The sequence below is a fragment of the Thamnophis sirtalis genome, unplaced genomic scaffold (assembly GCF_051295495.1).
Source record: "Thamnophis sirtalis isolate CommonGarterSnake01/CBP01778 unplaced genomic scaffold, rThaSir2_p1.2 scaffold_2, whole genome shotgun sequence".
NCBI classification, from domain to species: Eukaryota; Metazoa; Chordata; class Lepidosauria; order Squamata; family Natricidae; genus Thamnophis; species Thamnophis sirtalis.
Window position 1 is genome coordinate 71,847,986 of NW_028261382.1, and position 70,979 is coordinate 71,918,964.

A 70,979-nucleotide genomic window follows, 5' to 3' on the forward strand; every position below is an offset into this window, starting at 1 on the left:
ACCTACAGCACCTTCTACAATGTCAATCCCACCTACGGCCCCTTCCACCTTCTCAGGTTCAGTTATAGGTATGTCTAACAATTGCACCAGAGTTCTTCTTTTTCAGATTTCTCCACCTTTCCTCTCAAATGTTCTGTATAAAAGGCTTCTGCTTTTTCGATCGTATCAATTCTGTATCTTTGTCCTTTCCATATAAATATTAAACCTTCCGGTATCAGCCATCTATAATTAACTCCTAATTTGAGTAGGGTTGTAGTCAAAAATTGGTATTTTCTTCTCTTTTTTCGCACTCTTCTAGGAATTTGCTTTAAAATTACAATCTCCTTGCCTTTGTATTCTAATTTTCTATCTCTTATTTTTTGCAATATTTGTAGTTTTAGTGCTTTTTTAGTAAATCTTACATGGACTTCCCTTGGAAGAGAGTTTCTCCTTGCATATCTTGTATTTACTCGAAATGTCTCGTCTATACAATCCAGCATCTTCTCTTGAGATATCTCTAACACATCCATCAAGATTTCAGATATTATTTGTGGCAGATTCTCTCCCTTCTATTATATTTTGAAATCTTAAAAAATACTCAAAATGCTCCATCTCCCATCCTATTATTGTGCTGCTTTCTATTTCCATTTCGGTCAATCGACTGTCAAGATCTTCATCCCTCTTCTCTCTTTGTTCCTCTTTTTCAGCAATTTTTTGCATTCTATCTTCTTGTTTGACAATCCAGTTTTGTATAGTTACAATCTTTCCCTCTGTTTGATCTAAGAATAGATTAAGAATAAAGCCATTTTGACCCACTTTTGAGATTGGCATCTCAATTGTTTTAAAAGAGCCTGTTTAGGCTAGTGCAGAAAGCATCAGACTAGGAAGCAGGAGATGGTGAGTTCTGGTTTCTCCATAGGTATGAAAACTGGCTGGGTGACTTTGGGCCAATCACCAGGAAACGGTGAATTCTAGTCTTCCCTTAGACATGACAGCTGGCTGGGTGACTTTGGGTCAATCACCAGGAAATGGTGAGTTCTAGTCTTGCCTTAGTCATGACAGCTGACCGGGTGACCCAATCCTCCAAAGCACAGCCAAAAACTTAAATTGCATTGCATCAAGCCCCTTTGGCTCTTGACTCAGAGAAGGTCCCAGTGCCAAATAAAAATTTCTCTTTTTAAAATAACAATGAACAAGTAATCTACTCGGAGGCTCTTTTTGCCCTTTGAGGAAGCCAATGTACGCAGGATGATCCATCAAAGGAATAGTTGCGCTGTGTAATTTTTATGCCACAGCTCCTGACAAGATTTTTAGCACTCAGGTTTTAACAAAGAAAGTGGGTGACTGCATAGACTCATTGCTAGATTTTTGTTAAAAAAAATGCAGCGTCAGTATTACTTATATAAACTGCGTAAAAAAAGGGAAAGAATATTCACAAAAGCATCCTGAGATACCTTTAAATAGAAATAATACTATGTTTTGTGCTGTTGGCTCAACCTAGAAACTAAATTAAACTATTCTTTTATCCAACAGATATGTTTGGTATACTTCAATGAATATTCAGTGCCTCTTTTTTTAATTAATACTGTGCAGAGGAGAAACCAAGAAGCTTTACTAGCTTTAGTTTTTACTGGTTCCGTGTACGGGAGTCCCTAAAGGGTCAGTGCCACTCAGCTGGGGCATATTTTGGGCCACCAGGTTGATGCTGGGCCAGACAGACTACAATCTCTAATCCAAATGTCTTTGCAAGACAAGATACCTCTTGCCTGCGTCACCTGAATTTGTAGGTTCCTATTTCTGGGGACATTTCAAACCAGAGTGTATATATAATCCAGCGGTGGGATTCATTTTTTTTACTACTGGTTCTGTGGTCGTGGCTTGGTGGGCGTGACAGGGGAAGGATGCTGCAAAGTCCCCATTCCCTCCCCACTCCAGGGGAAGGATACTGCAAAGTCCTCATTCCCTCCCCATTCCAGGGGAAGGATACTGCAAAATCCCTATTCCCTCCCTACTCCAGGGGAAGAATACTGCAAAATCTCCATTCCCTCCCCACTCCAGGGGAAGGATACTGCAAAATCTCCATTCCCTCCCCACTCCAGAGGAAGGATACTGCAAAATCCCCATCCCCTCCCTACTCCAGGGAAAGGATACTGCAAAATCTCCATTCCCTCCCCACTCCAGGGGAAGGATAAGAATACTGCAAAATCTCCATTCCCTCCCCACTCCAGGGGAAGGATACTGCAAAATCCCCATTCCCTCCTGATCAGCTGGGACTTGGAAAATAGATGGGGGCAGGGCCAGTCAGAGGTGTTATTTGCTGATTCTCCGAACTACTCAAATTTTCCGCTACCAGTTCTCCAGAACCCGTCAGAACCATCTGAATCCTACCTGCCCATGATCCCCTTTTGCAACCTTTTGACAAGCCATGGGGAGCCAGATTTATTTAACAACCCCATTACTAACCTAACAACTGCAGAAGTTCATTTAACGAATGGGGTGAGAAAAATTGTAAAATGGGGCAAAAACCATTTAACAAATTTCTCACTTAGCAAAATGTTGAGGATTACCTGCACTACATATGTTCCAAAGTAGCTTTCCCATCACAAATGGAAGTTTTTCAGCTGCAGTTGTTTTATTTATTTGCATAGCTAGCTTGCTTAATAAAACCAGTATATGGAAACTCTTAAGACCACCTTGACGCCATACCTTGCAACAGTGGTGAAATTCAATTTTTTTTCCTACCGGTTCTGTGGGCGTGGCAAGGGAAGGATGCTGCAAAATCTCCATTCCCTCCCCACTCTGGGGCCAGTCAGAAGTGGCATTTGCCGGTTCTCCAAACTACTCAAACTTTCCGCTAGCAGTTCTCCAGAACCTGTGAGAAACTCCTGGATTTCACCCCTGCCTTGCAACGTTTTTAAAAAAAAGAACACCTTCCTTCCTGCTGATTGCTTCTTGTTTCATAAATGGAATCTTTTGGGTAAATGGTCCATAATACAAACCACATCACGCTTCGGTGTTAATTGCTTTTATTAACCTAACTGGCCTCGTTGCCTTGCTCAAAATTTCCCCTTCCTGGAAAACAACATTTCAAAAGTAGAACACAAACAAAACAAGACTCCAAACAGACTGGTGGGGGATAATTCTTAGCCAGATCCCTGAATCGTTCTGCCTGTTAAAGGAAGACGGATCAAAAAAGGAGCTAGTAGATAAATTGATGGATGAATTTCTCCAGTTTTTTTTGGTTTTCTCGGGCAGCGAAAGTTTCGGACAGATGGAGAAGAGCTTCCTTGTCTTCCGTTACTTCCTTGAACACCTGAAAGAGAAATCAAGTAAGAATCCTTTTTCCCTACAGAGCAGATCAACACTTAACACTTCATACGATCTTGATTCTATCCCTCTGTTAATGCAGCCTAGGATTGCATTGGCTCTTTTGGCAGCTGCTGCATACGGCTGGCTTATATTTAAGTGATCATCCAAGATCCATCTCACAGTTACTACTGAGCCAGGTGCCACATATACTGTACCTGTGCATTTGTTTTTCTTGCCTAAATGTAGTATACCTTACTTTTTAGATAGCACCCAATATGCAAATCTGTTCAGATCCTTCTACATCTTAAGCCTATCTTCTGGAATGTTGGCTATTCCTGCCAGCTTGGTACAACTCATCTGCAAATTTGATGAGTTCCCCATCTATTCCCTTGTCCAAGTTATTGATGAAGATGTTGAAGAGTTCTGGGCCCAAAACAGAGCCTTGGGGTACTCCACTGCATACTTCCCTCCATGTAGATACAATTCCATTGAGGACTACACGTTGAGTGCGGTTGGTCAGCCAGTTACGAATCCATCTGGTGGTGATGCTGCCTAATACACATTTTTCTACTTTATCTAGTAGTAGATTATGGTCTACCTTATCAAATGCCTTACTGAAGTCCAAGTAATTTATATCGACAGCATTCCTCTGGTCCACTAACTTTGTCACTTTGTCAAAAAAGTTGTCACTTATACAGGTCTTCCCTAATCAGCATTCATTAATCCATTTATGGCAGCCAATGGAGTTTTTGCAATTATTTGACATGCAGGAGAAGAGTGGGCTACTTACCTTGAAGGAGGAATGTAAGAATGGTTCAGTGAACAGCCATTCAATCCAAGGAAGGAAGATCAAGTGACAGAGAAGGTCAATGTAACCCTGCCTCGATTGTCTTTGGTATAAGAGGTGTGTCAGAGCATATTCATGAACTGGAACAGGGCATAGCAACAAGGTCAGCCAATGGGAGCTTTGGAGCCTGGGCGTGGCTTAGCTCTGTAGCTCTGAGTCTGTGCAAAAGCTAAGAACTAGTTTTACTGGTCTGCTTCTGAACTGAAACTGAAACCAATCCCTCTTCTACCACGTTGGAAGAAGCACTCTTGATATTGTATATATGTCTCATGTGTTATGTTATATATAAAGAGAAGTTAATGAATCCTGCTCAATCAGTTACCTGTGTGTGCTTTCTGGATTTGATTTCTGCAACAAACTCTGACAAGGGGCGGAAGAAAATTCAGGTAAGCTTTTAAGATTTTTACCCTGCATCAATAGAGTAGAGTTCCAGTGTGGTGTCTAATTCTTGCCTTGGCCTAACCTGAAAGGTTCACCCACATTTTGCACCAGGATGGAGATGATACAGGTGTGGTGTTTTCCTGTCTTCCAAAGGTTGGGTCTTCTCCCTAGCGTTAGTTCCACAATTATGGCAGAGTCTGCTTTAAAACTCCCTTTTTACGATTCTCTAATCCATTAATTCAGAGTAGAGTCAGGGTGACTGGATGGACTAAAAAAAGCAGCTAAAAACCAGGACAGTGCCCCCTTAGCACTATTAGCAGGGGAAGAAGGAAGGAAGGAAGGAATAGCAATGGCACTTATTATATACCACTTCACAGTACTTTACAGCTCTCTCTAAGTGGTTTACAGAGTCAGCATGTTACTCCCAACAATCTGGGTCCTCATTTGACCCACCTTGGAAGGAAGGAAGGCTGAGTCAACCTTGAGCCAGTCAGAATTGAACTATTTGCAGTTGGCAGAATGCAATACTGCATTCTAATAGGAAGGAAGAAAGGGAGGGAGAAAGGAAGGAATAGCAATAGCACCTAGACTTATATACCGCTTCCCAATCCTCTCTAAGCGGTTTACAGAGTCAGCCTCTTGCCCCCAACAATCTGGGTCCTCATTTGACCCACCTCAGAAGGATGGAAGGCTGAGTCAACCTCATGTCCTTGGTGATGAAATATCAGTGGATTGGGGGGGGGATTAAAGAGCCCTCCCCTTTATGTATGTCTCATCCTAAAACCTAATCTGTCCTCCCAGTGCTGGTACTTTTAAGAGAGAGAAAAAACATTTAATTTCTGAAAAGCTTCATGTTGGACTTCTGAACCTTAACTGTAAAGGGTTTTTTTTTGGGGGGGGGGAATCTGGAGGACCTTAAGAGGGTGAGGTTCTTACCCCTAATTCTTTGCAGATGCGAACGGCAGTGTCGGTCAAGCTCCTGTTGGCACATTCTGAAAGGAAGCAAAAAATAAATAAATTGCAGAACACGATTTGGAGGCATCTTTAATTCTCAGAATTCAAGCTTTAATATTTTAATTCTCAGAATTAAAGATCTTTTTCTGAACTCTGTCCAGATCTCGGATAAGGGAGACCATCCACCCAAAGGGAGTCAACCATCATGAGACATTTCTACTCATTTAGAGTTTTTAAAATTCCTGCTGATCCCCAGCATTGACCCTATTTTTAACCAAGCTAGCGTACCCCGGTCAAGTTACTCCCTTTCCTATTTTATGACCAGGTCAAAGAAAACAATGGACGGCTGTCACCTTGATAAGGTTAAATTCAGGACCAGCAGGCCCAAAAGTTCATTGGTCAGTTCAGCAGCCTTCTTAACTGCCCTTCCACTTTGACCTTGAGCCATCACTTTTCCTTGTCAAAAGTTTATTTTTATTCTGTTATGTATCATTACAGATATACATTCACATAGTTCTTGTTCTTATTTATCTTAATCACTTTTACATATTTGTTTTTCCATATAAAAGGTTAAAATACACATTCTCGGTTGCCTTGCTTGCCATCTCATACACCTATTTTGTATTGTTACCACCCTATTTTTTTCTTTTCACCCTCCCTCCCTTCTCTACTTCCTTCCTCCTCTTCTCATTTCTTTTTCCTTCTTCCCTTATCTCTCCCCCACTCCTCTCTTCCTCTTCCCCCTCCTGCCCTCTCTCCTTCTTTCTATCCCTTCCAGCCTTCCTCTCCTTTCCTCCTCTCTTCCTTTCCTTTTCTTTTTATTAGCAATAGCAGTAGACTTATATACTGCTTCATAGGGCTTTCAGCCCTCTCTAAGCGGTTTACAGAGAGTCAGCATATTGCCCCCAACAATCTGGGTCCTCATTTTACCCACCTCGGAAGGATGGAAGGCTGAGTCAACCCTGAGCCAGTGAGATTTGAACCGCTGAATTGCTGATCTAGCAGTAGCCTGCAGTGCTGCATTTAACCACTGTGCCACCTCGGCTCTATTGTGGTTATTTCTTTTGAACTCTGAACTGGTGTATTTTCAGGATGGTATTCCGGCAAACCCTGTTATAATTTTATCTTTCCCCTTTTCTTCATTTATCATATCCTAATTATTTTTTCTCTAGATCTCATTCTTGAACATATACTGATATATTAATACTTTCTTTTCTATTTTTCCCCTTCTTCCCCCTCCCCTTTTCCACTCAACAGTGTCTTGACTTGGGTTCTATCTCTCTTGCTTTCTTTTCTAGATTCCTTTCTCTAACCAATCGTAAAATCTTCCCTATGTCTAGAAGTGCACGGATTCCTCTTTCATCTCACCGTTGGAGCCATCTCTGACCTTCTTCCTGTAGCAAAGGCTGATTTTTTATGAACTGGGCAGGGAGTTTACATTGTTTACGAAGGACCATTAAAAACGAAAGGACGTCACTGGCGACTGTGTGTCCAGCTGTGTGATGACAAGGCCGATTGTCAAATAAAAAATATCTAGAGCAGTGGTCTCCAACCTTGGCAACTTTAAGACCTGTGGACTTCAACTCACAGAGTTCCTCAGCCAGCTTTGCTGGCTGAGGAACTCTGGGAGTTGAAGTCCACAGGTCTTAAAGTTGCCAAGGTTGGAGACCACTGATCTAGAGGAACAAGCAGTTCTCCATTTATGACCACAATTTTGAGCCCAAAATGTCTGTTGCTAAGCAAGGCAGTTAAGAGAGTTTTGCTCCATTCTATGACCTTTTTTTGCCACAACTGTTAAGTGAACCATCTGGTCATTAACCAAAGTTGAGTTTGCTTATTGGAAGGACACAAATGGTGACCACCGGATACCGCAACCATCATAAATACAAACCAGTTGCCAAGCCCCTCAATTTTGATCATGCAGCACCCTACCCCGGGGATGCTGGAACGGTCACAAGTGTGAAAAGCGGTCATAAGTCACTTTTTTTTCAGTGCAGATTTAACTTCGGTCACGAAATAAATGGTTTGAAGTCGAGGTCTTCCTACAATGCATGACTGAAGACCATGAGCAGTTGCGAAAGACCCCAAAACAGAGGCTTAGAACCCAGAGTCAAAGTTCCCCCCTCTTTTTCATGACTGCATGTTGGCTGCTTGCCAACTGGTCACCATTTCTGGCCATTTGCAGCATTCAATAGAACCAGCATTTATACTAGTCAGCAGATTAACAGAGCTGGAAGGGACCATGTAGATCATCTAGTCCAACCTCCTCGCCCAAGCAGGAGACCCTACACCATTTCTGACAGATGGCAGTCCAGTCTCTTCTTGAAAGCCTCTAGGGATAAAGCTCTCACAACTTCCGAAGGCAACTTCTGTTCCATTGGTTCACTGTTCTCACTGTGGGGTAATTCCAGGTTGAATCTCTCCTTAGTCAGTTTACATCCATTATTCCTTCTCTGGCCTTCAAAGGTGCTTTGGAGAATAGCTTGACTCCCTCCTCTCTGGGGAAGCCCCTCAAGTATTGGAAGACTGCTCTCCTGTCTCCCCTGGTCCTTTTCTTCACTAGACTAGCCATGCCCAGTTCCAGCAACTGTTCATTGTCTGTTTTAGCCTCCAGTCCCCTCATCATCCCGGTTGCTCTTCTCTGCACTTTCTAGAGTCTCAACATCTTTTTTATAGTCTGGTGACCAAAACTGGATGCAGTTATTCCAGGTGGTCTTACTAAGGCTTTATAGAGTAGAATTTATTTTCGGTTTCTTGCAAAAAAAAAACCATGTAGTCCACAGGTTTTCTTAACAACAATGACATTTGCTTTACGACTGCCACAAGGAAGATGGTAAAATCAGGGGCAGTCCCGTGATGACCCACTTAATGACTGGCACGACCACCGACTGTCATTCCAGGCTGAATTACGCTAGGAAGTTGAGGGCTACCTGTAGTCAAGGAATTCTGGGAGCTGAAGTCTTCAGAAAAGATTCCAGGGTTGCCCAGCTCTGGGTTAGAAGTGACACACTAAGAGCGACAAACATTTCTTGCTGGGATTGGCCCTTCTTAATGCAGGCCTCAAGTTTCTCACATCGATTTTACACTCCCAACGCCATGCTGGAGGATCTGGGCTTCCAGACTCACCAAAAGAACCGTCCTCTCGTGCCAACCTCACCAAGTCCCTCTGCAGCTCCTCCATGAACCGAGATTCTAGAGAGAGAAGGGTGAGAAAAAAAAGAACTGCAGGAGGAATTCATTCATAATTCTCTGAGGTTTCAGACAACAAAGGAAGAGAAGTCAAGGAGACTTTTTGAAAGACAACACAATAGAATAGAATAGTGTGTATGTGTATTTTACATGTTTGTTAATAAAAAAAAATTAAAATAAAAAAAGAATAGAATAAAAATAGAATAAGGAATAGAATAGAATGAAATAAAATAGAGAATAGAATAGAATAGAGAATAGAATAGAATATGTAGTGAATAGAATAGGAAATAGAATAGAATAAGGAATAGAATAGAATAGAATAGGAAGTAATGGAATAGAATAGAATAGAAGAGAGGAGAGATAGAGAACAGAATAGAGAGGAGAGGTAGAATAGAATAGAAACTTTATTGTCACTTTGAATGTACACTAATTGGTATGCATTAAAATGAAATCTCGACTGTATACAGCTCTCAAAGGAAACCACCTCCAATGTACACTACATAAACATGACAGAATGAATGAATATGTATATATCCACATATATTAGCTGTGGTGGTGCAGTGGTTAGTATGCTGTACTGCAAGCTACTTTTGCTGACTGCCAGCTGCCTGCAATTTGGCACTTCAAATCCTACCACGCTCAAGGTTGACTCAGCTTCCCATCCTTCCAAGGTGGGTCAAATGACCCAGATTGTTGGGGGATAATAGGCTGACTGTTAAACTGCTTAGAGGGCTGTAAAAGCACTCTGAAGCGGTATAAGTCTGTGCTATTGCTATTCCCTCCCTCCCTCCCTCCCTGTGGTTAGAAGGCAGTATTGAAGGCTAACTGCAATAGCCAGCAGTTCGATCCTGACTGGCTCAAGGTTAACTCAGCCTTCCATCCTTCTGAGTTGGTAAAACAAGGACCAAGATTGCTGTGCGAGGGGTGGATGGGATGCTAACTCTGTAAACTGCTTAGGGCTGCAAAACACTGTAAAACGGTATATAGGTCTTGCTATTTTCCTTCCTTCTTTCCTTCCCTTCTTCCAGCCCTTTCTCTCAGTGGTTAGAAGGCAGTATGGAAGGCTGGCACTGCCCATTGCCAGCAGTTTGATCCTATCTGGCTCAGGGTTGACTCAGCCTTCTGTCCTTCCTGAAGTTGGTAAAATGAGGACACAGATTGTTGGGGGGCAAGAGGCTGACTCTGTAAACCGCTTAGAGAGGGCTGTAACCATTGTAAAGCGGTATATAAGTCTAAGGGCTATTGCTATATTATATGACACTGAGAAACATCATCTATTTTGGATGTATTGTGTATATGGTGAGAAAAACGAATCTTGCGAGTGAGACCCCCCCCTCGTTCTAATGGGACTTTGCTGGTGTCTCTCCCAATCTGGAACTGTTTTACTTGCCTTCCCTGTTGCCCCCCAAAAGGGCTGGCTGTGGATCAGAGGCAAACAAGACTTTGGGCCAGTGGAAGCCCCTGATGTCCTCTTATGGCAAAGGCCTTCCAGAGCTGGCAATGCCCACCTGTCCTTCAGGTACACAGACAGCTACTCAAAGCTTCAGAAGTCATCTCCACACCCAAGTGTTAAAACCTTCCCCAAAGGCCGCCCCTCACCCTCCCACCCCTCCCAACCCCTTTCCTGGTGAAAATTATGGCTGCCATCCCCCCCCCCCCCCCAAGCAGAGGACCCCAAGGTGTGAGGCCCACCTGGCTGAGGGAAATCCTGCTCTTGGAGGAAGATGATGGCCCTCTCCAGCGTCTTCAGTGGAGGGCCGAGGAGGCCGCAAAGGAACACAAAGAGGTTGGAGCAACTTTCCGACTGACTTACCTAAGGGAGGGGGGAAAAATCTGATCTCTGATCTGCAGATATTTGTCTGGTCCAGAAGCAAAAGATGGAAACTTTATCAGGGGGAGAGTCAATCTGAAATTAAGGAGGAATTTCTGACTGTGAGGACAATTAATCAGTGGAATGGCTTGCCACCAGAAGTAGTGGGTGCTTCATCACTGGGTGGTTTTAAGAAGAGACTGGTAATCATTTTTTTCCAGGACGGAATAAGGTCTCCCGCCTTCAGCAGAGGGTGGATTAAATGACCCCCAAGGTCTCTTCCAGCCCCATGGTTCTACAGTAGGAGACTGGAGGCTCAAACATATGAAGAACAGTTGCAGGAACTGGGTAGGTCTAGTTTAATGGAAATACGGTCTAGGGGAGACATGATAGCAAGTCTTCTGATATCTCAGGGGTTGCCACAAAGAAGAGGGAGTCAAGCTATTCTCCAAAACAGCTGAAGGTAGGAGAAGAAGAAATGGGTGGAAAATAATCAAGGAGAGAAACAACTTAAAACTAAGGAGAAATTTCCTGACAGTTATAAAAATGAATCAGTGGAACAACTTCCCTCCAGAAGTTGTAGGTGCTCCAAGACTGGAAGTTTTAAAGAAGATGTTGGATAGCCATTTGTCTGAAATGGTGTAGGGTTTCCTGCTTAGGCAGAGGGTTGGACTAGAACAGTGGTCTCCAACCTTGGCAACTTTAAGACCTGTGGACTTCAACTCCCAGAGTTCCTCAGCCAGCAAAGCTGGCTGAGGAACTCTGGGAGTTGAAGTCCACAGGTCTTAAAGTTGCCAAGGTTGGAGATCACTGGACTAGAAGACCTCCAAGGTCTCTTCCAACTCTGCTATTGTATTCTATTCTGTCCTGTCCTATCCTATTCTTCATTCCAATATCTATTCTATTTTGTTCTGTTCTACTCTACTCAAGGTTTCAAGAAGGCGGCAACAGTGAGCTGTGGAAGTTCTGTGCCTCCTTTAAGGGATGCCTCTCTGCCTTTTGCTTCCCAGAAGGTGGCACTGTCGACTCAGAATCTTGGGAAGCTGCTGGGTGTGCCAGGAAAGGCAGATGCTGGGGCAGGAAATCTTGGCAGCTCCCCCTAATTCAGCCCCAGCCCCTTAATTACAGAGAGCTTTGCTCCCTTGTGAAAAGAGGGGAGGAGGTTTCAAAACAGCAGCCCACACGGCTGGCATTTAAAGAGACAGGTTGCCAGCTCAGGAAGCCTCATGCGTGCGCCAAGGAACAAAAGGAAGGGGAACTGATACGATAATTTGATGTTCTTTTTACAATGGGGATGAGGAAGAAGCCTTCAAGGACCAGGGGAGGGTGAGCTTTCCTCCTTCCTTCCCACAACTGGGAAAGAGACTTGCTGGAAGTGTGACAGCCGCGTCCTTGCCCTGCGTCCTTGGCACGCACGTCCAAGAGGGATGTTGGGCACTGCTCTTTCCAACAGGAGAGAAAAGGCCCGTGAAAGGCCCATTCTCCAGTTACAGGGATCCACAGAGAAAATGTCCCAATGGTGCTTTTCTTGCAGGGGAGGTGGGATTCAAAAATTGCAGCAACCCTGTTGCTGGGTGGTGGGGCCATGGTGGGTGTGGCGTAATTTGTAATTTTAATAATTTGTATGCCGCCCAATCCTGAAGGACTCTGGGCGGCTTACATAAAACAGTTTAAAAATATTAAAAAGAGTTTAAAATACAAACAGAAATAGATTAAAAGAGACACAACATGCACTCGATTATAATGGGGCTGAAGTCCAATCAAAGATCAGCAGCCCCAGGCCTGCCGGAACAGCCAGTTGGCCTCCTGCACTACATCGGGGCCGGGGCAGGGATGGGACATTTTTGCCTTCCCCGGGCTTTGGAGCAGTGGTGGGTTCCTTCCGGTTTGGACCGGTTCAGCCGAACCAGTGGTAGTTTTGAGGCCTGGGCCACTGGAACTGGCCTGCTGCGCTCCTGAACTGGTTCTCCAGATGGCACCATAGGCACCGCCATCTTGTTTTTTGCTTCTGTGCATGCACAGAACATTTTTTTATTGTAGTTCGCATGCACTACAATGTAGTGACTGCCGGAACCCACCCCTGCTCTGAAGGCATTCCTCAAGCCTCCGGGAGGGCGAAAACAGCTTCCCCCGGGCTTCGGAGGCTGGAAACAGGCCCATTTCTGTACTTCCGGAACCTCCTGGAGGCCCATTTACCCCCCTCCCCAAGCCTCCGCATGAGGCCTGCACTTATCTGGCATGATGAATGGGCTACGTGGAGTCTCCTGGGAGGGGAGGGGTGGGCATGGCCACCAGGGCTGGCATTTGGGGGTTTGCAGAACTGGGCAGAATCCTAGCTGGAGGATCGCCCGAACCTGTATGAATCTCCCAGCAGCCGCCTTGAAAACATTTTCCTTCTCATCCAAGAAGCTTCTTCCGTTCTCAGCAAATGTATGAGAAAGTTTGCAGCCTAACCCAAACATCTCAGAGCTCTCAAAACACTATTCTGGGCAACTTATTCATTGGCTGAAGATGGACTGGAAAAGGGGAGGGCTGGGATCAGGGAGGATCTTGTGTTATCTTCTTTGCGTGGAAAAATCAGTTCTAGCCTGTTCAGAGGTGGTTCCTACCGGTTTGGCCGAGTAGGTAGTAACTCGGCCGGCCACACCTCCGAACCAGTTCTATCTTGTTTTTTGCTTTTGTGCATGCGCAGAAGCCATTCTTTTATTACTGCGCATGCATGCATAGTGCACATCAAGTGTGCGCGTGAAGTCCACGCGCACACACAGTGCACCCCTGAATGAACCGACAGTAACAGAAGTGGGAACGCACCCGTGAGCCTCATCCTACCGCAGCCAGCATCTTTTTATGCAGAGGTGGGTTGCGAACCGGTAGTAGCGGCTGCAGGAGGCTCAGAAGTGTTGCACGCACACCCAAACCAATAGTGAAAATAATTAGCAACCCACTTCTGCTTTTATCCCATCAACCAAATGGGAGTCGAGGGATTCAGACTGGGGCAGGTCTGATAGCATGCTTCCTCCTGCTTTCCCCTCTTTGCATACCCTCCTCCCTTCATTCTTTCCACCTCCATCAGCACAGATTCCATTCATCCATGCTGTTCTGAAAGGGTAACATCCTGGATGGGCTTCAAAAATTTTAGCAAGGGGTTCTCTGTCTGGTTGCTGAGTGGGCGTGACCATGGTGGGCATGGCCTAGTTGGCCTCCTGCACCACAGGGTTTGGTTTTTTTTTTGCCCTCCCTGGGTTATGGAAGTTTTCTTCGAGCCTCCGGGAGGGTGAAAACGGCGTCCCCAGGCTCCCAAGGCCCCCTGGGGCATTTCCAGCCTTCCCAAGCTTCTGGTAGGCCCGTTTTTTTTTTAGAGGGTCTCCCGAACCCCTGGAAATATCTCACTTAGGCTCGTAATATTTTTCAGGCTGCCTGCACAATCTGCCAGCGGGTATGCAAGACTCTTATCAAGGCCGCTTGGGTCCATGCCTTGCTCCCTATCCTACCGACACAAAGATCTATCAAGAACCTCCAAGTGAGGTCGGTAGATGAGCACAGAGAAGAAGGATCATTTCCCCCCCTTCCCCAACCACTGAGCACAGAATATCTGTACTTTGAAGCACTGCTTCTCAGCTTCCTCGCGGCCCTCAACCTCGACAAAATCTTCTGTTGCCTTCCACAGAAACTTCTCGGCAAAGCCTTTCTGAGTTGTGTCACACACGAAGCGATCGCTGGGCACCTATAGGAGGGAAAGGAAGAGGGGCACCCATCAGCTCCAGGCAACGGGAAAGGAGGGGAGCCCTGGAAGAAAACCATGGGTCCAACTGAACCATTCTGAGTCCCAAGTACCCCAACAAGAGAGGTTATCTGTTGTGGCCTGCAAGCGGCCACTGGAGCTGGCAGCAGATTCGGACAATGAGGATGTTGAGGAGGAACATGGGCCAGTCCTGGAGTCTGGGGAAGGCTCTGATGAGGGCTCTGTGTTGGAGGCAGAGAGGGGGCCAGGGCCATATGCAAGTTATCAGCTGCCTTCAGAGTCAGACATCAGTGGAGCAGAAGAAGTAGTGGAGCCTGTTCCCAGTGTGTGCATGCGCAGAGTTGCCAGAAGAAGGGAACAGCTAAACAATAGGGGTCGACTTGGGAGTAAGGCCACAGATGGACGGTGAATGGCCCCTCCCAGAGGAAATAAAAGAGGAGTGAAAGGGGAGTGGAGTTTGCAGGAGACCATTAGTTTGCTTAATTGGTTCGTGACTCTCCGAGGCTCCTTGCCAAGTTTTGCAGATACCAGCCTGGCAGCTCTCCAAGCCAGGTAAGGTCTGTGTCTATCTAGGAGGCCTGCTAGCACCAAAATGGGGGTCACGTGCGCATGCACAGGGGCGGAGCCTGCGGGGGGCATTATGGGTGTGAGCACGTGCGCTTTTGGACCTGAGGAAAAAAAGGTTTGCCACCTTTGGTAGGTGAAAGAGAGAAGAGAGTTCCTTACCTCCTCGGCCACCAACAGTCCAGACTCCACCAGCTTGTCCACAGCATGCTGACAATAGTAATGCACAGACTGGCAAGGCTGGGAGAAAGCAGGGAAAGGCGTCAATGCCAACCTGAGCTGGCCAATGTACCCCCCTTGGCAGAGAATATACGATTCAAAAATCTTGGGCATCTCTGTGATCCTCAACTGATTTATTGCAATGCCTGCCATCTGTTAGTGTTAACTAAAAAAAAGACTACCATATACAATTAAGAGGGGTCAGCAAGATGCCCCTAAGATGTCCCCCCTAAAACTACAGAAGTGTGACTGTCTAAGAGGAAATAAAATATATGTGGGCGGTGCCTGAGCAACTTAATAGAACTACTGTTTATTGAAGCACTTGTAGGTTTATATGAGAATCTCTACAGACACTTAGCTACGCAATTTGGGATGGCAACCTTTGAATGGTGTGAAAGTGGGGATGGGTTTCCAGAGGGAAAAATGGCTGACTATAGGAACCATTTGCACCACTCGGTGACCCTGAGGACACAGATAAACCTCCAAGTGGCCTCAACAACCCTCTAAAATGATGCAAATGACCAGCTGTCTGCAAGGAGTATTAATCCTTCCATCCCCCACCATCCAGTCAGAGCTGAAGAAGCTTCTGGGATGAGAAGCGAAACGTCTTCAAAAGAAAAAAAAGAATAGTTGGAATATACTAGCAAAATAAAGGGAATAGGAAATGAAATTAAATCATATTTGGGTTTGTGGAAATACCATCCTGAGAGAACAGAAATTGAGAGCTGAAAGAGACACCCACAACAGCAGAAAAAGGAAGGAAGAGAGGAGGATAGGAGTTGAGAGGAAGAGGAGGGAAGGAAGAAAGAGGTAAGGAGAGGAGTATGAGAGGGAGAGAAAGAGAAAGAGAAGGAGAAGAGGGTAGGAAGGGGAAGAGGAGTAGGGGAGAGGTATGGGAAGAAGGAAGGGAAAGGAGAAGAGGAAGGAAGAAAAAAGTAGAGAAGGGAGGGAAGGAGAAAAGAAAGGGAAAGGTGGTGTTACAACAGGCGGATGGGATGGTAAATAAAGCAACCCAAACTGTATATTATAACTCTTTAAATGGAATAATAAATACCCAAGAATGACACATGTAAAGAAGAAGAATAACTATGTGAATGTATACCTATAATTGTATGTAAGAGAATAAAAAATAAAAAACTTTTTAAAAGAAAAAGAAAAAAAGAACGAAGTCCAGAAAAAGCAGTTTTGGGACAACCAGGACCTGGAGGACTGAGAATTTCTACAGACGTTGCAATGATGGTTACTGATAATGCACCCGAATATGCATTGTAAGTAATGAATAATCTACTTGCAAGTGAAGATACATATTCACAGGCAGTTTAAAAGCCATAGCTGGTGAGTCAAACCCCATTGGAGGCGTAGCCCAATGACTCAGAGCAGGCATCTTCCCCAAGAGGTTGTAGGTCATGGACACCCCTTTCTCTTAATTCCCAAAAGCTGCCTACTCATATTTAGCAGTAGCTCTGGGGCAAATCTAAATCTCTCCGCACTTTAAAAAGGCAAAACGTTTTCCGAGTTCTTTAGGAAGGATGCAAATGCAAAACACTTCCCTAAATTCTTAAAAAACAACAACTCACAGAACAGTAAAACGAGATTATTGCTTGCTGTTAGTTGCAAAGTCGTGTCCGACCCATCGTGACCCCATGGACAAAGTTCCTCCAGGCCTTCCTGTCCTCTACCATCCCCCGGAGTCCATTTAAGCTCACGCCGACTGCTTCGGTGACTCCATCCAGCCACCTCCTTCTCTGCTGTCCCCTTCTTCTTTTGCCCTCCACATTCCCAGCATTAGACTCTTAGATAGATCTATCTATCCATCCATCATCTCTTCTATCTATCTATCCATCCATCCATCCATCCAACTATCTTTGTTGTTGTTAGGTGCAAAGTTGTGTCTGACCCATTGTGACCCCATGGACCATGTTCCTCCAGGCCTTCCTGTCCTCTACCATCCCCCGGAGTCCATTTAAGCTCATGCCAACTATTTCAGTAACTCCATCCAGCCACCTCATTCCCTCTCCTCCCTTTCTTCTTTTGCCCTCCATCATTCCCAGCATGAGGCTCTTCTCCAGGGAATCTTTCCTTCTCATCAGGTGGTCAAAGGATTTGATTTTCCTCTTCAGGATCTGGCCTTCTAAGTTATTGTTACACTTTCCCAGTTCCATTGGTCCCTTTTGCTCTACTCAAAAGGTTTCCCACCTTGGCAACTTTACAACGTGTGGACTTCCAACTCCCAGAATTCATCTGCAGGAAAAAGGGCAGCCAGCCCAGCCTTCCTGCCAGAATTTTTGGGAATTGAAATCCACAAGTTGTGAAGCCGTCAAATTTGGAGACCCCTTCCCTGAGGGACTGTATTCTCTTTTTAAAACTGCAGATGGAAGCAGATGACTATGACTCAGAATAAGAGTCCGTCAGTATATGTTGGGAGAGATGAAAAGGAACAAATACACAGTTGCAGGCATTTTGGCCTTGAAAAAAAATCTGCATTAGGATTATCCATCAGCCACTGCAAAATGAACTTAACTCTCAAGTTAAGTCCTCAACTTATAACCGTTTGTTCAGTGACCATTCAAAGTTAAATGGTACTTTAAAAAAGTGTCTCACAGCTGCTTTTCATACAATCATTGCACATCCCCCTGGTTTTATATTTATCAACCAATGAATTTACTACTATAAAATTATTACAGAAATTCCAGAATCACAGAGGTGGAAGGAACTTTGGAGGTCTTCTAGTCCAACTTCTCTGCTCAAGCAGGAGACCCTACACCATTCCAGACACAAGTGGCTGTCAGTCTCTTCTTAAAAACCTCCAGTGATGGAGCACCTACAACTATTGAAGGCAACTTCTGTTCCACTGGTTAATTCTCCTTACTGTTAGGAAGTTTCTCCTTAATTCCAGGTTGTTTCCCTCCTCAATTAATTTCCCAGGAATGGAGATCAACATTAACCTTGGGGATGTAATTAAATTCTGAGATCAATCAGGAATCATAGAATCTTTGACTCAAAGTGCTGAAAGGGCCCTTGGAGGTCTTCTAGTCCAACCCCCTACTCAAGCAGGAGACCTTCTACCATTCCAGACAAGAGGCTGTCCAATCTTTTCTTTAAAAAAAACCTCCAGTGATGGAGCATCGCATTCCACAACTTTTGAATGCTTGCAAGCTCTGGCGAGATATCAGAGAATCTCTGCCAAAAAATAATCCATGTTGTCCTTCCTCTGAGTTGCAATTTTTATTTTTGAACAGCAGAATGGTCATTGACTCCTTAATGGGCTACATTCGCAGGACAACTTAAACCACGGAGTAACCAGGTTTCATAAAACAGGCTAATGGGTTCCCTTGTGGGGAATGATGGCTTTTGATGCAAATCCCCATGAAGTCAATGAAACTTCTCATTTACTGTTTTTTTCGGAGTATAAGACACACCTTCCCCCCCCCAAAAGAGGGTGAAAATTTGGGTGTGTCTTATACACTGAATATAGCCCCACCCACCGACCGGCCCCAACCCTTTGGCCTCTGCCTCCCAGCAATTTATCACTTTGCAGCAAAGGGGGGGGGAGGGGAGGCTTGCAGAGGCTGCAATAGAGAAATTGTAAGTGAAACTTGCTGTTTGCTCTACATGGCAAACTGCTGGGAAGCAGATTTTTTTTTCTTGTGCTAATCAGGCTGTTTGCTGCAAGGAGGTAAGTCAACAACTATAAATGTCTATAGAATGTTCAAATTATGAGACTTATTTTTTAAAGACTGCTTTATTATTATTCTAAAAAACTTAACAAAATGAAGAAACTTTTTAAAATAAATGCTTGATCTGAAGAGGCCCCATGCTATTGTTTTAAAAAGTGCTATTCTTTTAAATAGCAGAGAATAGCTATACTTCCAGAAAGCACATCAATTTTAACAGCATCTGCACAAGTATAGTCTAAAATATAACACTACAAACAGTGTATATTGTCTGTACTGTTCATTGCAAGGAGGCAGATTGCTGGGAGACAGAGGCAGATATTTTCCCCTTGTTTTCCTCCCCAAAATCTAGGTGCGTCTTATACTTCGGAGCATCTTATACTCCGAAAAATACGGTAAGTTGAGTCATGGCACATGGAACTTCTTCCCCTTTTTATTTGAATGTTTCACTGCTTATTTTAAAAAAACCTCTTCAATGCACATACAATGCTAAAAGGTATTAAAGAACCAGAAAAATCACTGAAATATATAGAACAGGAAGTAGAAGAGGAACTGAGAAAGAGAAAAACAAATGACGTTAACATGGGTGAAAAAAAAGCTGAAAATAAAAACAGTCAGTTAATTCTACTGAGAGCTATAGAAACACAAAAAGAGGAGAGAGAGGAAAAAAGAAAATGCTATCCAAAAAAAAGAACAACTCAAAAATAAAGAGAGAAACAGTGGGAAGCAAAAAAGAGAAATCCTAGGGAGGATTACTCAAACAATGCATAGGAGAATGATAAGGCAAATGCAGAAGAAAAGATATCATACATATGAAAGGGGGAGAAAAGGAATTGATGAGTAGGGGATAGAAGGAGAAACAGAAAACTGATGAAAAATAGAACATCAAAGAGAGCAAGAGATGAGTTAAAAGAAAATGGTTAGGAAAGGAGGAAGGGAAAGAAGATTATTAGTAGAAAATGAAATATGTTAATACTGCTAATGATATATAGTTAAATAAAGTAACATTGTTAATTGTGGATAACCAATTACGTAAAATGCATGTTATATTAAATTTGAATTTATTGAAATTTATGAATTTATATATGCTACCTATAGAAATTAGAATAACAAATGGAAAATGAAATGATAAATTTGGTATATTTTCTGAAAGGGCGAAAAATGCTATTGTCGATGTGTTAAGAAAAAGGTAAGTTTAAGATGGAAATATGGGAAGAAAATAATGGGGCTAAAATTGGAAATTGTAATGTGATGTGAAACAAATTATGTATATGAGAGAATGTAAAAGAGGGGGAAACCCGGACAACACTTGATTTGTAAAAAGATTTTAAAATTTGTAACAAAAAAAAAATAATTGAAAAAATGAACCTGCTTCAGATAAGCAACGAAAAGTTTCAAACCCCAAAAAAAAAGAACATAAGAACACCCCCCCCCCCAGAAGAACTTTGGCCCAACAAGACAACTATCCCTTACCAGACGTAGAAGGAAATCTTTGGGGAGCAGCTGAACCAGCAAGACAGACTTGTTGTGAAGTTCTTCGTGGGCCAGGACGAAGTTCCCGAGCTGCTCGGGGGTCCCCAAAAACGGCAGTACCTCCATCAGAAGGGCATTGATGGAGCAGGCTGCCAAAAAGATTGAGGGTGGGTGGGTAAACCTTTATACCCCCATGTTTATGTACTTAGCAACACAACACATAAAAAGATAAAGGTTCCCCTCGCACATGCATGGTAGTCCTCCCCGACTCTAGGGGGCGGTGCTCATCTCCTTTACAAAGCCGAAGAGCCAGCACTGTCTGAATATGTCTCCGTGGTCATGTGGTCTGCATGACTCAACACCGAAGGTGCACGGAACGCTGTTCCCTTCCCACCAGAGGGGGTTCCTATTTTTCTACTTGCATTTTTTTACATGCGTTTGAACTGCTAGGTTGGCAGAAGCTGGGACAAGTAACGGGAGCTCACTCTGTTATGCAGCGCTAGGGATTCGAACTGCCAAACTGCCGACCTTTCGTTCAACAAGCTCAGCATCTTAGCCACAGAGCCACTGTGTCCCTAACACATCACCACATAGGTGGCACTGAAGTTTAGGAGGAATGAAAGAGAAGGTCTTCATTGTTTCCCAGAGCATTGGATACACAAACATACCCTCTGGCTCAGGTGTGTTTGTGTGTCTGATGTTTTTGTGTCTGAGCCAGAGGGTGTATTTCACTTTTTCCCCTTTTTTCACAAGGCAGCTGCAGATATCTAAGTAGGCTTTGAGAACCTGGATACTTACCTCCGATGGCTTCCTGGATGAAGACAGGCAAGAGGGACATGCTATGGTGGCTCAGCTCCCTGATGGCTGCCTCGGTTTTCTTGACCACCAGGAAGACATCACCCAACGAGAGGCTGTAGAGGGTAACACAACTTCGGAGCAGGGAGAGGCCATGACACAACACGTCACGGACCCGGCCGGAAAACCCCACGTCATAGTTACGCATCAGGATCTCATCAGTGATCCATACGAAGTCTTGCATCAGCCGAGAAAGTAAAACTCCCTGGTGGATGTCAAGAAGAAAGAAAGGAAAATAAGTAAATTTATGGATGTCCAGCAATTTCCCCACTTAACTTGGAATTATTTCTAGATCATCAGGAAAAGGTCAACAGAAGAGAGGCATAATAATAGGGTAAATATATAATACAATACAATAGCAGAGTTGGAAGGGACCTTGGAGGTCTTCTAGTTCAACCCCCTGCCTAGGCAGGAAACCCTATACCATTTCAGACAAATTGATATCCAACATCTTCTTAAAGACTCCCATTGTTGGAGCATTCACAACTTCTGGAGGCAGGTTGTTCCACGGATCGATTGTTCTCCCTGTCAGGAAATTCCTTAGTTCCAAGTTGCTTCTCTCCTTGATTAGTTTCCACCCATTGCTTCTTGTTCTACGCTCAGGTGCCTTGGAGAATAGTTTGACTCCCTCTTCTTTGTGGCAACCCCTGAAATATTGAAAGACTGCTATCATGTCTCCCCTAGTCCTTCTTTTTCATTAAACTAGACATACTCAGTTCCTGCATATGTTTTAGCCTCCAGTTCCCTAATCATCTTTGTTGCTCTTCTCTCACTCTTTCTAGTCTCCATATCTTTTCTACGTCATGGCGACCAAAACTGAATGCAGTATTACAAGTGTGTCCTTACCAAGGCATTATAAAGTGGTATTAACACTTCATGTGATCTTGATTCTATCCCTCTGTTGATGCAGCCTAGAACTGTGTTGGCTTTTTTGGCAGCTGCCGCACACAGCTGAATCCTATTTCAATGGCTGTCCACGAGGACTCCAAGATCCCTCTCACAGTTACTACTATTGAGCAAGGTACCACCTATACTGTACCTGTGCATTTCATTTTTCTTGCCTAAATGTAGAACCTCACTTTTTTCACCATTGAATTTCATTTTGTTAGATAGTGCCCTATGTTCAAATTTAGTAAATATATATAATGAGGTAGATCAGTAGATGGCAATGTGAAAGTAGGCAATTCAATAATATTATTAATTTTGAATATAATCTAAGGTTGGGAATTTCAAATGTTAACGATTGGGGAAGGGAAATTTGTGAGATATTTTTTGGGAAGAAGAAATTGGAATAACTGGGGGGGAGAAATACAGGGCATACAGTGATGTTAATTATGTGTAAAAATTGAGTAAGAAATGATAAATAATTGTATAAAGAGAATAATATTGTTGAAGTGGGAATAGCAAAGATATTGTGATAAATGATTAATTTGTTAAGATGAATTAACAATAATTAGTTGAAGACCAAAAAAAGATGTTTAGCAATGATATCTAAGACTAAATGAATTGAAGGGAAAAGACAAAGGATTATACAAAAGAGATGAATATTGATAAAAGTGGGAAGATTAGAACACAATGAAACCATGATTATAAATGTGATGTATAAGATGTGGTAAACACTCTGTCCATAAAGTATGTATGTTGGAAAAAAGAAAAAAAATGCAATAAGGACTGGTCCAGTTTGGGACATCAACAAGGATGGTTCAAGGATGCCAGAGAAACGAAAGCGTCCACAGTCCTATGGGGAGAGCTGACGACATGGAGTATGTTTACTCTTGGGAGGAGGAGATGATGAAGAAGCTCAGGAGATGCAGTACGTCTTCCGAGGTCCTACAGAGCAAGCAGTTTCCTTTCATTTTCAAGGTCCCAAACCCTAAATAGTTTCCTGGGAGAAAGTGGGAACTCCCTGCTACTCCCCCAACCCATTCTTACCTCTTGGTGCTTGTGTAGCAGAAGTGCAGAGAGGATGTGGACTGCCATGATGGCCGAACACGATACACCGGCTAGGAAGGGTGAGAGTGGGCAGAGTTACATTTTTCAGCGTCGTTGTAACTTTGAATAGTCACAAAATGAACTGTTGTACATCGAGGACTACTTATTGTGGCCTGTCGGCTGCCAGCCCCTCCAGCAGCCGAATCAGAGGAGGCGGCGTGGGAGTAAGGATCAGCATCAAGGCAACCTGCGAACTCTGAGGGGGAAGAGGGAATGGAGCTGGCAGAGAGAGAGAGAAAGAGAGGCAGAGCATGGGCCGTCCGTCAGCCCTCAGATGGAGAGTCAACAGCCCCCCAGGTCTGGAGGTGACTGATGAGGAAGAGAAGGAACAGCTGGGCCCAGTGCCTGACGCATGCATCAGAGGTGGCATTCAGCAGGTTCTGGCCAGTTCTGGAGAACCGGTAGCGGAAATTTTGAGTAGTTCGGAGAACCGATAAATACCACCTCTGGCTGGCCCCGCCCCCATCTATTATCTGCCTCCCGAGTCCCAGCTGATCAAAATGGAGATTTTGCAGTATCTATGAAGTATCTTCCCCTGGAGTGGGGAGGGAATGGAGATTTTGCAGCATCCTTCCCCTGGAATGGAGTGGAAATGGGGATTTTGTAGTAACCTTCCTGTGAAATGGGGGGGGGGGGATGGAGAATTTGCAGTATCCTTCTCCTGCCACGCCCACCAATCCATGCCATGCCATGCCCACCAAGCCATGCCCACAGAACCGGGAGTAAAAATGTTTGAATCCCACCACTGGAGCAGATGCGCAGAAGGTAGAGGAGAGGAGAGCAGTGGAAATCTATGGGCCAGTCCTTGGGACGGAAGAACCACCGCTGCTAGCAAAGCCCCACCCTAGCTCTGGGGATAAAAGGCAGGAGATGAATAGATGTGGCAGACAACTATTCATCTCTCAGGCGGACGGCTTTGTTAGCCTGCAGTGAGAGAGAAACTTTTTGCCGGGGCTGCTAATGAAAGAAATCTCTGAGTTCACTTCAGAAGGTTTGTTGTGTTTGGGGAGCTGAGTGAGAACACTACCTCTATACTTTAGCCTCCAGCCGCATGATCATCTTTGTTGCTCTTCTCTGCACTCTTTCCAGGGTCTCAGCATTGGTTTTTGTACATTGGTGACCAGAACTGAGCACCGTATTCCAAGTGTGGCCTCACCATTTGCAGTATAAATCGGTATTGGTAAAACCCTACAGAGAATTCAGAGTATACTCACTTGGAATTGACAATGTCAATTCAAATTTATGCTACAAATGTGCAGCACATAGAGAGTCCTTTGATCCTGTTCGTGGGCCAGAAATTTCTGGGTTCGAATGCCCAAAGGGATAAAAAGAATTTTAAAGGCCAATATTCAAACCAGAGCTTTTCTTGCTGGGATGAATGAATAGTCCATTGGAAAAGGAGCCTTGGGTGATTATTGTCATATGTTACTGCTGTGAGAATATGATATGCACAAAAATGGAAAGATTCTGAAGCAGCCCCAATGGAGGAGTGGTTGTTAAAGATGACACAACTAGCAGAGATTGTAGAATTATTTTGTTTGATTAGAGGAAGGTCAAGAATTATGTTTTTTCAGTTATTGGAAATCTTTTTATGAGCTTTTTGCTGAAAAAAAGGGAAAACTGAGCTCATGATTTATGGGTTTGGAGATTAGAAAGGGCAGCTTATAAAAAGAAGGAAATTATAACGTAACCTTGGAGAGGGTTACAGATAAATGCATTTATAACGAATTTCAGAAAGATTGGGAGCTGCTTCTTTATAAGTCTTTATTATCTTTTAAATTTTTTTTATTGTTTTCCTTCCTTATTTATTACTCCTATTTTCTTTCTTTTTTAATAGTTGGCATCGATTTCATTTTGCTAAACATTTTCCCCCTATTAAAAATATATATTGGGAAAAAACCCTAAGACATTGCAAATTCAATACTATGTACTTGACTGAGATAGCTTTTTACAGAAAATTATTAAAGGGGTATGCAAAATCCATTTGAACTGTTTTCTCTCTGGAGGGGTTCAAACTGAAAACGTGGTGCACTTGGCTAATTATTATCTGGAAAGCCAGTTTGGTTCTGGGAGAGCTGGGAGACTGGGAGTTCTAGTTTTGCCTCAGAAAGTTTAGGGTTCATTATTAGCATTTGGTGTACGGCTGTGAAAGTTGTACCATAAGAAATGCTGAGCCCCAAAGAATGGAGGCCTTTAAATACCTAACAAGGTATTATAAGTATATAATCCCCCTTTCCATTTAATCTAACTTTGCCCCCTCTAAAAGAATGAAACACTGCAATGAAAAAGAAAACAAATCAGAAATAATAACTCCTTATTTACATTAAAAAAAAATAGAAATGTAAATATTATAAACTAATCCACTCCACTGTTAAAACAATTTCCAAGAGAAACAATCCAGTCCAAATAACCATCAAGCATTACCCCAGATAGCAACCCATTGTTTAACCACAACCGAATCAACCAATTTTGTATTTTTTTTCTTTCTTTCTTCCCACGATCCTTTAATCTCATAGACAATGCCTGTTTTCTTCTGATATTTTTCCCTCTTCTCCTGAAGTTTTTAATCATCTTTATCTAAGCCCTTTGGTAACTTCCATGAAACAACCCCGTTAAATCTCTTCTATTCCAATTTGAGAAGGTATCTATCTTTGGAAACATTATTTGTATGATCAACCAATTTCACTTGTAAACCACTACATCTCTCTTTCGTAGGTTATAATTTTTAAGTCCACCATAAAGCCCACTTATTAAAGTTCCTGGGGAGGAAAGCGATGGCAAATCTAGACTAAAAAGCAGAGACATCCCCCTGCCAACAACAGTGTGTATAGTCAAGGCTGTGGTTTTCCCAGTTGCAATGGATGGCTGTGAAGGTTGGACCATAAGGAAGGCTGAGCGCCAAAGAATGGAGGCCTTTGAACTCTGGTGCTGGAGAAGACTCCTGCGAGTCCCTTGGACTGCAAGGCCATCCAACCGGTCAATCCTAGAGGAAATCAACTCTGACTGCTCTTTAGAAGGCCAGATCCTGAAGAGGAAACTCAAATCCCATGGCCACCTAATGAGAAAGAAAGACTCTAGGCTTAAAGTGGCCAAGATTGGAGACCCTTGCCCTAGTGGGCACCTAGATTCTTCTCTGGCTGGGGAATTCTGGGAGTTAAAGTCCATGTTTTAAAATTGTCATGGTTAAGAAACCCTGCCCTGACAAATGCTACCAACCAGGCAGGTGTCAACTTGTAAAGAGTTTCCATGACTATTATCGTTGACATAAAAAAGAGAGAAAAGAGAGGAGAATGCCATGCATACCTTTGGCCAGAGTCAGGTCTCATATTTCTACAGCTAGCATGTGAAATGCGCACGTTCATAGCCTGCTGCAACACCTTGTTGATGGATGTGATTTATGACACACAGAGAAGGGAGGGTATACCGGGGTAAAGTTCAAATGCCATAAAGTAGAAATCAGTTTCGGCTCTGCAGAAGAACATGCCAAAATGTTGATCCTAATAAATGAATGGATTTCTTTTGAACTTTGTTTCGAGGCTCGTAAATTAATTAGGTCATCTTTTGGAAACTTCACAGCAGGTGTGCGTGTGTGTGTGTGTGTGTGTGTGTGAAAGTGATCTCAACTGAACAAAAAATGCACCCTTACATCCTTTGTAGCAAACAATAAATCAACAGAAATTGAACTGTTTTGCAAGAACATACCCAGGGAGCACTCAAATGGTTTCTCCTGCTGGATAAATGGACTGCAATAGGTCAGGATGAGCCCTTTGCTTTTATTTTATTTTTTTAAAATACCATTTTTTTAAAAAAAAATGAAAGGATTTATCTCGGTAAGATAGGCTCCCCCCCAGCAACACGTAATAGGAGAAACGGCAAATGCACGCTCATAAACCATTATCCCAAGTTACGCAGGTGGTGCATTAGCACAGAGAGAGCAGCTGAAGTTATTATACTAAAATAACTGATAATTGGGAAGTTACATCCACACTCGGAGAATAGCAATAAACTCAAAAACACCCCTTGATACGTGAGATCCATCTTTTATGTAACGAAGGCTCTTAAACGACTCAGTGGGTTATTCCAAGTGCTCCCGTTTGTTCTGACCCAGCTCCCCAAACACCACAAACTCTCTGATGTGAACTCAAAAGTGTCAGGCCTGCAGCCATCTTTTCTTGTGGATGTTTGGCCTGCCACACTTTCTATTATTCTTCTATGCATTTTGTATTGTAGGGGGATTGTACGGAGTTAATTGCGATATAGCCATAACAAAATTCTTCCTAGAAAGCCAAGGTCATCCTTTGTCTTTGCGCCTCTGCACCTGGCCGGAACTGGAAGGGTGGAACTGCCAGCATGGCAGTGAGAGATTGGACCATGGGATGGACTTGTGCACGTGGGGGCAAGGTCTTGAACTTCCAACTAGGTGGGGAAAACTGGGAAGTTTTCAGATTCGGGTTTTCCCAGATGTGCCAACATGGCTCTCTTAATAAAGTGGAACTTTGAGCAAGCCTTTGCCTCGGACTCTGATTTACTTTTGGATGCTATCTGGAACCCTGACAAAAAGATTCCTTTATCTGCTCTCCTCTCCTCTGCCTTCTGCGCATCAGGAACTGGAACAATGGTCAAATGTAATTTTTTTTTTTGCCACCAGTTCTGTGGGTGTGGCTTGGTGGGGGTGAGGTCATGTGACTGGGTAGGCATGGCCAACTTTTTTTCACTTTTTAAAGCATTTTTTTCCCTGCCGGTTCAGGCGAATAGGCAGGAAAAAATGCTTTAATAAGGGGGGGGGGAGAGCTCCTGATGATTGTGCGGCTCACAGCTGATCTGTGCAATCGTCGGAAGCTTTTTTTCCCCCCACTTTTTAAATCATTTTTTTTCCTGCCTATTTGTCCGAACCGGCAGTAAAAAAAATGTGTTAAAAAGCGGAAAAAAAGCTTCCAATGATCACGGGGCTCACAGCTGACCCGTGAGATCCTTGAAGCTTTTTTTTATTACCGGTTCACAGAACCAACAACAATCATCTCTACTGGTTCAGGTGAACCAGCCTCAACCGGGAGTATGTTATCCCTGCACTGGACCCAGCTGTTCCTCTTCTTCCTCACCAACCACCTCCAGGCCTGGGGCCTGGACAACTTCAGCACCAACAAGAAAAGCGACAGCTCTGGGCATCTCTTCCAGCCAGCAGGTGAGAGAGGGCAACTACTTACCACTCAAAGTGTGCAGGCTCAAATTGTCCAGCAAAACCTGTTCTTCTACGCCAGGCAGTGGCACGACATCTTGAGAGTGCGAAGGCCAACATTCCACTTTCTCACAATCCAGAATGCTGGGGCTGTTAAACCAGAGAAGGCTATTTGGAGCAATACTGCCTGTCCGTGCGACCATCCCTTTATCGCCCCTCCCTCCTTCCCATGATGCAAATTCAGATGCTTGGCAACTGACTCACATTTATGACCTTTCCAGTGTCCCGGGGTCTTCCCTTTTGTGGCCTTCTGGCAAACAAACTCAAAGGGAAGCCGGATTCACTTAGCAACCAGGTTACTAACTTTTCAGTTGTGGTGATTCACTGAACAACTGTGGCAAGAAAGGTTGTAAAACGGAGCAAATTTACTTAACAAATCTCGCTCAGCATCAAAAAACTGGGGCTCAGTGATGGTCGTAATTCAAGGACTACCTGTAGTAGTTTATAAGCCACAATGCCCAAATTCATCCAACCCATGAAGGCGAAACTGAACAAATCGAACAATTTAGTATAATGCATGAATAATACGCTAGAAAGTCAACTGGGACTCCCTCCAAATATTTGGAGCAGCCATAATCTCCCAAAAGGATGCCATTTAAACAATTCACCCTTAGATAAAATTTTCAGTAAAGACTGAAAATTTACAAAAAGATCAAATGAAATAGTATCACTTTATAAAACCTTAATGAGGCCACACCTGGAATACTGCATGGAATTTTGGTCACTATACTACAAAAAAGATGTTGAGGCTTTGGAAAAAGTGCAGAGAAGAGCAACTAAGACGATCAAAGACCTAGAGATTAAACCATATGAAGAACTGCTGCAGGATTTGGGTTTGGCTAGTCTAGAGAAGAATTAGGGGTGACATGATAGCAGAATTTCAGTATTGGAGGGGCTGTCACAAAGAAGAGGGGGTCACATTACTTTCAAAGGACCAGAGGGCAAGAAAAGAAACAATGGATGGGAAGTAACCAAGGAGAGAAGCAACCTGGAATTAAGGAGAAACTTCCTAAGAGTGAGGACAAAACCAGTGTAACAGCTGGCCTTCAGGAATCGTGGAAGTTTTTAACAGGAGTCTAGACAGTCACTTGTCTGAAATAGTATAGGTTCACCTCCTTGAGCAGGGGGCTGGACTAGAAGTTCTCCAAGGTCCCACCCAGATTCTATTCTATTCCATTCCATCCCATTTCTATTCTATTCCATTCCATTCCCTCTTCAATTCCATTCCATTTCCATTCCATCCCATTTCTATTCCATTCCATTCCATTCCCTATTCAATTCCATTCCATTTCTATTCCATTCCATATTCTATTCTATTCCATTCCATATTCAATTCCATTCCATTCCCTATTCAATTCCATTCCATTTCCATTCCATTCCATTCCCTATTCCATTCCATCCCATTTCTACTCTATTCCATTCCATTCCATTTCCTATTCTATTCCATTCCGTTCCGTTCCATTCCATTTTCTCTCTATATTCTATTCTATTTATTCCCTCTTCTCTTCGTTTAGTCTTGCAACTTCCACCAACTCATGTAGAAGAGTCCTCTGTCTAACTGAACCGTTTGAGCTCCCTTCTGGCTGTCTTCCTAGGATCCAGACAGATGTTGCATCTTTCCAACTGCAGCTGGGACTTTCACATCCTCCAAGTCTGGTGGAAGGGTGGGTGGGCCAGCCAATCATTGCCACATTTGTGTTTCCCCAACTCTGACACAGACTTACCACCTGCCGAGAATTTCGGGTGAGAGCAGGTCCCTCAAGGGCTTCCTAAAGCTGCTCTGCCTGAAACATCTGTTTGTGACAAACTCCTGGGAAGGAAGCAAGAGAGTCCGACTGAGAATCTCAACAGTCGCCGCCACCTGTGCTGGCCACGCCCAACCCCTTCACCAAGGCTTATTTTTTTTCAATCAAATTTTTATTTTTTATATTCTTTATACATATCACTGCGTGAATGCGGTGGTAACTGGGTAACATACATTTCAGTACACATAAACATAGTCTTATTATTCCTAAATATTACATTTCATTTCCATTGTTTCATATTATTTATACATGTCTTTTGTTATCACACTTTCATTTCTGAACCATCTTTCTGTCCTTTTGTATATCTTAACATATTAATGTATAATTATTATTTCCCCCCTCTATTTTCTATCCCTATTTTAACTTCCCCCCCCTTTCATATCGCTATAATATTCAAAGATGTGTTTTCCACCTATTTTGTGGTTCATATTTCCTTAGTTAAATCAAAGTTCCATCCTTCATTCTTCCATTTTTCAATATCTCCTTATACAGTTTTAGTATCAATCACGATCATTTATACATTTAGGGTATTTCTATTCACATTCTTTCCAGTTCTTTAATCCATATAATTCTATTATTAATACACGTTTAGATTAATATATGTTTATATATATCTTTCCCTAATCACCCATTGTTGTTCTAACCTTCCACTGTTGTTCATATTTGTATACATCTTTAGTAGTACAGTCATTCCAAAATCTATTTTTCCCATTCTTCATATCCATTTATATGACAATATTATTCTGATATCTATCACACTGCTAAAATAATAATCCAACCTCTATAGTTCTGGTATTAATATCCACTATTGAAATATATTCATAAAAATATTATTTTACTCTATTTTTCCTTATCCTTCATCTCTTACCCACATCCGAACTGTTAACCTTATTTTCCTTTTAGTTTTCCTCCCATATTTGTCCCTTAGGTTTTTAATTCCACTAGGGCTTATTTTGGGGGGTAGGGTTTATATTAAGCACATGCTTGACAATCAGGCTAGGGCTTTTGGGGGGGTAGGGCTTATTTTAGGGGAAACGCAATACCTGCAAAGAGAAGGGCTGTGCAAGGTCAATCCGGACGCAGCTCTGTCCACGACAAGCTGCTTTGCAGAGAGTCCACACCGTGGCCCAGAGACTAAGAATCCGGGTGGGGCACTGGAAAACAGAACAAGCAGCGCAGATGTCAGTTGTGTCAATATTAGGACCTTCTTCAGATCCATTTTCTGGTGGACACCCCTGATTGTTCCACTAGTTAGCTGTTCTCACTGTTAGGAAGTTTATCCTTAATTCCAGGTGGCTTACCGTATTTTTTGGAGTATAAGACACCCCTTTTTTCCTCAAAAGAGGCTGAAAATCTGGGTGCATCTTATACACTGAATATAGCATTTTTTTGTCTCCAGAAACCCTGGCCCCTTCACCAAAATGGCCGTGCACAGCCTTTAGAGGCTTCCAGAGTGCTGGGGAGGGCAGAAATGAGCAAAAAACAGCCAATTTTAGCAATTTAGCAATTTAATAAATTTGTATGCCGCCCAATCCCGTAGGACTCTGGGCGGCTTACAGAAACAAGATAAAAATTAAAAATTAAAAATTAAAAATAAAGAGAGATACAATTTAAAAAAACAACACACCATACATTCCGTTTAAGTGGGGCTGGACCTTGTTCAACAGCCCCAGGCCTGCCGGAACAGCCAGGTTTAGTGGCTTTTCGGAAGGCCGAGAGAGTGGGAAGGGTCCGGATCTCTATGGGTAGATCGTTCCATAGGGCCAGAGCAGCTACAGAGAAGGCCCTCCCCCGAGGGACCGCCAGCCAGCATTGTCCGGTCGACGGCACTCGGAGAAGGCCCAACCTGTGAGATCTTATTGGTCATTGGGAGGTATGTGGCAGGGGGCGGTCTCTCAGATATCCAGGTCCTAAGCCATGTAGGGCTTTAAAAGTAATGACTAGCACCTTGAAGCGCGTTCGGAGACCAATAGGAAGCCAGTGCAACTCGCGGAGGATGGGTGTAACATGGGTGTATCTAGGTACACCCGATATCGCTCGCGCGGCTGCATTCTGGACCAACTGTAGTCTCCGAACACTTTTCAGGGGCAGCCCCATGTACAGCACATTACAGTAATCGAGCCTTGAGGTGACGAGGGCATGAGTGACCATTCGAAGTGCCTCCCGGTCCAGGTAGGGCCGCAACTGGTGCACCAGGCGAACCTGGGCAAAAAACCCCTTGGTCACAGCTGACAGGTGGTGTTCTAACGTCAGCTGCGAATCCAGGACGACACCCAAGTTGCGGACCCTCTCTGAGGGGTGTAAGATTTCAACCCCCAGGCTAAGGGATGGAATATCTGGACTATCCTTGGGAGGCAGCATCAATAGCCACTCGGTCTTGTCTGGATTGAGTGCAAGCTTGTTCGCTCCCACCCAGACCTTGACAGCCTCCAGGCACTGGCACATCACTTCCACCGCTTTGCTGAGTTGGCACGGGGCGGACAGATACAATTGGGTATCGTCCGCATATTGATGATATTGAATCCCGTGCCGGCGTATCTCACCCAGTGGTTTCACGTAGATATTAAATAGGAGGGGGGACAGGACCGAGCCCTGCGGCACCCCATATTTGAGGGGCCTAGGGGTCGACCTCTGTCCTCCAACCAACACTGTAAAACGGTGCCTCCCACTCCCACCTCCCGTAACCGTCGCAGAAGGATACCATGGTTGATGGTATCGAAGGCCGCTGAGAGGTCAAGAAGCACCAGGATAGAGGAATGTCCTCTATCCCTGGCCCGCCAGAGATCATCGGTCAGCGCGACCAAAGCAGTTTCGGTGCAGTAATCAGGCCTGAAACCTGACTGAAAGGGATCCAGATAGTCTGGATAGCCAGGTTTTTGCTCAATTTTAACCCCCACCCAGCCCCCAAGAGCACTCTATAAGCTTCCTAAGGGCTATCCATGCTTTCTGACAAAAAATGGACCATTTTGTGCTCGTTTTTTTGGGGGGGGGCACCCTCCAGGAGCACTCAAGAAGCCTCCTAAAGGGTATTTATGCCCTTTTTTTTTGAAAAAATGGGCCCATTTTTGTGAAAAACGGGCCTTTTTTGGGAGGTTTGCAGAGTGCAAAGACTTTTTTTTAAAAAAATTGCCTCTTCAAAACCTTGGTACTCTGGTGTGTCTTATACTCCAAAAAATATGGTAGCTTGTTTTTCAGGGCCTTTTGGCATCAGATGTTCTTACCTCCTCCCCCCTGTGAACGAAGTCAGGGGCTCTCTCATAGGAGATGCCAACGGGCACAATTGTGACGTCTGGGACAGCCCCAGTGTAATAAGCACTGAGCACCAAGTTCAGCCAAGCTCTACCAGAGGGGGAGAGCTGCTGAGACCCTGAGAAGACCTCTTCCAAGAAGATCAGCAGGGGTTGCTTGCTCAGGAGTAGTTCTTCGACATACTGTGAGAGAAGAGAGGAAGTCCGTGAACGATAAAAAACATCCATTCTGGCATCAACAGATTCATTGGCTCCAACCTTCCTAAGAGGAGTCTCCCAACTTGGTAACTTTAAAGACTCGTAGACTTTGGTTCCCAGAATTCCTCAGCCAGCAAGGCTGCACAAAAATAAGCCCATAGCTGTCTGGGAGTTGAAGTCCACAAATCTTAAAGTTGCCTAGTTTGGAGACTCCTGCTTTTAAGCAATTTATGCTCAGCGTTGTGCCCATATTAGAATAGAATAGAATAGATTAGAATGGAATACAGAATAGTGTTAAATTGAATTGAATAGAGAAATAGGATGAAATTAGAATAGAATAGAATAGAATAGAATACAGAATTGAATACAGAATAGAATTGAATACAGAATAGAATAGAATAGAGAAATAGGATAAAATGAATAGAATAGAACAGAATAGAATAGAGAACAGAACAGTGTAGGATATAATTCTTTATTGGCCAAGTGTGATTAGACACACAAGGAATTTATCTCCAGTGCATAAACATTGTACTATGAGAGGCCATAGATCATAAATCATAGTTACAATCTTCATTAACCAGAATATTCAAGGCTCGGTGACAGTCATAAGATACAAAAGGAATAGATAATAGACCATCCAGAGAAACCGCCACTATAATAAATCTACAGGTCCACTTTATCAGATCTGATTATTACAGGCAGATTAGATGAAACTGCCCACAGGCCGATCAAAGAGGATCCAGAGGGGGGGGGGAGTCCCACAGGCAGTCCAATGCAAAACGTTCAAAGGATTTCTATAACTTCTATGCTGACTGAACCACAAGGGGCCATTCACAACAGCTACAAATGACAACATCTCCCTTTGCGCCTCTCCTTTGGAAGAGCAGAAACAGCAGCCTCAATTAAGCTCTGCAAGAAGGAAGGTCTCAGCTGCTCTTTTGACATTCTTTCTTCCTTTCTTTACTTAAAAAAAAAGCACCTTTGAAGGTAAAATGACAAGGTGTGTGTGTGTGTGCTTGAACAACAGTTTCCAGAGACTGTGCAAGGCTCTCTGGGACATTCTTTGTTGTTCCCCACGGCCATGAAAACTTGAAAATTGCATTGTGGACTGTCCCAGAAGGGGCTTTTTTTTTTCTTCAAAAGGCAACTGGACTTTTCTTTGTTTTTTTCCTTGAAGACATTTTGCTTTTCACGCAAGAAGCTTTTCCAGTTCTGTATGGGGGATTGGAGGGTGGGTGGGGAAATGGAACGATTTATATTCCTTGTAGTCATTTGGTCGTTCGCTCTCTCTGTATCCATCTCTGTTTCTCTGTCCGTCTCCGTGACTCTCTCTCCCTCTCTCTCCCTTCCTCTCTTTCTCTTTCTGTATCTCTCTCTCTCTCTTTCTCTTTCTGTATCTCTCTCTCTCTCTTTCTCTGTCTCTACTCTCTCTTTCTGCCTCTGCCTCCCTCTCTCTGCCTCCCTGTCTCTCCTCTCTCTGTGTCTTTCTGTCTCTTTCTTTCTATCTATCTTTCTCTCCCTCTCTGTCTTCCTCTGTTTTTTCTGTCACTACTCTCTCTCTCTCTGCCTCTGTCTCCTTCTTTCTGTCTCTTTCTTTCTGTCTCCCCTCTCTTTCTGTCTCTTTGTCTTTCTCTCTCCGTCTCTAGTCTCTCCCTCTCTTTGTTTTTCTCTCTCCCTCCGTCTTTCTGTCTCTACTCTCTCTCTGCCTCCCTCTCTGTCTCTCTTTCTTTCTATGTCTCTCCTCTCTCTTTGTCTCTCTGTCTTTCTCTCTCCCTCTCTTTTTCTGTCATTACTCTCTCTCTCTGCCTCTGTCTCCTTCTCTGTCTCTCTCTTTCTCTATCTCCCCTCTCTCTCTTTCTGTCTTTCCCTCTCCGTCTCGTCTCTCCCTCTTTCTCTGTTTTTCTCTCTCCCTCTCTCTGTCTTTCTGTCTCTACTCTCTCTCTCTGCCTCTGCTTCTCTCTCTCTGTATCTCTTTCTTTCTATGTTCTCCTCTCTTTGTCTTTCTCTCTCCCTCTCTCTGTCTTTCTCTCTCTGCCTCTAATCTCTCTCTCTCTTTCCAATTCTCTGTTCAACCCGTCCTTTTCCGACCTGAAAAAGCACAAACCAGAATACCCAACTTAATCCAAGGATTAACAAAGAAGAAGCGGTTATGTTCAATAGCCTCCAGCCAAACTTTCAAAGTCTCTTCAGCCTCCCTAGGCAGTCCTCCTCCTTTGAAATGCTCTTGCAGGGCCCTTCCTTCAGCCTCTCCAAACTCCCCCAGTTCCAAAGAGTCTAGCATTTCCCTGCCCCAAACATCAAGCATGCCACTCACGGAGGCCACCACAGCTCTGGAGAGGGCGCCTTCACCAACGTCCCATCTCTGCCCCATTCCCTGGGGTAGGAACAGCCCCCCCAGGGAAGCCAACAGGGCCCTGCACCAAGAAGATAAGAAAGCTGTTAGTTCACCCTGAGAAAATCTGTGGATGACATTTTTTTTTGGGGGGGGGGGGAAATATACAGACATACTGGGAGAAATTTGCTATATAGGACAGCAGTCTACCTCAGGCAAATATTCGCTGCCTTTGGCGTGCTGAAGTAGAAAAGCCATTTATTTTTTTCCAAATATGGAGAAATACCGCTTGAAACATGAAAGTCACGGATAAGTTGCTTGCGCGGGAGAGCAATGCAACTACAGCTCCAGCTCAGGGACTCATAAGTCACGGAAAAGGGAAAGGCTCAAAATAAAGACAAATGTGCATTTTAAGAGTACACTTAAAGTTAGTCTGCAGGCTCTGGTTAAATGGGGGGAATTAAAGAATAAAATAGCTTGGTTCTACACTCTGCATTTGGGCACAGCTGTGCAGATAGAAAAGCGAAATTCCTTTGGTTGGTTAGTTGTGGGCAGAAGGCATCCTGAAAATTGTTAAAACGCAAATTGCATTGAAAGAGACTCACAGAATTGGGTTTATTAGAAACAAACGGGTAAAAAGCTTTTTTCCAAGACAGAGCCTCCCACACACATCTCAAAAAAGAAAAAAAAGAAAAGAAAAGGAGAAAAGTACAAGGAAGGGAAAGAAAGAAAAGCTCCATAGGAAAACCAGAAAGTCTTCAAGAAAAGATTGGATGGCCATTTGTTTGGGATGGAATAAGGTCTTGTGTCGTGGGCAGGGGGTTGGAGTAGATCAGGGGTGTCAAACTCGATTTTATTGTGGGACGTATCAAGATTGTGTCTGACCTCAGGGAGGGCGTGGCTAGGATGGGCGTGGCCAGTTCAACGTCACTCCTGTTGGCAGCAGATTCAGACAGTGAGGAGGTTGGGGAGGAACCTGGGCCAGTCCTGGAGTCTGGGGAAGGCTCGGATGAGGGCTCTGTGTCGGAGGCAGCGAGGGGGCCAGGGCCCCTGGCAGTGAGGGGGCCAAGGGGCTATCAGCTGCCTTCAGAGTCGGACATCAGGGAGGCAGCTGAACAGCTGGAGCCTGTTCCCAGTGTGTGCATGCACAGAGTTGCCAGACGAAGGGAACAGCTAAAGAACAGGGGTCGACTTGGGAGTAAGGCCACAGGTGGACAATGAATGGCCCCTCCCAGAGGAAAGAAAAGAGGAGCGAAAGGGAGTGGACATTGCAGGAGACCATTAGTTTGCTTAATTGGTTCGTGACTCTCCGAGACTCCTTGCCAAGTTTTGCAGATATCTGCTTGGCAGCTCTCCAAGCCAAATAAGAACAAGGAAAAATATTTTTCTGAGTTTTGTAAGAATTCTGGAGAAAAGCATGGGAAGGCATAGGATCTCACACCTCAGGGTACGTCCAATTTATAACCTACCTGCATGTCAAATTAATATACCATTGTTTATTTTGCTTATTTTTCTTCTTCTTCTTCTCATGCACAAGCAAGAATAAGTAACAATGCAGTGGAGGCTTTATTATCAAGTATTCAGCTTAAGACAAAACAACCTTTATTGCACAGCAATTATTTTGATATTATTTGCAGTTGTTTATAAAGGTTATATTTTACTTTGGATGCAACATTTAAACCTGATGTTCATGAAGACAGATTTCAAATCACTGTTAACACCAATATAAATTTCTTCCTTTTTCTCTATCTTCAAAGATTCAACTTCTCTAAACTTTAATGTGTTAATAATCTCTCATTAACACTGTATAAATACCCATGTATCAAAACAATATATCACTTAGGATTTATACTAATGTAATAAATCGATTTAAAAGAAAAGATTAAAATCTTTTCCAGACTGTTGAAACTCTGATTTGGTGTTTTACTGATTAGATTGACAGATCTTAAAGAAATGGCTTGCTCATATGATTATGAAAAAGCAAAAATTTGTGATTTGATGTTAATGTCTTATTCTACTGCAACAGAGAGTTGGAAGTCGATGCTTCTTTTTCTTATCTTTTCTCACTTCTCTTCCCCCCTCACTGCTTTTCTATTTACTTTTGTATTTTATGCTTTATAACTCAATAAAAATGTTAAACACAAAAAAAACCCAAAACGTTTCCAGAACATTGATTCTACCTGTAGGTGGGAGTGAAGGTTTTGTTCTCCCAAGCCACGTGTGGCATAGCTATGCCCTGGGAGACCAAAAGGAACGGAAGCCACAGACCATCCAGGTGAGACTTGTGAGTAGAAAGGAAAATCACGGGAGTATCAGCCTTGTTGTAGGGGAAAAACAGAGAGATTAAGTTCCAGCAAGAGAAAATTGCTGGGATATTAACACATCATGTGAACACTGTCGGTTCCACCACAAAACCGCGGACGACAAAATCGCGCTCGACGAAAGCGCGCATTTGACGTCATCACAGCGCGACGAAAACATCGCGCTGTGATCGAAAAATGTAAAAATAAAGCGAAAACCTTACCCTAACCCCCCCCAAACCTAACCCTAAACCTAACCCTTAACCTAACCCTAAATCTAACCCTAAACCTAACCCTTAACCTAACGCTAACCCTTAACCTAACGCTAAACGTAACCCTAACGCTCTAAACCTAACCCTAACCCTTAACCTAACCCTAACCCTAAACCTAACCCTTACCTTTATGTGAATCGGCTTGCTTTAATTTTATTTTTATTTCAATTTTTTATTTTTTTCGTCGCGCTGTGATGATGTCAAATGCGCGCTTTCGTCGAGCGCGCTTTTGTGGACCGCGGTTTTGACGGGTCACGAACACTGTCAGGTTTCCAAAAAATGCCCTAATTGATTCATTGAGTCTTGAGCCAAATTTCAAAAGAAAATTAGTCATTTCTTAGGAGCATTTATTTTGGCAAGAACTTTTTTTTGTAGTCAGATCTTAACCTCATGCGAATTATGGCTGAACTGCCCCTGTTCCTTCCCTCCCCCTCAGTCTGCGTCATAAATCACATTCCCCAATGAGGTGCACCCCTCCCAAGCCTGCTGCCGTATCTGAGGCCCGACTCTAGCCGAAAGTATGCATGGAATGCCTTCCCCCCCTTTTCTCACTGTGGCAACTTTAGGAGTTGACAAAGACATCGTCACACCTTGTCCTTCTTTTCTCTAGGCTAGCCATACCCAGCCATTCTTCATATGTTTTAGTTTCCAGGCCTTTAATCATCTTAGTTGCTCTTCTTTGTACTTTTTCCAATGTCTCAACATCTTTTTTGCAATGTGGGGACCAAAACTGGGTGTGGTGTCATGCCCCAAGCCTGAATCTGTGGGGGAAGATGAGCTGGAACTTGAGCCGACAGAGATTGAAGGGGTGGTTTTGTTGGCTTCAGAGGAAAATGGAGAAGGGCAGGGCCAGTCAGGCCAGGATTAGGACAGCTTGTAGACAGGGAGGAACAAGGGCAGGATGAACATAAGAGGCAAAGCTCAGGCGAGGAGCAAGGACCACCCCCTCCTGATCCAAGAGCATGGAGAGTGGAGAGAAGGCGAGAACAGAGCAGACTGACCCAACTACTTGGGAGGAGAGCGCCTCGCCTGTCTTCACAAGGCACACGTTGGGAATTAGACTTGAGGAGATGCTGTTAGGAGGGGCATTTGTCGGGAACAAACCCTGAAGTGTTGAGTGCCAGACGTTTGAACTTCCCAAGAGTCCTTGCAATCTTTCTGGCTTTCTGGACTAATTACTTGGATCCTTTGCTTCCTGAACTCCTTGATTTGCCCTGTTGGATTTATTGCTGTGCAGCCTGAGGGGTGTTTGTGTGTGTATATGTATGTGTGTTTGTGTGTGATCACTGTATTTTGGGACTTGCCAGAAACGTGGAAGCGTTTGGGAAAATTTGAAGCAATAAAGGGGAGGTCTGAACCGCCAGCTATTTGTGTTATCTCTGTGCAGTATCCAGAGTCATCCCATGCAGTATTCCAGGTGTGGCCTTACTAAAGTTTTATAAAGATCTCAGGAAGGCTTCCTCCCTTACCACCTCTCCTGCTTTGTGCACCATCTCCAGCTGCCCTTTGTGGACTATCACTCTGAGGAATATCCGGGTCAGAAATTTTAGCAGAACCCAGTGACAGAACCTAAAGGAAGATAAGGTGTTAAGGGTCAGAGAAGAAGGGCCCCCAGCTCAGCAATTCTGGGCAAGTTTATTAGCAGCTTTTAAAGAGGGCTTGAGCCACAGGCTCCGTGAATATTTGGTCATCGCCTCTGTTTTTCACCAATTATTGCAAACGCAGTTCAAGCCACCCCAATATAATTTTCATAACACCTGTAGTAGCCTATCAATCCAGGGCCAAGGTTGCACATCCTTCCTATAAGTTTGCCTGTAGACCAGTGATTGCAGATAAACATCATTTATTTGTTTATTTTCATTCCCTTAAACAAAAAAAGCCACCCATCTTGCTACAAGGCAAGAATAAATTCTATTTAAGAGCCTCTGAGCACCACTGACGAAGTCCTGCAATGCACAACCTGGGAAATTCCTGGCCATCCTTCACCTAATGGGGGAGACCTCTGTAGGAGCTTCCCCCATTTTCCCCACTCGGAAAACCTGCAGAAGCTGAACCTGGAAAGGAGGCCATAAAAATAGTCCAATGAGATTTAGGGCAGGGCTGGATCTTCTGATTGTGGAATGGAAGGAAGGAAGGAAGGAAGGAAGGAAGGAAGGAAGGAAGGAAGGAAGGAAGGAAGGAAGGAAGGAAGGAAGGAAAGAAAAAGGAGGTAAAGAAGAAAAATAAATAAATAGAGGAAGGAAGGAAGAAAGAAGAAAAAGAAAGGAAGAAAGAAGGAAGGAAAGAAGGAAAGAAAAAGAAAGAAAAAGAATGAAGAAAAAGAAATAAAGAAAGAAAAAAGGAGGGATGGAAGAAAAAGAAAAGAAGGAAAGAAAGAAGAAAGAAAAAGGAGGGAAAGAAGAAAATAAATGAATAAAAGAAGAAGGAAGAAAAAGAAAGAGAAGGAAGGCAAGAAAGAAAGAGAAAGAGGGAAAGAAAGAAGGAAAGAAAGAAAAAGAAAGAAGAAAAAAGGAGGAAAAAAGAAAGGAAAAGAAAGAAGAAAAGGAAAGAAAGGAAGAAAGAGAAAGAAAGAAAGAAAGAAAGAAAGAAAGAAAGAAACAAGAGAAAGAAAGAACGAAAGACATTGTGCTTAAATATACTCCAGAGTTGAACTGCAACACAGTTCAGAATCAGAATCAGAATCCAAGCAGGTTTTGGACCCCTTCTGGGAGAACCTGGATAAAAGACCCCTTTTCCAAGGGGTGGGGGTCTCCTCTAGATCACCTCAAAAAGTGCCCCATAGGCATGGGAATGCAGCAGCTGCTTTTATGCCAAAAGTGAGGAGAAGCCCAGCGATCACCTCTTTCTCTTTCAGACCTCGGGTTCAAATCTCCCCACCCCTCCCTTCATCCCAGGGGAGCCAAGCTGGGGACACACCTCAAGAGGAAAGGGGAGAGGCGGCCTTGTATCTGGCAGAGAATCCTATGGATCTCCTTCATCCACTCTTCTGCAGAGATGATGCTCCCTGGAGCTTCCCCGGAGCCTTTTGGAGACACCACCTCTTGCACTCTGGTCGGAAGAAGGAAAAAGAGAAAAAATGGGGTGATGGGGAATGAAAGCATCTTTGCAAAGCATTGAGGAACATCTCAGGAACAAATTCAGCCAACATTCATGCTTTAACAGGTTAAAGGTAAAGTTGGCATGCTAGTCGTTCCTGACTCTAGGGGGCAGTGCTCATCTCCGTTTCAAAGCCGAAGAGCCAGCATTCTCCGAAGATGTCTCCATGGTCATGTGGCCAGCATGACTAAGCACCCAAAGGTGCACGGAACGCTGTTCCCTTCCCACAGAGGTGGCTCCTATTTTTCTACTTGCATTTTTAATGTGCTTTGGAGCTGCTAGGTCAGCAGAAGCTGGGACAAGTTACTGGAGCTCACTCCGTTAGGCGGCGCTAGGGATTTGAACTGCCAACCTTTCCAATATTAATCTGTAAGAAATCAGATCATCTACCTTGGAGATCCTAAACTTCAAAAATTCTCTGGAAAGGCAATGATATTTTCAATGGTGTGTATGTGTGTTCAAGTGAGTGTAGGTATGGGTACAAATGGATATATGTACAGGGGCACTCCTCGCTTAGTGACTGCTTCATACAGTGACCATACAGTCACTAGGGTAATGAGAAAGTTAACTTTGCAACCAATCTTCGCCTTAACAACCTTCCCAGCTCCATAAAGCAAAAAAGAGCCAACGGCAGGCTGCAAAACTGTGGCGCTTCACTTAGCAACTGATTCACTTCACGACCCCCAAGGGGTCTTTTATCCAGGTTCTCCCAGAAGGGATCCAGACCGGGGGTCTGTCTGTCTGTCTGTCTGTCTGTCTTTCTTTCTCTCTCCTTCCTTCCTTCCTTCCTTCCTTCCTTCCTTCCTTCCTTCCTTCCTTCCTTCCTTCCTTCCTTCCTTCCTTCCTTCTTTCCTTCCTTCCATGTCAATTGGTTCCAATTGACTTGCAGCAAGAGAACTGATGCTGTCTCTGTTAAGGACTTTTTTTTCCAGACTATCTTTCAGCCTGTGGATTTCCTAGTGGCCTCCAATCCAAGCTATGAAGCCCGTCTGATTCTTTTAGCTGTCCCAAGATTAGCCAAAATTCAACCCAGGTGCCCATATTGTTTGTTGGACAAAACATAAATCAGAATTTCCCAGAGCCAGATTTTAATCAGCAAAATAAAAAGGCTAAAAGCCTCAAAAATGAAAGACAAGCTTTATATGAAATTTTGCTACAGAAATTAGGCAAAACGAATGCGCAAGTTGCGCGACTGAGTCCCTTGTGAAAATATGACGCACTCTGTAGATTTCTGTTTTTGCTCTTTCAAACTTCCTGCATCCTCTTCCGAACGGGAAGGTCAGATGGAAAGATATTTTCCTTGACCTTTTTCTTACACAAGAGGTTCCAAAGGCTAAAAACTTTAGCACTGCAATTTAAAATAAAACATAAAATATTTGTGTTTTTATAACCCCCTCTCTGGACTTGGGGGGGGGGGATTACATCATAGAATTCTTTTCAGATTGCTCCAGTTATTTGGATGTTGGAAAACATTTTTTTGTTTTAAACAAATGGGGGGGAAAACCATCCCCCGCCCCCAGGAAAGGCAAGGTTTGTCCCCAAGGGACGCATAGCTTTACAAAACAGAGGGAGATAACTCAGTTAAGATATGCAGTATGTCATTTTACTAATGAGTCTGTTTAAACCTGGAGATGCCTTTATGGAGGTCAATTAATATGACCCCTTCCTCTTTTGGGTAAAATAATTCCAAGCCAAGGGTAACAAAAGTTTTTTAAAAAGAAAAAGAAGTTTAATTATTTTTCGCTGGCAAAAAACAAACAATCCAGCATTAAGTCTGCAACCAAACTGTTTTTGGTCAGTAATTGGTAGAATCACAACAGAAAACAAGCCGATGTTTTGTCAGTAAGGAATGAGAGGGCTCAGTAGCTAAGACGCTGAGCTTGACGATCAGAAAGGTCGGCAGTTCAGTGGTTCAAATCTCTAGTGCAGTGTAATGGAGTGAGCTCCTGTTACAGCTTCTGCCAACCTAGCAGTTTGAAAGCACATAAAAAATGCAAGTAGAAAAATAGGAACCACTTTTGGTGGGAAGATAACAGTGTTCCATGCGCCTTCGTCATTTAGTCCTGCCAGCCACATGACCACGGAGACATCTTTGGACAGCGCTGGCTTTGAAATGGAGATGAGCATCGCCCCCTAGAGTTGGGAACGACTAGCACAGATGTGCGAGGGGAAACTTTACCTTTACTTTAAGGAGTGAGAGGGACTTTCATGGCATCTGACCATAGGTTCATCCCATCACAAGCACATCAAGGCCCACTAGCGTCATTATTTCTGTGGGTGGGTGTGCATTTCCACCCCTTCTCCAGTCTAGCTTCTGCTTTTACTATCTGCATTTCCTTCTTGTCTTTTTGGCCCTGTGGTTTCCATCATATGCATTTTTTTTGTAAAAAAAACAACTATCTTGCATTAGTCATTTCTCTGTAAAAATCTATGCAATTCCCAATGACATTTTTCTTGAAATGGTACACTCCCACTTTCCATGGTGCATTAAACTGTTCACAAGGGACACACCACCATTTTCCATGCCACTTGTCAAGATGTTCTCAATCACCAAGGGATTTTAGCATCCTCGCCTTCACAAATCCTGGTTTGCCACAGCCAGCCTGGGACTTCGCTATCGTAGGCTGGGACAGAGGTTCAAGAAGCACGGATGACAACTTGAGACTCTTCCCCACAAAATTTGGGATTGGGAGGATCCACAGAATAAAATAGAATAATAGAATTGGAAGGGACCTTAGAGGTCTTCTAGTCCAACCCCCTGCTTGGTCAGGAAACCCTATACCATTTCAGACAAATGGCTATCCAACAGCTTCTTAAAGACTTCCAGTGTTGGGGCATTCACAAGGTCTGGAGGCAAGTTGTTCCATTGATTAATTGTTTTAACTGTCAGGAAATTTCTCCTCAGTTCTAAGTTGCTTCTCTCCTTAATTAGTTTCCACCCATTGCTTCTTGTTCTGCTCTCAGGTGCTTTGGAAAATAGTTTGGCTCCCTCTTCTTTGTGCCATGTCTCTGCTATCATGTCTCCCCTAGTCCTTCTTTTCATTAAACTAGACATACCCAGTTCCTGCAACTTCTTGGTACCGTTTAGCCTCCAGTCCCCTAATCATCTTTGTTGCTCTTCTCTGCACTCTTTCTACAGTCTCTAGAAAGTCATCTAATAGGATATTAGATGAAACAACACAGCCACAAAGCGAGATCTGAAAAGAGCTTAAAAGATATGTGAAGTGTTAGTACCACTTTACAGTGCTTTGGTAAAACCGTACTTAACCAGTGAGGAAGTTGACAGGAAGGACACCTGGTGTAGTCACGTATCTCCCTTAAGGGCCATGGGGATTGGCTTAACAACTGGAAGGGATCTGCTCTAAACATGCTAGGAAATCCACATTCTAATGACAAAAACATCATCAAAAAACCACAGCAAAGAATGTTCTTTCTGTGCCAACTCAGGAAGCTCAAACTGACCAAGGAGCTGCTGATTCAGTTCTACAGAGGAATCATTGTCATCTGCACCTCCATAATTGTCTGGTTTGGCTCTGCAACCCAACAAGACAGGCACAGACTTCAGAGGAGAATCAGAACTTCAGGAAAAACAATTAGAGCCAACCTGCTTTCCATTGAGGACCTGCACACTGCACACTCAAAGAGGGCTGTGAAAATAACTACAGACCCCTCATATCTTAGACATAAATGGTTTCAACTTCTACCCTCAATATAGAGCTATAGGGCATTGCACATCAGAACAACTAGACACAAGGACAGTTTTTCCCCAAATGCCATCACTCTGCTAAACAACTAATTCCCACAGCACTGTCAAATTATCTACTAAGACTGTATTACTATTATTCTTCTCATCCTTCCTAGTATTTATCTCTTCCCACTTATCACCATAACCATATTGCTTGTATCTTTACAATTTATATTGCTTAATTTGTTTCCTAATATGATTTGATTGCTTATTAGTAATCTTTGACTATCTCGAAGTGTTGTATCTTGTGTGTATGTATGTGAAGCTATTCTCCAAAGCACCTGAAGGTAGAACAAGAAGCAATGGGGGAAAACTAATCAAAGAGAAAAGCAACTTAGAACTAAGGAGGAATTTTCTGACAGTGAAAACAATTAATCAGCGGAACAGTTTGCCTCCAGAAGTTGTGGGCGCTCCATCACTGGAGATTTTAAAGAAGAAACCGGACAGTCATTTGTCTGAAATGGTATAGGATCTCTTGCCTGGACAGTGGGTTGGACTAGACCTTCAAGGTCCCTTCCAGCTCTGTTATTCTGATTACATTTTTGGAAGGTGGCGTTCCAGGAAAGCATTTTGGGAAGATCCCACAATCCCAAAGTCTGGTGGCATTAGGATGGCTAGACGGTGACTTATGCTTTTGGCTAATTGTAATTGTATTGGGGATGATGTGCTCTACAAGCCACCCGAATCTTTTTAGGCCCGGAATATCGACCGAAGTAAATGAAATAAATAGATCACTCCACAGGCGTCCAACATTTGTGGGCTACACCCAGTGGTAAAATTCAATTTTTTTACTACCAGTTCTGTGGGCGTGGCTTGGTGGGCGTAGTGTGGCTTGGTGGGTGTGGCAGGGGAAGGATACTGCAAAATCCCCATTCCCACCCTACTCTGGGGCCAGTCAGAGGTGGCATTTGCTGATTGTCTGAACTACTCAAAATTTCCGCTACCGGTTCTTCAGAACTTGTCAGAACCTGCTGGATTTCGCCCCTGGCCACACCCCAAATGAAGCCTCCATCTCACAGCAGTACCTTTGGCTGCGAAAGAGCCTTTCCTGGAGATTGGGTGGCATTTCAGCCGGAAGCCTCCAGTCACACACAGTCAGGAAGTGACACAGCCTCCTTACAAGCCAGCCTCTGTACCTGCAACCAAAGAACCACGTTAGTTAGAGACAGTCATCTATGCCACAGACAGCTCAGAGATTACCCACCAGGGTGATTGTCAAGAAAACCTAGATCAGAGATGGCGAACCTATGGCTGACATGCCAGAAGTGGCACGCAGAGCCCTCTCTATGGGCCTCAGGCACCATCGCCAACAGGTCTTTGCAGGCGTAGGAGTGCCAGAAAATGGCATGAAAACGGCTAAAAAAAACCACTCAAAAACCAGGCTGTTTTCTGGGCCGTCTTCAGGCTGTATTTAGGCCGGTATTGGGGCTGTTTTTTTGCCCTGAAACTGGCCCAAAACAGCCTGAAAATGGCCTGAAAAATGACCCAAAACCACGCCATTTGTTGAGCTCTTTTCTGGATTTTAGGCTGTTTTTCAGGGCAAAAGCGACCTGAAAAATGGCCTGAAAATGGCCCCAAAAAACCCCAGGCAGGTGCGCGCCAGCCAGTTGGTCTTTGGGTTTTTGCTGCTCAGCCGGGCACACATGCATGCACATGCACGCACATTCCGGTTTGGGCACTCGTTGCTGAAAATGTTCGCCATCAGTAGCCTTGATGAAGGTCACAAATATGCAAACAACATTTTGTTTATTAATTGCATAAATACTGCAGGGGCCCCTTGTAGCCCAAATGGTAGCACTTTGAATTGATAGCATCCAAGAGGGGTGTTAAATGCCGTTTTCCATTCATCTCCCTCCTTAATCCTGATACAGTATTAAGCCTCCCTTAAATCCAGCTTTGAAAAAATTCTCCCTTTGGCTAGGTGTGCTAGCATATCCTTCATGAGTGGGAGGGGATATACATCTGCCATACTGATCGAATTTAAAATTTGAAAATCCACACATAAGCATTCGGAGCCATCTTTTTTCACTCTAAACAACACTTGGGCTGCAACTTTTGGTCAAGCTGGTTCAATGAAACCCCTTGCTAGGCTTTTTTCAATGAATGCCCACAGCTCTTCCAGCTCCCTTGGAGACATGCTATACATCTTGGGTTTAGGAAGTTTGGCAATGAGCAGGATTTCTATCACACAGTATGTGGAGCGGTGAGGTGGAAGCTCATCAGATGTTTTTTCGCTAAAAACCTCAGCCAAGTCCTTATATTCTTTGGGTATGCCCTGGGTTGGCATAGTGTAAGCAGGCATTGCTGTTTCTAGGTGCTCTGCCCCCTCAGTTTCTTTGTCTGGTTTCTCAGCAAAAGTCACGTGCATCTGCACTCTTATGGTGCCTTGCTTCCAATTAAGGGCGTATTTTAACACATGCGTTCAAAAGCCCCATTGGGCTTATTATCTGGGAAGGCCTTATTTTCAGGGAAACAGGGTTAATAATCATCATAGTGGCTTAGCCTGGCTTCCTAGGTCTTAGGAATGTCATGCATGGCTTCTGTCTCATTGTCCAGAACCCAATTCTAGGCTGTTTTAAAGGATATTCTGTCAGATTAGGGTTAATGTCAGGGTTCCAAATAGCACCCTAAAGTAAATCAAGGTCCGAGCCAAAGTATTGCTCAAAGTTCCCATTTATTAAGAGAGACATGTTGGCACATCTGGGAAAACCCAAATCTGAAAGCTTCCCAGTTTTCCCCACCCAGATGAAAGTTCAAGATCTTGCCCCCAACATCCACAAGTCCATCCCATGGTCCAATCTCCCACTGCCACGCAGGCAGCTTCCACCCATCCAGTTCTGGTCAGGTGCAGAGGTGCAAAGATAAAGGATGACCTTGGCTTTCTAGAAAGAATGTTGTTATGGCTATATATCATTTAATCCCCCCTCCCATTTTTCCACAATAGAGAATGCATAGTAAAATAATAGAAAGTGTGGCAGGCCAAAGGTCCAAAAGAAAAGATGGCTGCAGGCCTGACAAATTCCTTTTGTTAATTATGAGAGGAAATGCATTTGCATAATCTATCTTTAAAATGCAGAACGCAGTAAATTGCTGCTTTTCCTTACTACAAAATTCACAATGCCTTGTTTCAGATATCTCTCAGAAAGCCGATACGCTCTGATGCGATGGGATAACATTATTCGGATCTAACCTTCCCCAGATCTAACCTTCTTTAATCTGGCTGATGCAAAGAAAAGGCTGGGATCCCCCTCACACCTCCCCAGATAATAAGCCCCATCAGGCTGTTGAGCGCATTGCACTAAAATAAGCCCTCCCTTAAAATATTTAACCGCCGGTCCCTGAAATTTCCTGAGGGGGGAAAGGGGGGGGAAATGCCCCACGCGCCCCTGTCATCCATGCGCAACGGCCTCATGGAGGCCGCTCCCCAAAACCCCAGCTACTGTGCCCTTTCTCTTAGTGGCAGCCGCAAAAAGAGCAGCAGGGCCAGTGACCCTAGGGCTGGCAAGAGTGTGCCAGAAACAGAGGGAGAACTTCCAGCCCCCTCTGGATCAGCTGTTCTGAAGTTAAGGCGTCTCCTGCACCTCAAAAATAATAAGACCACCCCAAAAATAAGGCCAAGCACTTACTTCGGGGGTTGGGTGAGTTAAAAGAAAATAAGACCCTGTCTTATTTTCAGGAAACACGGTATTGAGAAAGAAAAGGCGGGGGATCTCCAAATCTTTGCTTTAGTATCCATCAAATCTTTTCTCCCCTCTCTGCTGTTAACAACACGAGCATTTTAGGGATTTCAGTTTTCAAAGGACTCCATGAAGTGCAATTAAAGTAATTAGGAATCAGGCTAATGAGAGAGAAAGCTTTGTTATCTACACACTGTATTAATTCAGAAGAGATGGGAGACAGGAGTAGGAGTGGGGGGGAGGAAACAAGAAAAATCAAAAGCCACAGACAGTCGGCAGTTTAAATCAAACGCAGCCGTCTTAGAAAGAAGAAACCCCCCCAGATATTCTCATAAACAGCAGATTAATAAACAGGACTTAATCCTAGGAACCCCACTGATATAATAAGCAGGGTAGGCAGAATGGTTTGTGTACATCAAGAAGGTCCCCTAATTGCAAACTATATTGCTGCAGGATACAATCTGGGTCAGTCACCAGAACGAGAGCTTTTGTTTTCCGAACTTTTGGACTCCTCAGGGAACATCTCTCTCATCAGAATGTCCTCTTAGGACCGTGATGGCGAACCTATGCCATGCGTGCCACTGGTGTCATGCAGAGCCATCTCTTCAGCCACATGAGCCGTTGCCCTAGATCAGCTCCCGACGGCCAGCTGATTTTCGGCCTCCTGGAAGTGCGCCTCATTTTCCACCCATCCTGATCCCTGCCACTCAAGGCGGAAAATGGGGCGTTTGGAGGCTGAAAATGGAATGCAGAGACCGAAAATGGGGCATGCGGAGGCGGCTATAGGCTATGGCAATCCCTGTAGCCTGAAACAGCTGATTGTCAGGAGGCCGATCCACCCAACAATCAGCTGCTTCTGCTAACCAGGCTGTGGTGAAATTGAAAATTGCTGTGTGCTGCAAGGAGGCAAATTGCTGGGAGGCACAGGCAGATTTTTTTCTCCCTTGTTTTCCTTCCCGAAAACTAGGTGCATCTTATATTTCAGACCGTCTTATACTCCCAAAAATATGGTAATCCTTGACTTACAATCATTCATTTACCATTGTTTAAAGTCACATGCTAAAATAAGTGACTTAAGTGCTCAAATGGAAAAGGGATGGGATAGAGGAGAGCTGGCTTCAGGAATTCTGGAAGGTGAAGTCCACAAGTCCTAAAAGGCCCATGGTTCCCCACCACTGATGTAGAACCCTCAAACTCCTACTCCTTCGTTGATTATAAAGTTCCTACAGAGATCGCAGGAGAAGACAACATCCTCTGAGTAGGGTAGGAGAAGTATACATCAAGGTGGAAGCCAGACCACTTGGCAAGCTTAACTACGAGTAGGCATCGAACGTGTTGGGTTCATCCACTTCTCCTCTCCTCAACTCACCTGGTGTTTTTTTCTGTTATCTTGATCACATTGGAAAACCCCATGGAGGCCAGGTGCTTGTGAAAGAAAAATCCCTGAAGATTAAAAAAAAAAAAAAGACACAAGTTAAAGACAACGGACAGGCATGGACTTTGACTGGGTAGATTCGGGCGAGTCGACAGGGATGAATCTTGTGGAGACCATCTGGGATGAGTTTGGCCCTGTGACCCCCGAGGGCATGGACAGGATTATGGGGAGACTCAGTGCTGCCACGTGTGCTGGACCCGTGTCCCTCTTGGTTAGTCTCGGCTTCCCGGGAGGTGGTGAGGCCCCTCCTTAAGAAGCCTTCCCTGGACCCAGCTTCTTTAGCCAACTATCATCCGGTCTCCAACCTTCGCTTTGTAGCGAAGGTTGTCGAGAGTGCGGTAGCACATCAGCTTCCCCAGTTCCTGGATGAAGCTGTCTACCTGGATCCGTTTCAGTCGGGTTTCAGGCCCGGATACAGCACGGAGACGGCATTGGTCACGTTGGTCGATGATCTCTGGCGGGCCCGGGACAGGGGCTGCTCCTCTGTCCTGGTCCTATTAGACCTCTCAGAGGCTTTCGATACCATGGTATCCTACTGCGACGACTTGGGGGATTGGGAGTGGAGGGGGCACCGTTTTACGGTGGTTCTCCTCCTACCTGTTGGATCGGTCGCAGTTTGTGTTGACTGGATGGCAGGTATCGACCCCGAGGCATGTCACTTGTGGGGTGCCCCAGGGGTCAGTTCTCTCACCCGTCCTGTTCAACATATATATGAAACCACTGGGTGAGATCATCCGTGGTTTGGGGGTATGGTATCATCAATATGCTGATGATACCCAACTTTTCATCTCTACCCCAAATCACCCAAACGATGCCCTTGACGTGATGTCCCGATGCCTGAAGGCTGTGCGGATCTGGATGGGGAGGAACAGGCTCAAGCTCAATCCTTCCAAGACTGAGTGGCTGTGGTTTCCGGCATCCTGATTTGTGCATCTTGTTCCATCTTTGATGATAGGGGGAAAAATTTTAGCCTCCTCAGAGAGGGCCCACAATCTGGGCGTCCTTCTGGATACACGGCTTAGTTTAGAAGAACACCTGACGGCCGTGACCAGGGGGGCCTTTTACCAAGTTCGCCTGGTATGTCAGTTGCCCCCCTTCCTGGATCGGGATGCTCTGTGCACATGCCCTCGTCCTTTCTCGCCTGGACTACTGTAACGCTCTCTACATGGGGCTGCCCTTGAAGAGCATCCGGAGGCTTCAACTGGTCCAGAATGCGGCTGCGCAGGTTATCATGGGGGCACCCAGGTGCTCCCATGTTACACCCCTTTTAGGCGGCCTGCACTGGTTGCCGGTTGCCTTCCGTGTGCGATTCAAGGTACTAATTATGACCTTTAAAGCGCTCCATGGCTTAGGCCCAGGATACCTGCAAGACCACCTACTGCTACTGGTAGCCTCCCACCGTCCAGTGCGATCCCACAGAGTTGGCCTCCTCAGGGTGCCGTCGGCCAGACAGTGTCGGCTAGCAACCCCCAGGGTGAGAGCCTTCTCTGTGGGAGCGCCCCCAGAGCTTCGTATAATCCCTGACCTCTGGTCCTTCCGACGCGCCCTAAAAAGTTGGCTTTTCCAGCAAGCCAGCCTGGCCTGAACAAAACAAAATAAATTATTGATCATTGTTAATTTTAATTGAATTTTTTTTAAAAAAATGTCATTGTTAATTCTAATTGGGTTTGTTTTGGATATTCTATTTAATTCTTTTTAACTTTTGTAATATGTGTTTTTTTTAATGTTGTATGCCGCCCTGAGTCCTTGGGAGAAGGGCGGCATATAAATCTAATAAACCAAACCTAAACCAAACAGCTTCTGTCCTCCCAGTTGCAAGAGAGAAAAACAACACACCACAACTACAGATGACCGTGACCTCATCTTCATGAAGACCTTCTGAACCCAGAACAGTAGGAAGCGGTGACTCAGTGGCTAAAGATGCTGAGCTTGTTGATCAGAAAGGTTAGCAGTTCAGCAGTTTGAATCCCTAGCACCGCATAACAGGGTGAGCTCCCATGACTTCTCCCAGCTTTTGCCATTCTAGCCATTCGAAAGCATGTAAAAATGCAAGTAGGAAAATAGGAACTACCTATTTTCCGTGCGCCTTCGGCGTTTAATCATGACAGCCACATGACCAGGGAGACATCTTCAGACAGCGCTGGCTCTTTGGCTTTGAAACAGAGATGAGCACCGCCCCCTAGAGTCGGGAATGAGTAGCACCTATGTACGAGTGGAATCCTTATTTTTACCTAACCCAGAACAAGGGATCTGAGCTTTCTCTCTTCATACGCTTTCTCCATTGCACCACAGTGCAGTACTGCAGGCTATTTCTGTTGACTGCTGGCAATTTGGCAGTTCAAATTCCACCAGGCTCAGGGTTGACTCAGCCTTCCATCCTTCTGAGGTGGGTAAAATGAGGACCCAAATTGTTTGGGGGCCATAGGCTGACTCTGGCCTCCAAACAAGAGAGGGCTGTACAACACAAAGCGGTATATAAGTTTAAGTGCTATTACTATTGCTACAAGTGATACGCCAGATGTTCTAAAACAGGGGTTCCAACTTTAAATATAGAGGCAGCCTAAAAAAAGACTAGTTTTGGCTTGTGTTAACCCTTTTTTAAAAAAAGGAACCAACAGGAATTCAAGAAAATCGAGTCCTTTCCAAATTGGCTCATCAGCAGCGTGGGAACCCATAAAAACAGAACGAAACGCCGAGCAAAAAACATAGATTTTTGATCGAATCGAGCAAAAGCTTCCTTTTTCCGTACCTTTCTATCAATTCCTTACCCAGCTCTTCGAGGTGCATCTTTGGCAGCAGCGCCCGACAAAGGAACGGTATTTGCCCAAAAAGGGCCTGACGATATCCAGGTTGAGCCCCAAGTCCATGGCCCAGGTCTCCACCTGAGAAAGAATCTGATAATTTTTAATGAGTCACATGGAAATAATAAAATTGACAAACAATTGTTTTTTAACAATAGAGTTAGTCAAAGAATGTTTTGCTGCAGTAGATTGCCTGCAGCAAAACAAAAATCCATCAAGTAGTTTGTGTTGTTTTTAACCCTTGCGTGTCCTTTTTGAAAAAGAAAAAAAAGTATGGAAGATGGAATGTAGAACAGAGAGTTAGAAGGGACCTTGGGGGTCTTCTAGTCCAACCCCCTGCCCACGATAGGAGATCTTTACTACACAGATTGTAAATCTGAGTTGGAAGGGAGCTTATAGGTCATCTAGTCCAGCCTCGCCTACCCACCAACGAACTTTGGTACCCACAAACTTTCTCTCCCAGAATTCTGCATTTTCTCATCCTGATCCCCAACTCCAGGAGTCAGCAGTCTGGATACGTCCCTGTTGCCATCTGCTCCTTTCCAGGAGGCACCTCACCTGGTGTCTTCCTCCTTACCCATGTGTCTGTGTGTGTGTGTGTGTGTGTTTGTGTGTGTGTGAGAGAGCGAGAGCGAGAGAGACAGACAGAGACAGAGAGAGACGAGAGACAGAGAGAAAGACAGAGACAGGGACAGACATCTTTTCTGTGTTGCCTTATCTGTTGGAAATTACAAAAATACAAAATCTTTAAAGCAATATCTTGGCTTTCTAGCATAAAGGTATGGAACCGATAATTTCAGCCTTCTCTCCCCTACCTCTTTGGCAAAGCAACTGTGTCAACCCTGAAGCTGGCCTGGCCAAAGCCAACCTGGAGCTTCAGAGTTGCCACACTGGAGCTGAGGGATAGGGAGGGGGAATTAGAGATAGCTGGGCTGTGTAGTCAAAACAAAGTACTTTCTCTTAGGAACCAAGGACGTTCTCACACCTGGCTGGAAGAAGGAGGAGTGATGTCACCAGACCAGAGGACGCTGTCTTGATTGGGCCATGTGACTGATTGTTTGGGACTAGGAAGAAAAACTTTTACTTTAGAATAGAATAGAATAGAATAGAATGGGACTCAGAATAGAATAGGATTCAGAATAGACTAGAATATGATTTAGAATAGAATTTAGAATAGACTAGGATTTAGAATAGAATAGAGTAGAATAGAATAGGATTCACAATAGAATAGAATAGGATTTAGAATAGAATAGAATTCAGAATAGACTAGGATTTAGAATAGAATAGAGTAGAATAGAATAGGATTCACAATAGACTAGGATTTAGAATAGGGTAGAGTAGAGTAGAATAGAATAGGATTCAGAATAGGATAGGATAGAATAGAATAGAATTCTTTATTGGCCACATGTGATTAGATACACAAGGAATTTGTCTTTGGTGCAGATGCTCTCAGTGTACATAAGGAGAATAAAATACATTCATCAAAAATCATAAGATACAACACTTCGAGATAGTCATAGGTTACTAATAAGCAATGAAATCATACTGGGAAACAAATAAAAACAATATAAATTGTAAGATGCAAGCAACTTGGTTATAGTCATAAGTAGGGAGAGATAGATACTGGGAAGGAAGAAAAGAATAGTAATACAGTTTTAGTAAATTATTTGTAAATGTTGTGGGAATTAGTTGTTTAGCAGAGTGATAGTATTGGGGGGGGGGACTTTAATTAGGTGAAAACCAAGGGGCCCCTGACAGTTTGTTTTCACCAGGTATGTGCCAATTTGATATTTCCAATAAATCGATTCTTTGAGGAATCTACCTGCCTCGCAGTTCTTGCTTGCAATGGAACTCTGACAGCAGTCTCACAAAGGGTGAAGGAAAACCAACTTTGTTGTTTTTTTTAAAAAAAGAAAAGGTACATGCAGTTTTTGCTTAATAAAATCATTCATTTAGCAACCATTTGACCTTACAAAAGTGACTTACGGCCAATCCTGGGAGTTTCAGCCATCAAAACATCCCTGCAGCCACGTGATTACGATTCGCTGCGGAATTTACTTTTTTTAATCACTTCTTTTTAAAAAAAGTGAAATTGCAAGAATACACGTTGAGGAGTGAGTTTTTCTTCAATCGGTTTTGAAAGCAAAAGGACTTTCTTTTTAGCTTCTTCGAGACATTTCTTATTTTCTGTGTGTGTGTGCAAAAAGGAGACTTGAAAGCTATTTTTTTTTAAAAAAAGAACTGAAAAGTTAAGGCTTCGTGAAACCGATTTAAAGAAAGACTTTGAAAATCAGAAACATCCTTTGGTGTAGGATAAAAAAATCTGTTTTGTCTACAATTTGAAATGCAAAAAAAACCCCAAACCCAACACACTTTGAAGACAGGTTATTAAAGCCCAGGATAGCCACTTTACACCAAACATTTAATCTGGGGTTGGTGAAGAGATTTTAACTCTTTCCTAGAACTATTGCTATGGAAGATGAACCAACTCTTTGGAACACAACCAAAATGGGCTTTATGGTGGACTTAAAAATTATAACCTAAGAAAGAGAGATGGCAAGAATGCTTTAGAAGTGGAATTGAATGATCATACAAATAATATTCCCAAAGATATATTGTTGTTGTTCATTGCAAAGTTGTGTCCGACCCATTGTAACCCCATGGACAATGTTCCTCCAGGCCTTTGTGTCCTCTACCATCCTCCAGAATCCATTTATGCTCACGCCGACTGCTTCGGTGACTCCATCCAGCCACTTCATTCTCTGTCGTCCCTTTCTTCTTTTGCCCTTCATCGTTCCCAGTATTAGGCTTCTTTCTTTCTTTCTATCATCTATCTATCTATCTACCTACCTACCTACCTACCTACCTACCCACCCACCCACCCACCCATCTATCATTTGTCAGGCATGCCTCCTTCAATATCCAAGAAAGAAAAATCTCAACTCCATGTGAATAGAGATAAAGCACTTTTACTAGATATGAAAAGCAGCTAAAAGGAAAGCAAGATCTGAGCCAGAAAGGCGGGAACATATGCATATCAAATGTTTACCCAGCACCCTCCCCTCCAAATCCCCAACCCAGCGTCCAATCTGAAACTCCCTAAGGTGTCATGTGGGGTGCATCTTCAAACAGCCTCATCAAGTTGGTATGTGAGACGGTTGGCCTTGACCAAGTCCAAACATCAGCCACCAGTATGCACAGAAGATGGTGAGAACAAAACTCCTCCAGTACAATATTATTCCCTTCCCCAATACCAACCCCCCACCTGCCCGGTTCCTATGGCAGCCGATAGTAAGCAAGCTAGCAAAGCAGCCATAAGAAAGTATGAGGCTGCTTACAGAGGCTGACACTTCTATCCATCCATCCATCTCTCTCTCTCTATCTATTTATCTTTGTTGTTATTGTTGTTAGTTGCGAAGTCGTGTCCAAACCACCGCGACCCCATGGACAACATTCCTCCAGGCCTTCCTGTTCTCTACCATCTTCTGGAGTCCATTGAAACTCACGCCGACTGCCTCAGTGACTCCATCTAGCCACCTCCTTCTCTGCCGTCCCCTTCTTCTCTTGCCCTCCATCGTTCCCAGCATGAGGCTCTTCTCCAGGGAGTCCGTCCTTCTCATTAGGTGGCCAAAGTCTTTGAGTTTCCTCTTCAGGATCTGGCCTTCTAAAGAGCAGCCAGGGTAGATCTCCTCTAGGACTGACCGGTTGGATGGTCTTGCAATCCAAGGGACTCACAGGAGTCTTCTCCAGCACCATCGTTCAAAGGCCTCCATTCTTTGGTGCTCAGACTTTCTTATGGTCCAAACTTCATAGCCATCCATTGCAACCGGGAAAACCATCACCTTGACTATATACACTTTTGTTGGCAGGGGGATGTCTCTGCTTTTTAGGATACTGTCTAGATTTGCATCGCTTTCCTCCCCAGGAACTTTAATAAATGGGTTTTATGGTGGATTTAAAAATTATAACCTACGAAAGAGAGATGCAGTGGTTTACAAGTGAAATTGGTTGATCATACAAATAATGTTTCCAAAGATAGATACCTTCTCAAATTGGAATAGAAGAGATTTAACGGGGTTGTTTCATGGAAGTTACCAAAGGGCTTGGATAAAGATGATTAAAAACTTCAGGAGAAGAGGGAAAAATATCAGAAGAAAACAGGCATTGTCTATGAGATTAAAGGATGGTGGGAAGAAAGAAGGAAAAAAAATACAAAATTGGTTGATTTGATTGTGGTTAAACAATGGGTTGCTATCTGGGGTAATGCTTGATGGTTATTTGGACTGGATTGTTTCTCTTGGAAATTGTTTTAACAGTGGAGTGGATTAGTTTATAATATTTACATTTCTATGTTTTAAAATATGTAAATTAGAAGATTATTTCAGATTTGTTTTCTTCTTCATTGCAGTGTTTTATTCTTTTAGAGGGGGGAAAGTTAAATGCAAAGGGGGATTACATATTATAATACCTTGTTAGGTATTTATGTTAATTTTTACTGGACCTTTGTTGGTTTTGAAGGAGAGCTGAATATTTTTAAGGAGCGCTAAAGATTTAGAGACAAGTTTACAAAAATTAGAATGCTGTACAGAATGAAGATGCATTATGCAATCTGTTTATGCTTCACAAGACAGTGATAAATTCATAACAGCGAATATCTTATACAAGATGAAAACTGAATTTTCTTTTTCTTTCTTTCTTCCTTCCTTCCTTCCTTCCTTCCTTCCTTCCTTCCTTCCTTCCTTCCTTCCTTCCTTCTTTCTTTCTTTCTTTCTTTGGGGGATTTTTTCCACACCTTACAGATAGACAGGTAGATTTCAACTTACGACCCCAATTGAGCCCAAAATTTAGGTTACTAAATGAGATATTTGTTAGGTGAGCTTTGCCCCATTTTACAACTTTTCTTGCCATCGTTGTTAAATGAATCATCACCATTGCTAAATTGGTAACCCAGTTGTTAATTGAATCTGGCTTTGTCATTGACTTTGCTTGTCGGAAGGTCGCAAAAGTTGTGCACATGACACCCCCGGGACACTACACCGGTCATAAGTATGAGTCAGTTGCCAAACATCTGAATTTTGATCACGTGGCTCTGAGGATGCTGCAATGGTCACAAGTGTGAAAAATGGTCATAAGTCAGGTACTCCCAGACATCCACTCGGTCGATGGGGTACAAAGGGAGATCCTCCAGGTAGGGTGCCATAATGATGAAAAACATTATCCTGCATTTCCCATCTCTGAGTTTTTTGGGGGGGAAACACCCAAGAACAGTTCTACATCCCTCTTTCTTTCTTTCTTTCTTTCGTTCTCTTTCTTTTCTTTCTTCTCTTTCCTTCCTTTTTTGTTTCTTCCCTTTTCCTTTCCTTCTCTTTCCTTTCTTTCTTTCTTTTTTTTTCTTTTTCTTTCTTTTCTTTCTTCTCTTTCCTTCCTTTTTTGTTTCTTCCCTTTTCCTTTCCTTCTCTTTCCTTCCTCATTCTCTTTCTTTCTTTCTTTCTATTTCTCTTTTTCTTTCTCTTTCTCTCTTCCACTCACCCTCCCTTTCTTTTTCTTTCTTTCTTTTTTCTTTTCTTTCTTTTCATTTTGTTTCTTCCCTTCTTTCCTTCCTTCCTCTTTTTTTCTTTCTTTCATTTCTCCTTTCTTTCTCTATTTCTTTTTCTTTCTTTCTTTCTCTCTCTCTCCTCCCTCCCTTTCTTTTTCTTTTTTCTTTTCTTTTTCTTTCCTTTTTGTTTCTTCCCTTTTCCTTTTCTTCTCTTTCCTTCCTCTTTCTTTTCTTCCTTTTCCTTTCTTTCTCCCCCTTTCTCTCTCTCCCCCACCATCCCTCTCTCCCCATCTCTTTCTCTCTCTCTCTCTTCCTTCCTTCCTTCCTTCCTTTCGAGTTTTAACCCAGAATAATGTTTTATGTTGTGACTGCACACCGTTTATGCACTGCCAACATTCCTACAGTTATCGGGGGAGGGATCTAGAAGAATAAAAAGTAGGGGGGGGGGTTGTTCAGAAAATTACTTATATGTGTTCACACAATAAAAGTGGTATAGAAACAAATGCATACAGCTGCACAACAGGGAGGGTTCTTTAGAAGGGAAAAAAACCCACCATGCCGTTTAGCTTCCGTTCTCTATTAAAATGACGCCGAAGGCAGCAGCACAATGAAGGTTATGTTATAGACTGGGAGTTTAGCACAACAATACTTGGTGGGATCAGGTCAAACCTAACCTATAAACTGTCCTAAGCGGCCAGCGATGTCTTAAAAATCCACCTTTATTCCCATCGCGATGAGCCCAGAAAAAGGCCACCTCCCACTCCCTCTTCCAAAACTTTTCCCTTTTGTTTATTTTTCTTCCCACTCCTGGATTCCCTGTGTTGTGCAGGTTGGCAAGAGAAGAGAGGAGACCCCATTATAATCATATAATGCAAGGAAAGGGGGGAGGGGGAGGGGGAGGAGGGAGGTGTTTGCTGAATGCAGCTGCCTACACACCATTCAGGCTCCCAGGATAATCTCCCACCTGGCAAAGCTAAGCAGAAATGAAATATCCTCTTTCTGACCTTGGATTTACGGAGGCTCATTCAGAAGCTAATGAAGCCCAAATGATATCAGAAGGAGAGGTCAGATTGATAGGCCCTGGAGGTCTTCTAATCCAAGGGACTGTCCTTCCTTCCTTCCTTCCTCTTTCTCTCCCTCCTTTCCATCCTCTGCTTACTTCCTCTTTCTCTCTCCTTTCCTTCTTTGCATGGGGCTGAAAGGTACCTTGGAGGTCTTCTAGTCCAGCCCACTTCCCAAGGGACGTCCTTCCTTCCTTCCTTCCTTCCTTCCTTCCTTCCTTCCTTCCTTCCTTCCTTCCTTCCTTCCTTCCTTCCTTATTTCTCTGCTTCCTTTCCATCCTTCCTTCCCATTCTTTTTCTCCTTCCTTCCTTCCAATTTCTCTCCTTCCTTTCCATCCTTCCCCTTCTTCCTTCCTTCTCAAGGGGCTGAAAAGTACCTTGGAGGTCTTCTAGTCCAGCCTACTTCCCAAGGAACTGCCTGCCTGCCTTCCTTCCTTCCTTCCTTCCTTCCTTCCTTCCTTCCTTCCTTCCTTCCTTCTCATGGGGCTGAAAGGTACCTTGGAGGTCTTCTAGTCCAACCCCCTGCCCAAGTTTATTTATTTATTGAATTTATATCACCGCCTATTCACCCACGGCAACTCACGGCGGCTCACAGACAGTAAAACCACATTTAAAACAATAAAACTAACAAAAGGAATCCAATAAATGAATATCGTTCAACATAGAATAAAACCTTATACTACCCCGGAGATATCCAACCTTTTCTTGAAAAAGAAGAACATGATAAAGGAAAAGGAAAAACAAGAAAAGAATGCAATTGTTTCCTTGAAACCAAGGCTTTGTTTGGTAGCAAGATCTTCTTGGCAGAAACCTCCATGGAGGGAAGGACTGGAGGAGCTTTAAGAGGAGAGGCTGAAGGCTGAAGTCCAGGGTCTCCAGGGGCCTTTGCAGGATCAGGAAAGGAGAAGCGAGAGAGAGGCCCCCAGGGACAGGGGCAGCCAAAGTCCAAGGAGAGGTTGGGGATAGGGAAGCAGAGAGGAAAAGATGATCATAAGTGAAACTTGTGATTTAGAAGACCTTCTCTCCTGAAGCCACCTACTGCTGCTCATTGGAGAAGGACATCTAGAGCAGAATTGTGACAGATCTAAAGTCACCCAGCAGGCTTTCACACCAGGTGGGACTGGAACTCTCAGTCTCCTGGGGAATGGCCCAAAGTAACCCAGCAAGCTTTCATGCCTAAGGTGGGACTAGATATCCCTGGGGCTGCCGGCTCCCTCCTACCTCCACGGCGAAGGGAAGGAAGTTTGGCCTTGGTCCCTTAAAGGAACCCGCCACTGGATCTATGAGGGTCGTCAAAGGGGCAGAGAGGCCCCACCTTTCAAGGAAGCCACCCACTGTCAACCTCACCAGGTAAGACCAGGCAGGAAACGCCGCTGGATGAACGGATGGAGACGCTCAAGTCATCCAGGTGGAGTCGGTTGGAAGTTGAGTAAGGGAAACTGGGACTCTTTCCTTTTTCTTTCTTTTTCTTTCTTTCTTTTTCTTTCTTTCTTTTTTTCTTTTATTTTCTTTCTTTCTTTCTCCCTTCCTTCCTGTCTCTTCTTTCTTTCTTTCTTTCTCTTTCTTTCTTTCTTTCTCTTTCTTTCTTTCTCTTTCTTTCTTCCCCCCTCTTCCTTCCTTCCTTCCTTCCTTCCTTCCTTCCTTCCTTTCTTTTAAAATTTTTACTGCTTACCCAAATAGGAGGTGCTGACCCTTGGAAAGATGTAGGCAAGGAAATGTCATTTTCATGTATTCCAATTAGTGTACAATAAAATTATTCCGTTCCAATCCAATCTATTCTACTCTATTCTATTTCCTATTCTGGTCTCTTCTGTCCTCTCCATTCCCCTCTTCTCCTCTTCTTCATTCCAATATCTATTCTATTCTATTCTATTCTATTCTATTCTATTCTTACTCTACTCCATTCCACTCCACTCTATTTCATTCTTCATTCCAATATCTATTCTATTCTATTCTATTCCATTTCCTCTCCTCTCCATTCCATTCCCCTGTTCTATTCTTTTTCTCTCTTCTATTCTGTTCCATTCCATTCCATTTCCTCTCCTCTCCATTCCATTCCCCTGCTCTATTCTTTTTCTCTCTTCTATTCTGTTCTGTTCTATAGCTTTTTCAGTTGCCATGACTCAATTTCCAGATGACCAGATGAGCTCATTCTACTTTATGGTAAGGTTGCAACAACCAAATCTTTCCAAGTGTGAAAGTACAATTGTCCTCCCACTTTCTATACCACCAAAATTAGGGGAGGGGAGGAGAATCTCTTCTGAGACATTGACCACACCCCTCGTCCTTCTACAGACTCATCTGTCTTCTACTTGACTGTTCCGTGGTGGCCTCTTTGGGTCAGCCTTTCAAGGCCATTCCCACCTACCCTTTGACCAGCCCTCCATCACTGGGGAGCCTTTGGTAGCTGAGGGGATGCTTTTATCACAGGAGTTGTCCAATCTTGGCAACTTTAACTAACAACTGCAGCAACCACTATATTCGGCATCGCCTTCAACGCCATAAAGAGGAAAAAAATACATTATTTTCTCCACCGTTATCTCTCAAGTTGCAACGCTCTCGACTTCTTTCAACTGATGGAGGATAATTATATATATCAATAATAATATTCCCCAAACCGGACTTTGCATAGCAAACGAACCCAGTCAGTGCCTAGAGAAATGATGGATTATTTAACATGGAGGGGGAGAAAAAAAATGTAAGGCAGGCTTAGAAAAATAAAGTTTTCACAAATACCCTACCTGGGGATGAGGATAGGCATAGAGTCAATACTGCAAGGAAAAAAAAGCTGTACTTAAAAACAAACATATGGAGCAAAGTTATTTTATGACCTAACACAGTGATGGTGAACCTTTCTGGCACCGAGTGGCCAAACCGGAACATGTGTGGAACATGCCCATTCATGTGTACATGCCAGAGTGCCGAAAACCCAAAGACCTGCTGGTCAGCACACAACTGCCTGTTTTTCGGCCATTTATCGTGCATTTTTGGCTAGAAAAACAGTCCAAAAACAGCCTGAAAACAGCCCAACAAATGGTGTGGGTTTGGGTCATTTTTCAAGCCATTTTCAGGCTGTTTGTGGGCCATTTTTTTCAGGCTGTTTTGGCCATTTTCAGGGCCAAAATGGTTCAAAAAGCAGCCCAAAAACTGGCCACAAAACAGCCTGAAAATGGCCTGGAAAAAAGTCTGGTTTTGGGGTGATTTTTTGGCCATCTTCTGGCGCTCTGGTGCCCGTGAAGACCAGTTGGTGATGGTGCGTGCCCATGCTCAGAGAGGGCTCTGCTTGCCATTTCTGGCATGCGTGCCACATGTTCGCCATCACCTAACAAAATAAAAGACATTCTTTATAATTCGGCATATAACTTGGCCTATTTGAAATCTGCAGAAACTGTCCTGCAAAGACAAATACATTCTGTATTTGTCTTTGCAGGACATGCCTTCTGTCCAAATACTGACTCTCATAACCAAGACAGAAAAAACAGAATAAGAGTTGGAAGGGACCTTGGAGTCCATCTAATCCAGCGGTCACCAACTGATGGTCTGTGGACCACTGGTCATCCGCAAAAAAATGGTGGTGGTCCGCAGAAAAATTATTTGCATTTTTTTATATTGCACTAAATTAGGGGGTCCTCAAACTACGACCCCTGGGCTGTATACGTGCAATGAACGTTTGTGTTGGTGCAGAGAGTCTTCCCCTACTGGAGTTAGGCATCTATCTTCTCCCTTCTTTATTTCTAATCATGTGAATTAAAATTATGCACTGCCTTTCTGCCCCAAAAATGGTTTTCACTTTCTCCCCCCTTTCCCCCCTTCCAATCGGGAGAATTAGCTAAGAAGGTTAGATGGGCTTGAGGGGAACCGAGATCAAATAAACGGGCTTATTTATTGCCTTTTGCAAGTTGCAAATGCTCCTTGGAGAGCAGGGACAAAGCGAACATAGGATAACTCCTCCTCTTTGCATGCCTAGGAGTGATTTGAATTATTACAAGGAAAAGGTCACATACAGGATTTTTAAAAAAAATCCAATACAACAAAATGGATCTTGCTCTCTGATTTTTTGGCACAACAAGCCAAAAAGGGAATAAGATACTTCACTGCAATTATTTCTAGAAGTCCGCTATTGTATTCTGTGCAGAATTTTAAACCTAGTAAGCACATCAACAATCTGTGGAAGGATTTAAAAAAAAAAATTGGAAGGGATCCTTGCACCAAGTCATAAGTGCAGCCGTGTCTGTTTGCTAGAAAAATGTTTTGTATGCTCCATCCCTAGAGTTTTTCAATTAAAAAAACACTGGACAGCCCTTTGCGTTAGATGTAGTAAGTAACAAAAATATAAGATCAAGATCAAAGGCCAGAGAGGGCATAAAACCAGCACCTCTGTCTCTTTTTCTTCTTCACCCAACATTTGGAAGCCTGTGATCCCTCTTTTCTGTTCAGGAGCTCAAGCCACGTGATCCTGTCCACCATTAAACCATCTTTCCCAGCAGCCTCCATGTTTCCAGTGTCTCTTTCCCCACTTGGAGCTGAACCCAGAAGGACATTGCTTCTAACAGAAGCCACCTGGAATTAAGAAGAAACTCCGTAACAGTGAGGACAATTAACCAGTGGAACAGCTTGCCATCAGAAGTTGTGGGTGCTTCATCACTGGAGGTTTTTAAGAAGAGACTAGACAGTCATTTGTCTGAAATAATATAGGTTCTCCTGCTTGAGCAAGTGGGCTGGACTAGAAGACCTCCAAGATCCCTTCTAGCTCTATTCTGATTGATTGATTGATTGAAGAATTGATCTTTTGAATAGATCCAGTGACTTCAAAGAGTCCCAGCCATCATGTGAAATGTAAAGAGTTCTCATTATTATCCAGTTGATCTTCCTCATTAAGCAGTCCAGCTTTTCCCACACCAAAAGGCGTTCCTGAAAATCTATATTATTTGGAATATCTCTCCGGGGTTTTAAAAAACTTCCTGTTCAATGCACATTAATATTTCAGAGGCATCTTGCTTTGAACCAAGGAAGGACTATTCCTTCTCACAAGGGTTTTAGTTACCCATTAAAATTTACACTCCCTCAGGAACCAATTATAATAGGGTTGATATCGCAAGGTAAAGAGTTTTTCTGCTATCCATCAGGCACAAAAAAATAAAATAAAATCCACTAACGTATAGCCTCACCAACAACCTAGCATATTTTAACATTTTAAGAGTCACTGGAAATAAATATGCAAGGCTACCAACAGAGTTAATTAACAATACATAAAGATGTCACTTCTAAATTTCCAAAACTTTATTCCAACTTTATGAACAGACCTTCGCAAAAAAGCTACTTACAATCCGGATTCAAAGTTCTAAGTAACAGTGACAAGAGTTGGAAGGGACCTTGGAGGTCATCTACTCCAACCCCCTGTTCTTGTAGGGGAGCTATATTCTTCCTGATCGATGGCTGTCCAGTCTGTTCTTAAAAAGGATCCAGAGTTGGAGCACCCACAATTCCTGAAGTCAAACTGTTCCACTGGTTAATTGTGGTTAATTAATTTGTTCCATCAGTTAGTTGTGGTTAATTGTGGTGCCACTGGTTAATTGTGATGGATGCCCCCCCTTGAGGTTATGTTTTGGGGGCTCAGCAACTGCCCTGCATTTACAGCTGTCTACAGCGCCCCATAATCATGTGAGTGCAAAGAAGACCCATAGCAAGCAACGTGTTGCTTCACAACTGTAGTGTTTGCTTTACGACCATCAGGCTTGTTTAATGGCCACCACAGAAAGGTAGTAAAATCAGGTGTTGGTATGTGGTGACCTGCTTAACAACTATCACAATTTACAACTGGGATTGCAGGCTCAATTAGGGTAACAAGTGGAGGAATAGCCGCATCCTTAAATTACTGCAAAAGAGAAACAGAGAAGTTATAGGAAGAAATAAAAGATGGTTTAAAAAACGAAGGAGAGAAAAATCTACTTCCAAAATTTCAAAAATCATATCAAGGCCAAATGAGCTCTACCTCTGGGACAAATCCAATTTCCATTCCAACCAAATATTCTCTATTGAATATTGTATTGTATCATATCATATATAGTATATTATAATAATATTTGGTTATTTTATAATAAATAATTCAATACAAGAAAGAAAGAAAGAAAGAAAGAAAGAAAGAAAGAAAGAAAGAAAGAAAGAAGGAAAGAGAAAGAAAGAAGGAAGGAAGGAAAGAAAGAGGGAGGGAGAAAGGGGAGGAGAGAAAGAAGGAAGGAAAGAGAGAGAGAGAGAGAGAGACAGGAAGTAACAAAGGAAGAAGGAAGGAAGGAAGGAAAGAAGGAAGGAAGGAAGAAATGAGGGAGAGAAAGGAAGGAAAGAAAGAAAAGAAGAAAGAAAGAAGGAGGGAAGGAAAGAAAGAAAGGGAGAAAGAGGAAGGAAGGAAAGAAGGAAAGAAGGAAGTAAAGAAAGAGAGAAAGAGACAAAAGAGAGGGAGGAGGGAAAGAAAGAAGGAAAAAAGAAAGAAGGAAGGAAGGAAGGAAAGAGATAAGAGGGAAGGAAGGAAAGAAGAAGGAAGAAGGAAGGAAGGGGAGGAGAGAAAGAAAGAAGGAAAGAGAGGAAGGAAGGAAAGAGAGAAAGAGGCAAAAGTGAGGGAGGGAGGAGAGAAAGAAAAAAGGAGAAAAGAAACAAAGAAGGAAAGAAATAAAGAGACAGGAGGGAAGGAAGGAAAGAAGAAGAAAGAAGGAAAGAAGGGGAGGAGAGAAAGAAAGAAAGAAAGAAAGAAAGAAAGAAAGAAAGAAAGAAAGAAAGAAAGAAAAGACTTCTTACTTTTGTCTAAGCCGAAGGAAAAGGCGGCCCTGCAGCCCAGCCAGGCCGAGGCGGGCGGGGAAACCCAGGGGGGCGACGGTCCTTCTGCGGGGCTTCCCCTTGCTTCGTCTCCCCAGGGAGCCCCGGGGCGGCGGCAGTGACAGCGGCGTCTGAAACTCCCCCGCGCCGAAGCTCTCCAAGGGCGGCGGCGGCGGCGGCTTCCCAGGCGCGTCCCTCGGCGACCAAGAGGGAGAGAAGCCCCCGCGGCCTTTGCAAGGAGGCCTCGCTATGCACACAACACACAACACACCTCAGGTCGAGGCCCCTTTTTAGCCTACCTGAAGGGCGGGGACTCTCTCTCCTTCCCTTTTTTCTATCCCCTTTTCCTTCCCTTCCTCCTCTCTCTCCCCCTCCTCCTTTCCTCTGAGGGCCGCGCTGCCTTTGCAAACTTTTCTCTTTCTCTCCTTTCCTTTCTCCTCGCTTTTCTATCCCTTTTTCCTTCCCTTCCTCCTCTCTCATTCCCTCCTCCTTTCCTCTAAGGGCTGCGCTGCCTTTGCAAACTTTTCTCTTTCTCTTCTTTCTCCTTCCCTCTTTTCTATCCATTTTTCCTTCCCTTCTTCCTCTCTCTCTCCCTCCTCCTTTCCTCTGAGGGCCCAGCTGCCTTTGCAAACTTTTCTCTTTCTCTCCTTTTCTTTCTCCTCTCTTTCCTATCCCTTTTTCCTTCCCTCTCTCTCTCCCTCCTTCTTTCCTCTGAGGGCCGAGCTGCCTTTGCAAACTTTTCTCTTTCTCTTCTTTCTCCTTCCTGCTTTTCTATCCATTTTTCCTTCCCTCTCTCTCTCCCTCTTTCTTTCCTCTGAGGGCTGCGCTGCCTTTGCAAACTTTTCTCTTTCTCTCCTTTTCTTTCTCCTTCCCTCTTTTCTATCCCTTTTTCCTCCCATTCTTCCTCTCTCTCTCCCTCTTTCTTTCCTCTGAGGGCTGGGCTGCCTTTGCAAACTTTTCTCTTTCTCTCCTTTACTTTCTCCTCTCTTTTCTATCCCTTTTTCCTTCCATTCTTCCTCTCTCTCTCCCTCTTTCTTTCCTCTGAGGGCTGGGCTGCCTTTGCAAACTTTTCTCTTTCTCTCCTTTTCTTTCTCCTTCCCTCTTTTCTATCCCTTTTTCCTCCCATTCTTCCTCTCTCTCTCCCTCTTTCTTTCCTCTGAGGGCTGGGCTGCCTTTGCAAACTTTTCTCTTTCTCTCCTTTACTTTCTCCTCTATTTTCTATCACTTTTTCCTTCCCCCTCTCTCTCCCTCTTTCTTTCCTCTGAGGGCCGAGCTGCCTTTGCAAACTTTTCTCTTTCTCTCCTTTTCTTTCTCCTTCCCTCTTTTCTATCCCTTTTTCCTTTCCCCTCTCTCTCCCTCCTTCTTTCCTCTGAGGGCCGAGCTGCCTTTGCAAACTTTTCTCTTTCTCTTCTTTCTGCTTCCTGCTTTTCTATCCATTTTTCCTTCCCTCTCTCTCTCCCTCTTTCTTTCCTCTGAGGGCTGCGCTGCCTTTGCAAACTTTTCTCTTTCTCTCCTTTTCTTTCTCCTTCCCTCTTTTCTATCCCTTTTTCCTCCCATTCTTCCTCTCTCTCTCCCTCTTTCTTTCCTCTGAGGGCTGGGCTGCCTTTGCAAACTTTTCTCTTTCTCTCCTTTACTTTCTCCTCTCTTTTCTATCCCTTTTTCCTTCCATTCTTCCTCTCTCTCTCCCTCTTTCTTTCCTCTGAGGGCTGGGCTGCCTTTGCAAACTTTTCTCTTTCTCTCCTTTTCTTTCTCCTTCCCTCTTTTCTATCCCTTTTTCCTTCCATTCTTCCTCTCTCTCTCCCTCTTTCTTTCCTTTGAGGGCTGGGCTGCCTTTGCAAACTTTTCTCTTTCTCTCCTTTACTTTCTCCTCTCTTTTCTATCCCTTTTTCCTTCCCTCTCTCTCTCCCTCCTTCTTTCCTCTGAGGGCTGCGCTGCCTTTGCAAACTTTTCTCTTTCTCTCCTCTTCTTTCTCCTTGCTTTTCTATCCCTTTTTCCTTCCCTTCCTCCTCTCTCATTCCCTCTTTCTTTCCTCTGAGAGCTGCGCTGCCTTTGCAAACTTTTTCTCTTCTTTCTGCTTCCCTCTTTTCTATCCCTTTTTCCTTCCCTTCTTCCTCTTTCTCTCCCTCCTCCTTTCCTCTGAGGGCTGCGCTACATTTGCAAAGTTTTCTCTTTCTCTTCTTTTCTTTCTCCTCTCTTTTCTATCCCTTTTTACTTCCCTTCTTCCTCTCTCTCTCCCCTTTTCTTTCCTCTGAGGGCCGAGCTGCCTTTGTAAACTTTTATCTTTTTCTCCTTTTCTTTCTCCTTCCCTATTTTCTATCCCTTTTTCCTTCCCTCTCTCACTCCCTCCTCCTTTCCTCTAAGGGCTGCACTGCCTTTGCAAACTTTTCTCTTTCTCTCATTTTCTTTCTCCTTCCCTCTTTTCTATCACTTTTTCCTTCCATTCTTCCTCTCTCTCTTCCTTCTTCTTTCCTCTGAGGGCTGGGCTGCCTTTGCAAACTTTTCTCTTTCTCTCCTTTTCTTTCTCCTTCCCTCTTTTCTATCACTTTTTCCTTCCATTCTTCCTCTCTCTCTTCCTCCTTCTTTCCTCTGAGGGCCGAGCTGCCTTTGCAAACTTTTCTCTTTCTCTTCTGTCTCCTTCCTGCTTTTCTATCCCTTTTTCCTTCCCTCTCTCTCCCTCTTTCTTTCCTCTGAGGGCTGCGCTGCCTTTGCAAACTTTTCTCTTTCTCTCCTTTACTTTCTCCTCTCTTTTCTATCCCTTTTTCCTTCCCTCTCTCTCTCCCTCCTTCTTTCCTCTGAGGGCCGAGCTGCCTCTGCAAACCTTTCTCTTTCTCCCCTTTTCTTTCTCCTTCCCTCTTTTCTATCCATTTTTCCTTCTCTCTCTCTCTCCCTCTTTCTTTCCTCTGAGGGCTGGGCTGCCTTTGCAAACTTTTCTCTTTCTCTCCTTTTCTTTCTCCTCTCTTTTCTATCCCTTTTTCCTTCCTTTCTTCCTCCCTCTCTCCCTCCTTCTTTCCTCTGAGGGCTGGGCTGCCTTTGCAAACTTTTCTCTTTCTCTCCTTTACTTTCTCCTCTCTTTTCTATCCCTTTTTCCTTCCCCCTCTCTCTCCCTCCTTCTTTCCTCTGAGGGCCGAGCTGCCTTTGCAAACCTTTCTCTTTCTCCCCTTTTCTTTCTCCTTCCCTCTTTTCTGTCCATTTTTCCTTCTCTCTCTCTCTCCCTCTTTCTTTCCTCTGAGGGCCGCGCTGCCTTTGCAAACTTTTCTCTTTCTCTCCTTTTCTTTCTCCTCTCTTTTCTAGCCCTTTTTCCTTCCCTTCTTCCTCTATCTCTCCCTCCTTTCCTGTGAGGTCCGCGCTGCCTTTGCAAACTTTTCTCTTTCTCTCCATTTCTTACTCCTTCTCTCTTTTCTATCCCTTTTTCCTTCCCTTCTTCCTCCCTCTCTCCCTCCTTCTTTCCTCTGAGGGCTGCGCTGCCTTTGCAAACTTTTCTCTTTCTCTCCTTTTCTTTCTCCTCTCTTTTCTATCCCTTTTTCTTTCCTCTGAGGGCCGAGCTGCCTTTGCAAACCTTTCTCTTTCTCCCCTTTTCTTTCTCCTTCCCTCTTTTCTATCCATTTTTCCTTCTCTCTCTCTCTCCCTCTTTCTTTCCTCTGGGGGCCGAGCTGCCTTTGTAAACTTTTCTCTTTCTCTCCTTTTCTTTCTCCTTCCCCCTTTTCTATCCCTTTTTCCTTCCATTCTTCCACTCTCTCTTCCTCCTTCTTTCCTCTGAGGGCCGCGCTGCCTTTGCAAACTTTTCTCTTTCTCTCCTTTTCTTTCTCCTCTCTTTTCTATCCCTTTTTCCTTCCCTTCTTCCTCTATCTCTCCCTCCTTTCCTGTGAGGTCCGCGCTGCCTTTGCAAACTTTTCTCTTTCTCTCCATTTCTTACTCCTTCTCTCTTTTCTATCCCTTTTTCCTTCCCTTCTTCCTCCCTCTCTCCCTCCTTCTTTCCTCTGAGGGCTGGGCTGCCTTTGCAAACTTTTCTCTTTCTCTCCTTTTTTTTCTCCTTCCCTCTTTTCTATCCCTTTTGCCTTCCCTCTCTCATTCCCTCTTTCTTTCCTCTGAGGGCCGAGCTGCCTTTGCAAACTTTTCTCTTTCTCCCCTTTTCTTTCTCCTTCCCTCTTTTCTATCCATTTTTCCTTCCCTCTCTCATTCCCTCTTTCTTTCCTCTGAGGGCTGCGCTGCCTTTGCAAACTTTTTCTCTCCTTTTCTTTCTGCTTCCCTCTTTTCAATCCCTTTTTCCTTCCCTTCTTCCTCTCTCTCCATCTTTCTTTCCTCTGAGGGCTGCGCTGCCTTTGTAAACTTTTCTCTTTCTCTTCTTTTCTTTCTCCTTCCCACTTTTCTATCCCTTTTTCCTTCTCTCTCTCTCTCCCTCTTTCTTTCCTCTGAGGGCTGTGCTGCCTTTGCAAACTTTTCTC

General features: G+C 43.8%; 1 protein-coding gene across 1 annotated transcript; it reads right to left on the reverse strand.

Annotated features, from left to right (window-relative positions):
• Positions 1-2,997: 2,997 nt before the first annotated feature.
• GPAT2 (glycerol-3-phosphate acyltransferase 2, mitochondrial) lies at positions 2,998-50,335 on the reverse strand. Its single transcript, XM_087706071.1, has 19 exons — positions 50,267-50,335; positions 46,246-46,356; positions 41,296-41,427; positions 39,849-39,948; positions 37,988-38,124; positions 35,790-35,889; positions 33,251-33,460; positions 31,073-31,183; positions 29,949-30,034; positions 28,193-28,314; positions 22,929-22,999; positions 20,940-21,201; positions 20,142-20,290; positions 14,938-15,015; positions 14,068-14,193; positions 10,352-10,472; positions 8,597-8,662; positions 5,453-5,508; positions 2,998-3,292 (listed from the first exon to the last, which is right to left on the reverse strand). The coding sequence occupies exons 1-19, from the start codon at positions 50,308-50,310 to the stop codon at positions 3,179-3,181; spliced, it is 2,196 nt and encodes a 731-aa protein (XP_087562197.1). The 5' UTR covers positions 50,311-50,335; the 3' UTR covers positions 2,998-3,178.
• Positions 50,336-70,979: the final 20,644 nt, after the last annotated feature.

What these genes read in the sequence shown, in the direction of transcription:
- GPAT2 (XM_087706071.1), bottom strand. Translation starts at nt 50,310, where the DNA reads ATGGGGTTTTCCAATGTGATCAAGATAACAGAAAAAAACACCAG. An exon ending in TGCACAAAGCAGGAGAGGTG is followed by an intron (nt 38,125 to 39,848) that starts GTAAGGGAGGAA and finishes CCCTACAACAAG; the next exon opens with GCTGATACTCCCGTGATTTT. An exon ending in ACGAGAGGACGGTTCTTTTG is followed by an intron (nt 5,509 to 8,596) that starts GTGAGTCTGGAA and finishes GCTTCCTTTCAG; the next exon opens with AATGTGCCAACAGGAGCTTG.